General features: G+C 39.3%; 2 protein-coding genes and 2 long non-coding RNA genes across 4 annotated transcripts; 3 read left to right on the top strand and 1 right to left on the bottom strand.

Annotated features, from left to right (window-relative positions):
• Positions 1-16,064: 16,064 nt before the first annotated feature.
• Bbs12 (Bardet-Biedl syndrome 12) lies at positions 16,065-22,673 on the bottom strand. Its single transcript, XM_003477069.4, has 2 exons — positions 22,476-22,673; positions 16,065-18,267 (listed from the first exon to the last, which is right to left on the bottom strand). Exon 2 carries the CDS (start codon positions 18,249-18,251, stop codon positions 16,137-16,139), a length of 2,115 nt encoding a protein of 704 aa, XP_003477117.2. The 5' UTR covers positions 18,252-18,267; positions 22,476-22,673; the 3' UTR covers positions 16,065-16,136.
• A 119-nt stretch (positions 22,674-22,792) lies between these two features.
• Positions 22,793-25,969, top strand: LOC100720908 (centrin-4-like). The gene is made up of 5 exons (XM_003476775.5): positions 22,793-22,907; positions 24,251-24,397; positions 24,804-24,932; positions 25,476-25,613; positions 25,802-25,969. Exons 1-5 carry the CDS (start codon positions 22,905-22,907, stop codon positions 25,889-25,891), a joined length of 507 nt encoding a protein of 168 aa, XP_003476823.2. The 5' UTR covers positions 22,793-22,904; the 3' UTR covers positions 25,892-25,969.
• A 7,234-nt stretch (positions 25,970-33,203) lies between these two features.
• LOC134470386 (uncharacterized) lies at positions 33,204-42,493 on the top strand. Its single transcript, XR_010039237.1, has 4 exons — positions 33,204-33,400; positions 38,997-39,116; positions 39,994-40,177; positions 41,074-42,493. It is a non-coding gene; the product is annotated as an uncharacterized LOC134470386 (long non-coding RNA).
• Positions 42,494-55,813: 13,320 nt separating this feature from the next.
• Positions 55,814-68,618, top strand: LOC134470385 (uncharacterized). The gene is made up of 4 exons (XR_010039236.1): positions 55,814-55,918; positions 56,516-56,575; positions 56,833-57,015; positions 67,425-68,618. It is a non-coding gene; the product is annotated as an uncharacterized LOC134470385 (long non-coding RNA).
• Positions 68,619-72,089: the final 3,471 nt, after the last annotated feature.

The raw sequence follows: 72,089 nt of genomic DNA, 5'->3' as shown, positions 1-72,089 counted from the left end.
TTAAATATGACACTGAAACAAAATCCAAATTATATCTGTTCAACAGCTCGATGTATTTTATTAATACTTTTATAAAATATTCATCAAATTATAAAACTACTGTATAACATAAAGTATGAAAAATATCAAGTTAAAAAACAACTATTATATTCATTACCTAGAATTATTGATGGTTAAAGTGGTAATACCCTTCATATAATACCCTTTATTCCTGTTCACATAGCATTATCTTAGGGACAGTCTTTTAAAAATGGTTCAGCACCTATTAATTCTACAGTTTATCGGGTTTCACGTAATGTTTTCATACGCACATGCATTTTGACCATGCTCTTCCCTATCATCCCCTTTATACCTCCTCCCTCTTACTGCCTTCCCTTGTCTAACCACAGTCTACCATCTAGTTTCACGCCATCTATTTTTCAATCCACATATTAGGAAAAACATGAGATCCTTTCTGAGTCTGGCTTATTTTCTTTAACATGATGATTTCCAGTTTCATTCATTGTCCTGTGAGAATATTCCTATAAGTTACATTTTAAAAATTTCAAATGGTTTAACTTACAGAAGATAGAGCAAATAAAAATTAATTTGACTTTCATCTTTAATTGGAATCTGCTCTCCTAATTTCATAGTTTACAGAGTTCATATTCTGCTACAGGCAGAATTTATGTATTTATGTTTGTTATTTGCATACAGATTAACTCGTAGCGAGAGGGTATTCAAACTTTTGATTATGTGCCCAAATAGAGGCATATTTATATAAATTAAACATGTACAGGACTTGGCTAACTAATATGGTATGATAATTATATAATAAAGAAAAAAATTCAACTACAGAGTAAGTTAAAAAAAAAATGAGAAACAGAAATTCTTTTTTTTTTTTTTTTTTTTTTTTTAAATTTTTTATTTAAAGAAAAGGAAACAAAAGAATACATGGAGATTTTAAAAAAGGGTAGAAATGATACAAACTTACAGAAAAACAAACGGTAAGAAATTGCTGGTTGATAAGTTACACATTGTCATCTTAGAAGTAGCTGTTCATGTTATGGAATTAAAGCATTTAGAATGACATTCATAAAGTGACACTACAAACCCTTCTGCTCTATGATCGAACAAGAGCTCAGTAACATGGTTATCAGTCCTACACATTTGTTTTACTTCTCAAAGAGGGTAAGATTAAACATATCAAAACAGAATATAGCAGTTAAAAAACCAATTTAAAGAAATGTAGATTTCATAGGAAGCCCACTGGAGATCTTGATTGTCTAACTGTCTCTAGTTTTTTACAAATAGTTGTCTCCATCTTCATCCACCTTATATACTTAGTGTATATTATAGAACTAATCAAATCATTGAAGACTTTTTAGGTCCTCAAGTACCAAATTAGGGAAGACAATAGTAACTACCAACTCATCTCTCTTACTCTTTGTGATAGCTGTCCCCATCTCTACATATGCTGAAATTGAACTCAAAAAACCAGTCCAATGTCATTCTAATCAGCAAACATTAGTATTGCTAGAATTTCTATCATAATGCTACTAAATTAGCCTTGGGTTTCTTAGTGTCTCTTCCTCAGAGTATCTGTTCATTACATCTTACATTATATAATCTGTTCCCATAAATAATTAAAAAGAAAAAAAAAACCCATGTGTGAATTTCTACATATATATCTATCCTCTCTGTGTTATAGGGAATACCAAGTCATAGCAAGACAGCAAAACAATTTCCTAGAAAAACATGCAAAGGATAAAACATTTAAGACCACAATATAGATGATCTTCCATAGTTACTATGTTTCCTCTTGTTATTTTCAATAGATTTGACCACCACACTGGCTTATTATAGTTAAATATAGTATCACCTATTTTTATAAAAACTTAACTTTGGCAGCATAATAGGGTTTGGAAGCTGTTACTAATTAATACCAGTATGGATATTCTTTACAACTTGTCATCCTCAGAGTAGTTGCCTCTACTTTTAGGGTTGATACTGACAAGCATACCAATTTCAAATAAAATCAGCCATGGCCAACCCATAGTCTTACGATTCAGATTCAATTAAGATCAGTCATAGTAAGACAATGTAAGTTTTATAGGATTTCAGTTTAAGTTAATAGGAAAGTAAGGATAGTTACCATGGTATAGCCTGCTATTTTTGGGTCAAGATGTCTGTGTCCTCAAATCTGACATGAGCGGACAGACCAGAACAAATTAAATTCAATCTAAATATGGCACTAGGGCTACTGTGTCTTTTAAATCATTATACACCATTAGCAATGACCTCTGCTTTTTTTTTTTAAATATAGTTTCAGAGCTGTCTATACTAAAGACTAGCTTACCGTCCCTGCCTCATGTCTGCTACTCCACTTTTCTGCTATAATTTGTCCACCTTATTCCCTCATTCCATTGTCTGCCCGGTTCACTGAGGCCTCTCTGCCACTGTTGCTGGAATCCTGGTATCTCTTCCTCTCTTTCTCTATAATGTCCTTCAGCGCTCTCTGTAGGGTTGGATTGGTGGCCACGAACTCCCACAGTTCCTCCTTGTCTTGAAAGTATCTTATTTCTTCATTAATTTTTAGAGAGAGTTTTGATGGATATATGAACTTTGGTTGCATATTTTTTTCTTTCAGGACTTGGAATATTTCTCCCCACTCCCTTCTTGACTTAAGAGTTTGTGTTGATAAGTCTGCTGTTATTTTGATAGATTTCCCGTTATAGGTAACCTGCATCTTTTCTCTGGCTGCTTTTAATATTCTGTTTTTTTGGTGGATTTCTGGGATCTCGATTATTATATGTCTAGGCGTAGATCTGTTTTGGTTGTAGGTAGCTGGTGTTCTGTATGCTTCTTTTATCTGGATATCATTTCTTTTTGCTATATATGGGAAATTTTGCTTTAATATCTCTGTGAATATTTTTTGTATTTCATTTTTGGATGTTCCTGCTTCCTCACTCACATTCTTTATTCTTAGGTTATGTATCTTTTTGTCATCTTCCAGTTTTAGAATTGCTTCTTTCTGGTTCCTTGTTATTTTTAAGAGGCTTTTTCTTTCACGTTCATATGTCCTAAATCTCTCTTCAAGTTTCAGAAGGCTGTCTTTAGTTTCTGTCAAGGCATTTTGCCAATGCTCAATGGAGTTTTTAGTTTCCTGATATTCTTTTTGGATCTGTTTCATGTATTCTAGGTTACGCTTAAATTCTTCTTCAGATGCTTCTCTTTCTTTTCTGATTTCCTCAGTTCTTCCATCTGTGTTCTCTTGGGCGGGGCTTGTCATTTCTTTAATTAATCTCTTTATATCGTGCCTCACTTGGATCAGGAGTACAGCTTTAAATTCCTCTATGAGATCATGTAGGTACTTTTTAATTTCGGCTGATGCTGTGTCGAGTAGTGGATGGTTACTGTGCTTGTTCTCTTCAGTGTTTAGTTCTCCTGGGCTTATTTTCTCCTGTTGGGCAGCTGGAGATTTTTTTTTATTTTTATCTCTTGTCATGTTTCTGGTTTCTTTCAGACTGTCCTGGAGTTCTCTGGCCCTCTCCGAATTGCTTAGGGCCTTTCAGAAGCGTGCTGGCTTGAGTTTTTGCTGTCCTCCCCAATTTACTGTTATCTGGGGTAGACTGGGATGCAGGGGTGGTACAGGCTAGTCTCTAGCCTCTGTGCCAGTTAGTTCCTAAATTAGGCTGTACTTTCTGGTTGTCACTGAGTTGTGACTATTTTGTTATCCGCTCATTGGGCCCCAAGCAGAGGCTTGGGTTAGCCCCAGTATCTCCTGCCAGTTCTCTTTGTACCAGAAGCAGCTGACTAATGTCACTATGGCACAGGGTCCTGCCCAAATCTCAGCTGTTCTCTTCCAGACCTCTCTGTGTCAGGAGCACCAGCACAGCAGAACTGCCCAGACTCAAGATGTCTCCCACCAGTTCTCTGGATGAGGCTGAAGCCAACACGTACTCAGGCTCTGCCCAATTCCAAGATGCCTTCCACTAGCCCTCCCTACAGGGGGCTCAGTGACGCCACTGAGCTGTAGGTTCTGCCCAACTGTAAAATGGCTGCCACCAGACTCTTCTAACACGCGGTATTTCTGCTGCACACGAGTGGCCCTTCTTCCAGGAGGGCCTCTTGAGCCTCCTGCCAGATTATATTGCTAAATAAATGGGGCAAGACATAACCTGTGCACGCGTGTGTCTGTAAATTAAAGATAATAAAAATGCTCACCTCAGAGAACGACCACGAAGACAGTGCGCAGGCATCTAGGAAGTGTTTCCACTCACACCCTGTGTGAGGAGATGCTGCAAATTGCGATCAGTGCTTCTGAGTTAAAGTTAATTACCCCTGATAGTTTAGCTTCATATAATACATGAAGATCTATTATATTACCTTATTCTTCCTCTGTGCCTACTTCCTATATCACTGCTCCCAGATTGCAGCTAGCTGTGTAATTTTTCAGATTTTTGCTAAGTTACAATTGTGTATTTACCTCTGAACATATAGATTCAGTTTCCCAGGGAAGGGTAGCAGTTACTTTGTATTTAAAGATCATTTGCTTTTATTGTACTTGTTTCTACAGTGATTATCAGTTGAGCTTCACATTTAAATCATGTGGGGAACTTCAAAAAGTACAGATACCCAGGCCCTAGAGCTTCTGATTTGTCTAAAAGTTTCCTAGGTGATGCTGAAGTGCAGCCAGAGATTGAAAAGAAAGGAAAAGAACAAGAGAAAATTCCTCCCTGGATGTCAGCTGCTCTCAACTCTGGGAGGACATTACAAGCATCAGGGAGCTCTAAATGACATCAATGCCAGGTACCCCGAGCTGAGGCTGATTAAACTAACATCTACCATTGCTGTATGGCATAAGTACTTCCTAAAAGCTTTGCAGATATTCTCTTAGGACATTGGGATTGAGAAGTACTATTCTATGTAAATATGGTACCAAATTAAAGCTGGCAACAGTTACAGTCAGAACCTGGCAGCAGCATTTGTACCTATGACATAGCACACTTCAGGGCGGGCTCACTGCTCACTTAACTGCATCTGATTCCTCAGCCTCTCTAATTTGGGGTAGGCTGGGAAACCGCAGGGTAGAAAGTAGCCTGCTGCTCTGTGGAAGTAGCTTGCAGGAGCCTAGCAGCTCTTTTAAAGGGTAGAGTCCTCTGCCAAGCTGAAACAGTATTGGTCATTATTTTCCTCTACTGACTGGCTTCTTATCTCCTCCAGTTACCGCAAGAAATTAGATAAATCATGTCTACTACTTTCTTTTCTGATGCTCTTATCTCCCAAGTAGGCACATAGCCCTTTTTGTTTATGGGATATTATTTCTAATGACTGTAAAACAGAAAGGAGTGGGTGACAAGGAGGATGGAAAGAAGAATCACTAAAATAATAAAGCTACAGAATGGAACTTTCACTAAATGTTTTATAATAATGTCCTGAATGCTTGACTCGTTTTGATGTAAGCATCCAATTAATGTTTACTGAGTTAGGTTTATCTTGTGTCATTGAAATCTCCAAACTACTTTCAGAACAGTAAATAAAAGGAAACAGGCTAATACCAGAGTTTAAGTGACTCATGCAAGGTCACATGGGGGCAGAGAAGGCAGAATCTGAACAAAATTCTCCTAAATCTAAGTCCAGAATCTTGCAGTTGATAGCTTCCTGCTGTCATTTATCTCTCACAGAATGGGGCAGCTTTAGATGCCTGCAGAAGACTGCAATTCATTGCTCCCAGAACCTGAATGCTGTACTCAAGGTTTGTGTGAAGAACAATTAGAATCAGGACATGAGTTTTTAATATTATTTTATGATGATCACCCAGAGCTAACACAATAAGTGCAAGAAATCTATCCACTACACTAAAGACATAGGATACTCAGCCAAGGGCCTGAATCCCACAGCAATGTTCTATATGAGTTCAGATGAAAACCTAGAGCTCATGGCAATGCCTCCCCTGAGTCCAACTGGAGATCTAAAGCCCACAAGGAAGACTCACACCAGTCTGTTTTACAGATTTGTGTTGGGAAGGCCCAAAGGTCAGCAGTAGAAGTTAGAAAGTTTATGCCAGCAGGGTGCAGCAGTTGTGGTGGTTGGTTGAGGGTTCTACACTGGAGCCACAAAGTCACACTCGTAATAAAGACCATGGCTGTCCTGAAAAGCACTACAGCCATCCTCAGAGACATGGAGGTCCTGAGCTCCTCTGATAATATGCACAACCGAGTATATGCTAGGAAGCCAGTGTGATAAGTCTGTTCCGGAGATTAAGCGGCACACGTCTTCCCCTCCTGAGCCGGGAAGTGATGCCTAATGTAAGGACCAGAGCTCCTCCAGGAGAAGCAGTGGGTCAAACAGCAGCACTTACTGAAAACCACATGTCTCAGTGCCTTCCTTCTTCTTCTCTGCATCTGTATTTATGCTGGCAACTTTCCTCAGGTGGACCATCACCACTCAGCACCATGGTGACTTAATTCTGCTGGCATTAAGTTGACCACCAGTTTTTAATCTATAACAGTGGAGATAGCATTATTCTCTGAGACTTAACGAATATAAAGTGAATGAGTGTAGTTATTATGTCACTCTGGAGAAGATATCTCCCAAGTAAGAGCTGTAGGTCATTCAAGGGACTATGGAGTGTAGCCTTCAAAGGGCAGGGCTGTGTGCAACACAGCTGACCAGAGTTCTTATGGCTAATGGAGCGCCTAAAGAAAGTGACCAGTGGTTGTATCAGAGGAGTCCCACAGATTTGATTCTAGTCTTAATAAAAGCAATATTGCAAGCCAGTAGAAGGAGGGTATAGGAAGAGGGTGGAACAGTAAGCAGCAGAAGAAACAGCCTCTCTGAGAGAAACAGCCCATATGCTGGAATATAGCATTCTGGAGAAGATAAGAAGGAAAGAAGTGGGTCCCTTCAACCCAGGAAGAAACCAAAGAAGAAATTGAAGACCACAGAGAGAATTAAAAAAAAAAAACTTAAACAGAAGAAGGTGGTAGCCAGCGACGCTTTCATCGGAGCCAGTCCCACTGTGCAAGAAGTGCTGTTGAAACCCAGAGACACACGGTCACAGTCAAGCTGATGGCTGGAAAGCCCAAAGTCGTTGGTGGGGAGATGCAGTGGTGAAGGGGAGCGGTGGATCAGAGAACTGCACTGGCTGGCAGTGAGTGTGGGGACTCAGTGCTCCTGTGGGAGTGAGTGATTGGCCAGGAGCCATTTTGGAGTTGGGAGAATAAGCCCAGAGACAGAACTGCAGCCAGCTTCATTCAGTCACTGCTAGCTCAGAGCGGACTGCTGGAAATTGCTTGGACTGAGTCCCACTCCTGTGTGTGGTCCAATGGCCACAGCTGAGGTTCCCCTAAAGCTATCCCTAACCAACCCCATCAGCCTGGCACATACGAACTTGTTGAAGACTCCCTGTGGTTAAACAGCTCAAAAGGGAGGGGCAAGGCTGCCCAGCTCCTGCTTACACTCCAGTAACCACCAGCAGACTGGGAAAAGCAGCAAACAGCAGAAAGCCCTAGCCAACACACTTCAGAGTAATTATAACTAATACAGGAAGTGCCAGGGACCCCGTTACCCACTTGTCCAGAAGAAACCAGGAACATGACAAGAGGAAGAAGCAAAAGGAAATCTCTGGCCTCCAACCCAAGCAGTATTGGTCCCGGACATGTAAACATGGAAGAGATCAGGAGCCGCACACCTGCAGTTTCTGAAGCAACAGCAACTGAAATAAAGAAACAACTTCATGAAGCTATAAAGGAACTTAGAACAGAAATAATATTACAGGTAAAAGAAGATATAAGTAACATAGTATAAGAATTGCTAAGCATCTCTAAAGAAAAGAGAGATGGAAGAAGAGAGGAGCATAGAAAAAGGAGGGAAACTTTCAATAAGAATATAAAAAATTTAAAATACATGAAACAGATTCAAAGAGATTACCAGGAAATTAAAAACTCCATTGAAATCTGGAAAAACTGCTTGAAAAGAATTAAAGATAGACTATCAAACCTTGAAGACAGGTTTGCAACTTACAATCACAAAAGGAGAGATTTCTTAAAAATAACAAGGAACCAGGAAGCAACAATACAAAGGCTAGAAGATGACAAGAGGATCTATAACTTAAGAATAAAAAATGTGAGGGAAGAATCAGGGGTAAACACAAAGGAAATACAAAGAAATAATTCTATTCACAGAAATAATTAAGGAAAACTTCCTAAGCATAGGAAAAGGAAATGATATTCAGATAAATGAGGCATACAGAACTCTAGCCAGCTATAACCAAAATAGATCTACACCCAGGCATACAATAATAAAGATCTCAGAAATTCATCACAAGAACAGAATATTAAAAGCTGTCAGAAAAAAGAAACAGATCACCTATAAAGGAAAACCCATCAGAATCAAGACAGACTTCTCGATACAAACCATCAAATGAAGAAGAGCTTGGAGAGAAGTATTCCAAGCCCTGAAAGAAAATAACCTCCATCCCAGATTGATATACCCTGAAAATCTATCTCTCAAAATTAATGGAGATGCAAGATGCTTCCATGACAAAGAGTAACTGGGGAAGTTCATGAACACCAATCCAACCCTACAAAAAATACTGAAGGACATTCTAGAGAAAGAGAGAAAAAAGACCATGATTTTAGAAACAGTGGCAGAGGAGGCTCACTGAGCAAGGCAGACAGTGGAATGAAGGGGAAAAGTAGACAACCAACAGCAGAAAAATAGCATAGCGGAGATGAGGCAGAATTTGGCCATAATCACTAATATGGACGGCCTTGATTCACCAATAAAAGAAACATAAGTAGAGTGGATCAGGAGAGAGTGTCCATCATATGCTCTACATAAGAAATGTAATTAACCCAAAACAGGGTTTATGGACTGAAAGTCAAAGATGAGAAAACAATGCTCTATGTGACAGGGAACAATAAAAAAGTGGGGATAGCTTCCCATCAGCTGCAGATTGGTTAGAAAGCTGAGACACTTTTATACAATGGAAAACTGCTAGGCTATAAAGAAAGAAAACCTTGAGGCTCTTGTACATAAATGGATATAACTTGAGATCATGCTCAGAGGTGAAAAGGGTGAATAAAGAGTTGCCTCCCTAATCTAAAATCTAAAGGAGTTAGTGGGATACAAAATGTACAATGCACCTTGTGAAAGTGAAAGGGGAGGAATTGTCTAAAAAGGGAAGGCAGAGGCCATTGTTAATCTAGTATCATGATTTGAAACCCATATTGTTTTCATAATTCTGTTTAGTTTGGTTTTATTCTGTTCCAGTTTGTATACTTGTACTAGACTTGTGGCATGGACAGCTTATTCCAAAGATAGCAGGATATATTATGGTTACCATTTTTGATTTCCTATTAGATTGATATGAAGCCCTGTATTTCTTTCACTGTCTTGTTTTGATTGATTTTATTTAATTCTGTTTTGTTTGATAGTATCGTCTGATGGTATAGAGAACTACTTTGAAGACAATAAGATTCACTATGATAGCCATTCTAGTTTGACTATTATCTTCCTTTGAAGTCCTATAATGTCTCCAATATTTTGATTTTATTGACTTTGTTCTATACTGTTTTGTTCAATTTTATTATGCCTGATGATATGGGCAATTCTTTTGAAGATAACAAGAGGCATTATGGTAAAAAAAAAAAAACAGAAAAAACAGAAAAACACAATATTGCTAGCTTCCTAAAGAAATTACTACACAGAAGAAAATTCTGGGCTCAGTTTATATTTGAATCTCCTGGTCTTGTTAGTTATGTTACAAATATGTGAGATTAGCTACTGGTGTACACTAATTTCTAAGTTTGTAACCAATATGCATTATTTCTCCTAATAATTACTTCCTCCTACCTGGACAAGAATCTGTGGGTCTGCAGAGCTATGATCACCGAAGCCCTGCCATGTGATACTGACCCCAAGGCACTGCCATCCTGGGAGACACTGGACTGCACTGCTCCAACGTTGCCTTCCCTCAATTCAAGTGAGTCTTTTAGAGCAGAACAATAGTATGAACCAGTGAACCAGGAAATGTCCCTAAACTGAAAGGCTTTCAAATTTCCTGGGATATTTTTGTTAGATTGGCCTCGTGCTTTCCACAGTCATTCTTTGTATAGTCTCACCATTAAAATAATCCTTTTAAAGGAAAAATGGTGTAATAAAGACCTCTGTTGACATTTTGCAAGAGTTTGTGAAAGAGGAAATTCCTTTACTGTGTTCTTGGGAATGAAATTTATTTCTCTGATTGTATTTGCCATGGAGTCTATTTATTCTTTTTTACTTGTAATTTAGTCCAAATGTTGCTTGTCAACATCTCCCTACTTCTTTTTTAAATTATGACTTCTCACTTCATAGCCCATTCTTTGCCTTTTAATTTAATATCATTTAATTTAATATCATTTTAAACTTGCATTGTCCTTCCAAAAACTTCAATCTAAATGATTTAACTCATTTTAAATTTAATTTTTGCCTGCTGTGTAACTGCCCCCCTAACCCTGTGAATTTTCATTATCATTGGAATATTTTGGGCTGTAGTTTGAATATTTTTTTATTTTAAAGAGGGTAAAATTAAACATAACAAAACAGATCATAAGAAAACAATTTAAGAAACACAAATTTCAAAGCAAGACCACTGGAGATCTTCATTGTCTATCATATTAACTCTTGTTTTCTTCCAAATAGTGGTCCATATCTTCACACACAGTGAATTCATACTAAACAAAATAGTACTCAACTGATCAGAACAGGACTATGAAGGCATTTTAGGTCTTCAAAACCAGACAATAGGGAAGTCAACAATGGCTGCCATAATGTCTCTCGTTCTCTTCAAAATAGCTGTCCATATCTTATGTATGTTGAAGTTAAACAAAAGAAAACAGACTAATATCACTCTGGACAGAGAATAATAGTATTGCTAGGTTTTATATCATGACACTACAGAATTAGCACTGGATATCTTAGTGTCTCTTTTTCTTCAGAGTGTTTGTTCATTACATTGTGCATTATATAATCTATTATCGTAAACTATTTAGAAGTCCTACACAGGTGTGAATCTCTACATGTATACCTATTCTTTCTGTATTAGAGGCAAAACAAATCAAAACAAGACAACAAAACAAATTCCTAGAAAAACATGAAACAAAAAAGACATATAAAACCACAATACTAGGTGATCTACAGTAGTTACTATGATGTCTCCTGTTATTTTCAGTAGGATTGTCTATATCATCAGGAATAATATAATTGAACATAGCACTACATAGCAATTTTAATAAAAACAAAACATTGGAGACATTAAAGGACTTCAAAAGCAGTTAATAATCAAACCAGAATAGGTATCCTATTGCATCTTGTCCTCTTCAAACTAGTTGCCTCTGCTCTTAGACTTGATAATATCAAGCATACCAAATTTGAATAAAATCAGTCAAGACAAACAGCGATCTAACAAACCAGATTCAAATAAGATCAGTCAAAGTAAAACAGTGTAAGTAATACAGGCCTCAAGTTAAGTTAATAGGAAATTACGGAGAGTTACTGTAGTATATTCTGCTATTTTGGGGATAGCTGTCTGTACCTTCAAATCTAGTAAGAGTAGACAGACTGGAACGGAATAAAATCAAACTAAACAGAGCAATAAGATTACTGTGGCTTTTAAATCCTGATATACTATTAACAGTGTCCTCTGCCTTTCTTTTTTAGACAGTTCTTCCCTTTTCCCTTTCTCAGGGTGCTTTGTATATTTTGGGTCCCACTAAATCCCTTAGTTTTTAGATTAGAGGGGTAACCTGCTATCTGCCTAAGTGGTTCTGAGCCTTTTTACCCCTGAACTTGATCTTGAGCTGTGTTCCTTTACCTATTAAAGCCTCAAGGTTTTCCTTCCTTCTAGCTGAGTAGTTCTCCCCTACACAAAAGTGTCATCACTTTCTAATTTATCTGTAGCTTCTGGACGAGCTGTCCCTATTTCTCTCTGGTTCCCTGTCACATAGAGCATTGTTTTCTCATCTTTGACTTTTAGTTCATTAACTCTCTTTCAGATACATTATATTGCCTATTCAGAGCATCTTGATGGGCTCTATCTTCTGACCTACTCTGCCTGTTTCTTTTTGCTAGTGTATCAAGGCCATCTGTGTTAGATATTATAGCTAGTCTTTTCTGTCTCATCTCTGCTATGCTCTTTTTCTGTTGTTGGTTGTCTACTTTTCTCCTTCATTCCCCATTGTCTACTTTTCTCCCCATTCCCCATGTCTGCCCCATTCAATGAAGCCTCTCTGCCACTGTTGCTGGAATCCTGGTGATTTTTTTCTCTCTCTCTAGAATGTCCTTCAGTATTTTTTGTAAGGTTGGATTGGTGGTCACGAACTTCCGCAGTTCCTCTTTGTCATGGAAGCATCTTGCTTCTCCATTAATTTTTTTTTTTCCTTTTTTCCAGTACCAGGGATTGAACTCATGACTGCCTGCTTGCAAGGCAGGTGCTTATGCTGCTGAGCTAAATCCTCAGCCCCTCTCCATTAATTTTGAGAGACAGTTTTGCAGGGTGTATCAATCTGAGCCCGTCAACCAGCTAGTGTCTTTACCACATTAGTCTGTGCTGTGCAGACATCACAGGGTAGGGACAGTTTCATCCCTGGCTATTGGGTCCTGACCAGGAGAGTGACCCAGCCCAAGCAGAGCCCACCAGTCCTCTTTAGGCCAGGAGTGGCTGACTGATGCCACTGTGGTTCTGGGTTCAGGCCTGTCCTGCCTAACTCCAATATGTTGTCCAGCTGGTTACCCGCTCTGTAGGACCAAATTTCTAGCAAACCAAGGGTTAGTACAGCTCTCCACATTGATTCCACTCTCCGTTGCACCACCTCCCGCCAAGGGTCCTGGGCTCCCCAACTCCCAATTTCGGCAGCAGTGACTTCAGCATGATCGTGAATCCTCTGACTCCAAGGCGCATCCAGCACAACGCGGGACTGGCCCCAGTGAGAGTATCTGGTTCCAGCCTTTTGTCCACGTTTCTCCTTTCTTTTTATTTTTTTCTTTTTCCTCAGTTTCTTCCTGAGTCGTAAGAATCCCTCTCCTTTCTTCTGGTCTTCTCCATGTTGTTAAATTCTAGCATCTGAGTTGTTTTCCTCAGAGAGGCTCTGTACCCTGCTACCTATCAATCCGCATCTTTCCAGGATCTCCAGTTTGAATATTTTTATTTTACTATTTTTCTCCCAGAAAAGGATATATTTTTATTCGAGTAACTGCAAAATAGGAAACCAGAAGGGGAGCCTTAGGCTGGGATGAATAATGGCCCCCTCCAGGACAAAACTACATCCTTCCCGGTCCACGCACTCTGCTGTGTCCTCAGAGCAGTGCCCACCTTCGCTGGGACTGGGGTGTTCCTCACGCAGCCTGGGCATCCCAGGCCCTGTCCCTTGCGAGAGGGAACAGGGCAGAAAGAGGAGGCAGTGAGGATGAATGTCTGGTGCTGGTGGCAGCAGCAGTGTCAAATGTCTAAGAATGAAACATTGAACAAAACCCAACACAGCTGTCCAGAGGTAGTTTGTGAACAGCCAAGGATGGAACCAGAACCTTGGGGGTAGGGAGGAGCCAGAGAGCAGGGCAGTGGAGCAGGCTCGGGTTTCAGCGCCCTTGGGAGTCGGCAGCCTCAGTGTGAGCAGGAGGTGGGTGAGCGCCCGGCCTTAGGCGGCTACCACGGGGCACCTGTGTCTCACCTGGGCAGCAGGTGACCGCCAAGCTCTCTTCTTGCGGAAGGGCATGGTGGGCGAGGGCTCCAGCTTCTGCTCTGCCCTCTACTCCGAGGGGCTGACCAAGCTGGCGGAGGACCAGCGAGGGTGCCAAGGAACAGAAGCGGTGTGAGCCCTGCCGGGGTTAGACTGGCGGGGGCCCTCGGGGAGCCAAGCGACCCCCAGCCCCGGCTGCAGCCAGCACAGTGGGGTGGGGCACGGCAGAGTGAGATGGGGCCAGCGCCCCTTAAGGCCAGGGGCGTCCTCTCAGGTCCCTCAAGGTCACAGTAGAGGTGCAGAAGGAGCCCTAAACCAAGAGCCGCTAGAGCTGTGGCCCACAGGCGGGCAGATGCGGGGACCTCAGCCTGGGGGTGCGGATGGGGTGTGCGCGCCAGCACCCTTGATTTTGCTCCTCTTTGGTGGGCCCCCCTCTCTCAGGTGTTGGCTCACCAGGTTCTTCGTGGCCGGCCGGGCCTGGCTTCTCAGTGCTGCCTTCCTGCCTGGAGGCAGGGGCTGGCTGGACTTGGAGCTCCGCTGTCACCGACTTCTCTGCGGGCAGGTGGGGCGCCGCTGGGGTGTGCTTTGGAGACCCTCAGCGCCAGAATTGCCTCAGCGCGTAGTCCCAGTAGAGGACAGTTTGAATGTTTTTAACCCCTCCAAACAGTCATGTGCTGGCGACTTAATCCTCAGTGTAACAGAATCGGGAGGTGGCGCCTTTGGGGAGGTGCTTAGGAATGATTACTGTCACTAGAAAAGGGGCTTGGCACAGTGGGCTGGCGCTCTTGGCTTTCTACCTCCACATGGAGACATAGGAAGAAGGCACAGACCAACCACACGGGGGCGCTCTGACCTCGGGCTTCTAGGCCTTCAGAACCGAGACAATGAATTGTTTTTATTAAATTACCCAGTGATATTTTCAGCGAAGAGCGCTAAGGCAGTCTGCATCATCTTTGCTTATACTCTTTGATATGAAGGGGCCTCTCTTTTTCTCCCATGTTCACTCTATGCACTGGGCCTTCTGTGGATCTCATCAAAGGAACCGACAGAAACCTGTGAAGATGAGGAGGAACCTGGGCCAGTTTTTCAGTTTCATTACTCAGGAGCGCTCTGCTGTCAATGAAGGGCTGAAAATAGAGCCTGGGCAACCTTCTCTGGTTATCAGAGGAAAGTCTGCTAGGAAAGACTTTCTACCTGCAGCTGTTTCCCACAGATCAAGGAACCTTACTACATTAAGGTTCCTTAAGACTACATTTATTTTCAGTTCCTTCATCCCAACTCCATCCTAGTACAAATGAGCTGGAAGAGGATATTCACCTCAGGGTCTGAGCATCCTTGCATACTAATTAGATATTGCAGACCACAAATTATAAATTGAGTCTAGAGAGTGCCAAGGCCATCATTGTCCTGCCTTTGAGCCAGACTGGAAGGAGGAAGCTCCCTGCCTCCTTCTGGCCACAGGTGAAGCTAGTGACACTGTGGTACTCACAGGGCAAGATAAGAACTGCCGAGGATGACAAAGATCTTCAGAGCAATGTGGCAGCAGTAGTGAAAAGTTTTATGTGAGGAGGCTACACTTTCCTTACTGCCCTTTATCTCATCCTTGCCAGAATGCTTGGCTCCCTTTTTACAAGCCTTCCCTGCCGAGGCACTTATCCAGCACATCCAGCCATAATCCCCTCACCACCTTCCTGATTGTGAACATCCAGCCATAATCCCCTCACCACTTTCCTCATTGTGAATGTGAGCAGTAAATACCCAGGTTCTGGCTGACGTGACCTTGTGTTCCTTGTGAATAACGGCACTCCAGATCTCCACTGCATCACCATTTTGTCTCTTGCTTTCTTTTCATTATGCACCATAACACTTTGCAGGAAGTTGGGGACTCACTGCAGGGGTCCCTGATAATTGGGTATGCCAAGAATGTAAGAAGAACTTGATAAACCTTTATCTATGTCCCCAATGCTTGTGTTTATACTAAGTCACCTTGAAGCATGTGATGACAGCTCCTGTTGGATAAAGAAGCAGGATTGTTTGGGCTTATTAAAAAGCAGTGACTAGCCCAAGCTCAGGGTTCCTCTCCAACAACATAATCCACTTGTGTAGGTTCTCACTGACACTCAGTGTTGTGCCTGTAGAGCACAGACAAACAGGGAAACTGACATAGCTTTTGACACAGCTTTTGCTCTTTAGTAGTAAAAGGCATCTGCTTCTCTCTTAGGTGTCCTTCATAGAATCCCACAAAATAGCAACAGACTGATTTGTTAGTTCACAAGTAAGGTAAATTCTCAGACCCTGCACAGCTATTGACAGAAATTAATTATTTTCTTCTTGCTAAGTAGCTAGCATTCTGGGCACTGTAACTTTACTATCAATAAATTTATTATAGTATGATCTATTACAAAAGATTGTTTTCCAAAGACTTAGTCAATAACATTACAAAAACAAGCAACCCTCTAATTTCTGTGAATTTATCTGTGTATGTCCAAGCCCAGTAATAATTTCAGTGTCTGTTTGCAGCACTAAGAGTACTAAATCCAGTGCTCGGCGCCATGCCTCGATCTTTGGTGTGACAACATCATAAACTCTTGGAATTTGCTCTGGTTTATTTGAAATGCCCAAGTTAAAAATTCCACTATTTAGTTTATTGTATTCTTTCAAGATATAAGCTGATGGGCAGCCAGAGTCTACCGCATTTTGTACATGATGCTGAACGAATGTGCTGGCTTCCAATTCTGATGAGTAAGTGGCGGTGTTACATAGAAGAGCTGAGAGGTATCTGTGCCATCCATCTGCCAGGCACTTAAGCACAGTTGGTCTGTAACTTGCCAGAGATGAGGCAAGCCAAGAGGAAGTGTCATGAAGCCGCCCCAAACAGGCGTGATCTCCTTTTTGTAGAGGCTGCTCAGCAAGAATGTGGAGATGGCTAAGACACAAAAATTCAACTGCGCTGCCTCCAAGGAAGACCTTCTCCTCTTTTAGAGCATGATGTACACGATATGCACAGGTCCAGAACCTGTCTTCTTTGGTTTGCATCTGCGCCCTGACTGGGCTAGTGAGCACTGCTGTAATCATACTAATTCCTTCTGTTTTTAATAAGATTGCCATTCTGTTGCTTCTATCTAAATCATCCAAGGGGTTTCTCCAGAAGGTCACAGATACCCCACTGCCCACACAGTCTTCATTCACTTGTGTGATATAGGCCACCTGCACTGCTCCTGTAGCCTCTGCAAAAGTCTGCATCACACGGCCATTCACTGACCCAATGATCAGCTGGTTTCTGTGCCTGCACTTTTCAATTAAGTGTTCAGATACATTTCCTTCTACCAAGATGAGATTCACACTGAACTTGATTAATAGCTGTAGGACATGATTTGCCCACAGTTCTTCTGAGCTGTCTTCTTGAAGCTTGACGCCATCTAGCACCGTTTTAATATGTGTAGACTTATTAAATCCCAGGTGGCGATAACTCTCTGTGAGGTCACCCTCAATGAGAACTACCCGGATAGGCCGATTTTGCAATTCCTGGATCATAGCAGCACTAGATATTGATACTAGAGTGATATATCCCGGACAAACACAAGAAAAGGTTTCAGGTAAGCCTGGTAGACAGAAAGTGAAGAGTCTTGAAATGTCAAACATAAATGGCGCTGCACGGCTGCCTGGTTGCATACACGCATTCTGATACTGCAGCCGTACTGCTGCTTCTACGAGTTGCATGCTGCTCCCGTCTCCGTGACTCAAGCCCACTGCCAACTCAACCAAATCACGACATCCGTAAGTTTGGAAAGTAGCAGCACCACACTGTTCCAGAAATCTATTTGGTGTGCATATCCCTTGATTATTATCTGTCCTTTTAAAATGCCTACTGTGGATGAGTACTGATTTTCTGAAGCAGGTATCTGTATGCAGATTTTTCAGAGTTTGTGATGTGTTTTTACCTGCTTCAACTGTAGCCTGAGGTTTGAAGAATTTAGGTGATTTACCAGGTTTCTCAGAAAGACTGTAAGTGGCTAACTGAGGTACATCATCTTTGAGATCCTGTTTTTCCGGTACTGAAATAGCCTCTGAAAGGTCTTGTAGCAAAGAACTGCCACTAACTGTTTCGAGTCCAGAAACTGCCTCTGTGCTGTCCATATGGTCAAATATATTGTGGACCGGTACCTGAAGGGAAACTACCTCCTCACTACAAGAGTTCAAGCCTTCCGACATGACTGACACTATGATAGGAATGGGGACACCCAGATGGAGACATTCTTCAACAGCTCTGCTCCACGCACCAGCAAGAAATAAAAGAGTGGTGGCTCCAGTTCTGTATGTGTCATTCTGTGCTTGAACTGCTTCATTGAGAAGCTGGCCCACAGCACTGGTCGTATCTAAACTTTCAAGAAGCCTTACTGTTGAACTGACCAATACACTTTTGTGACATCCTTCATCAGTAATAAATTTTGATGATTTTACTGGACCTAAGAATGCTCTGCCTGTTTCTGCAAATGAAGAAAGCTGTTGAAGTCCCACATGCCTTCTTTTGTTTATGATCCTGCAGGCCATCACGGTGAGACATCACCTGAAAAGAAAATAAAAACATGGAACTTTATTCCAGTGTGATTCATGTTGTACATGCTATATACAAGGAAAAAAAAGATACAGTCCCTGTCTTTGAAGTGGGGTCAGTTGCAAGGATGTAGTATATTGTTGATGGTACGGGAGCAGAGCATGGAGGATGACCACTTCATCCAAAAGGGGAAACGAAGCATACTGGCAACAGGGGATGTTTCCAAAAGAAGGCAGTCCCTGGAGTGAGTCTTGAAGGATAACTTGAAAGCATTAGCAAGTTGAAGGAGATGGTAGTAAAAAATACAGTATCTTGGGGGTAATACATTTTGAGGGCTCACTGTATATGAGGCACTTTACATGAGTTATATAATGCAGCCTTCAAAACAATGATAAGGTAGGTACTATAAGTAGCCTATTTTAGTGATACAGAATGGTGCACAACAGATAACATATTACAGAGTTTCACAGCTAGTAAGTAAAAGGGGATTGACTCCAACTAAGGTTTGTCAGAGTCTAAAGTCTGTGCTATTATTAAGTACCACACCGTAGTTACCTCCTGGTTGCCCTTCTATACAGTATGACAGTATTTTCTTCTTTCATCTTTAGAACCTTCTTCATGTCCCTCTTTCAAAACCTCTGCTTTCTTCTAAGCCTTGTTTATATTCTGCTTATGGGCAACTGTCTATGCTATGCATAATACAAGATATAATTATGTGAGTGGGAAAGAATTTAGAACAAAAGGAAAAGTATCATGAGCTATTTCAGATGTAAACTGTATTGAATTTACATGGAAAAAGATTTCCCAGACAAAGAAGGCATGAAGTTAAACAAAACTAATGTAAAAAGACTCATAAGTTGATATCCAAATAAATATTCAAAAGAGATCTGTTTCAGCATTTGAAGCAGCTACTCCAAGTTTGAGTAATAATTAAAAAATAAAGCCTTAGCATTCCAAACTTTGGAAGTGCTCCTAATTTTGAAGAGGTTGCAGTGAGCTACAATGAACACAAAATAAAAACTGAAAACAATTTTTCATCTTCTAAGAGGCTGAGTATAAAAGACCAAAACAGTGAAGGTGATGGTGAAATGGATAATTTCAAAGATGGTAAGTGCTTCTGGCAACTGTGCCTGACAATGCACTGACGCACTCTCATCCCTGTCCTGCTATGCATCAACACCAACGTCTCCACAAATGGTTATGTTTTCACTGCTTGATGTTTCACTAGCTTAATGTTGCTTTAACATTCTAAGTGTGTAACAGAAGAGCAGACTCAAACTATTTAATTAGGAATTTGACATGAGAAGAAGTGTTCTTTTCATAATTCCATGTCTAGCCTTGTCTAGGTACTGAGTTTAGAATGTCAATACATGCTTTTTAGGAGCTGCATAAAAAAATCAGTATTTTCTGATGAGCACGATTAGCCCTTTCATCATCACACTCAACAAGCTTGCTCATCTTCAGTTTATTCCAAACACAGTAGCGTAAGCCACCCCACTGTTTAAAACAACTCTGAAGTCTCCTTTCTCTGACACAGAAGTCCCTTTAAAAAATTAACTCAGATCCCTTCATTGCAATGCTCAAAATCTTGCAGAACCTTGCCAATTCACTCCGAGTGAAAAGCCATAGTTTCTACCATGCTCCCCAACACACCTCCCCTGCTCCCACACTTCACTTTCCCCTCCTTTCCATTCCTGGGACACACGAGGGATGTCCCCTACACTAGTGTTCCCAGTTTAGTGGTTCTCTCTCCCTGGAATGCTCTTCTCCAAGAAACATACTGCCTTACCTCCTTCCAACATTTTCTCAAATCTCCTTTTTAATGAAGGCTACCCTGCCTATCCTACTAATATTACAAACGCTTCTTTTTTTCTGTAAAGCTTATTACCTTATAAAATAGTGTATAGTTCATGTATTATTTTTGGATTATCACTGTGTTGGCATGCTATTTTCACTTGAGTAATCTTGGTCATTTTGGTACCCAAGTACCTAGAAGAATAGTGCCTGACACATTTTTTTTTTTTGGTACTGGGTATCAAACTCAGGACTTCATGCTTGCCAGGCAGTGCTATGCTATTGAGCTATATACCTGACCCCTGACACAGTTTTGGAAGCACTCAATAAATATTTGGTAAGTGAATATATGTGCTTTTCACCATACTCGCTATTCTAAACTTGATTTAAAAAATAGGAAGAAGAGAAGACAGATGCCACTAATAGTATTCCTTCAGCATAAATCTAAGTCTCTGCTCCCCGTGGAATTGACATGATTCTTATTAGGCACTTGCCTTAGTTGAAGCTCTATAACTGCTTCTAAAGAGGGTTGCTCCTCCATGTGGTTGTCAGAATTATCTCTGAAAGAGCAAAATAAATGTAAGAAGACACTGCTAAAAATATTTATTTCAGACAACGAAGTCTTTACTTCTTATTTTAATCTAGGTGTTTTATAACTTAACCTCAACCTTATTTATCAGACTCCTCTTGCACTTTTTCTTTAAAAGTCTATAAACTTTTCCACAGAATGTATCATTTATTTTCACTCTGAACACGTTATCTCTGATTTGAACATCTTAGTTTCTCTTCACCTCCTTGAAAGCTACATCTATCACAACCTAAGGCAAATACTACAAGATTGACATAGCTTTCTCCAAGGCCTCAGGGACTAGTCTTTCCTTTCTACGCTGCCAAAGCAGTAGCCACCTGTATTTAAAACACTATGTTTGGGCTGAGGATTTAGCTCAGTGGTATAAGCACCTGCCTTGCAAGCAGGCAGTCGTGAGTTCGATCCCTGGTACCAATAAAAAGGAAAAAGACAATAAAATAAAAACACTATGTTTGTGTATGTTTCCCCCACTAATCTGTGGATTCCTGTGTTTTACTAATCTTTTATATTCTAAGTCTACCCCAACTCCCTCAGACTCATCTAGTTGTTAGCATAGACATGTAGAAAGCATCTAATGGATTTGGTACATTTGAGAATAACTATGGGTTTAATATTTTTCTAGATTTTTGTTAAAATTCTAATATACAATCAGATCAGTATATGCTACTTTTCGAGACTGAGTACATCTTTAAAAAATTGGAATCTGAGCCTATCATTAAAAATATTACTGGAATATCCTAAATATGAGAGTTTAAATATAGACGTAAAGACAGGCTAACACAACTTGCCTATTACTTGCCTCTAGATCAAACTAGCTCTAAGAAACTTTAGACACTGGAATTAACTTGGGTGTGTACTTGGTCAAGATGCATTTCTAGGTCTTAGAAATGCTTTCGAATTAACATTAAAGATGAAGGACATGAACTAGAAACTGAACAACAGCAAGTTTCTAGGTGAGATAAAACCATTAGACTTAAGTGACTTTTAACGCTTTTAATTTTACTTAATTCACAAATATCTTGAATTTATATAATTTTACTTTTCACTGAGAAATTACTTTTAATGTCAAGAAAATGCTATACATTTCCCAAAGCTTAATGGTTGCAGTGTTTGGGTATCTGTCTGAGATGTAACTGAACAAGAAAGATTAATAGCTTTGGAAAATGAGTCATGATTGATTTACTAATGTATAAAGAATGATTTGGGAGACTGCTTCAGGAATGTGCGTGGCACATTTTTTCTGCTCTATCTTCAAGGAGATTGAGACAAAGGAAAGAAAGACTAGGCAAAGTCAATATTCTTCCTGAACCCACTGTTGGAGAATCCGGTATAATCTTTAGAAAATAAAGTATTTACTCTAGAAAAGGATTACAGGAAGCATAAAAGGGGTCCGAATATACAAGCAATCAAAGGTTGGGAGTTTTAAGATCCTATCACCTCTTCATTCCTACCCCCTACGAAAATCACGTGTAAAGAGTCTCTCCCTAGAGAGAAGCAAAACTGCCCACTTCCTTTCCCCCATTCCCACTCTTGGGATGCCCGATGCCTCGCCTACACTGAAATTTTGATGCCTACGATGACAGAATCCCTGCCAGTCCACGTAGGAGAGGGGCGGATAAAGGCCCAGGCACCGTGGGATCCGTGGAATGTCTAACCACGCGGAGAGGACAGTCCTTTCCCTCTGCAGTGCTCCCCTCCGGATGCTGAACCAATTCATCGCAGGCCACCAGACTCTAGATTCTCATCCTTTCCAGAACGGAAGGGGTCAGAAAAGCAAGCCAGGTCTCCCTGCGTCTTCGCCAGGGTTAGCAGTCTGGGGAAGAAACTCGCCACTAACCTCACGGCTTTTCCCCCTGCCAGCGTGGGGCTAGAGTCTCTGGGTTCCCACCGCAGGGGGCGGATCTGGCTGGAAGCCGGACGCGACACTCAGGGAAACCGCGTCCTCTTCAGCGTCAGCCGCTGGACCCGCTAGAGGAGAGCAGTTCTGTGGTTTGAGAAATCTAGCCCCAGAGGAAATTTCCGCTTGGCGGTGGGCGGAGAAAGGGGAAGCACAAAGCTATTGGTAGAGAGTAGAAGAGGGCGTGCCTCAAGCGCCGTATTGTTTGACTATTGGATAGAATGACCGTCAATTAATAGCGCTCGGAGGGCGGGAATTGTGACGCTGGGAGCGCTGCCTTAGCAACTGTTTCCTAGCTACAACGGCAGTTGGTCTGTGCAGCCGACGGGTGAAGCCGGAGTCCTCGGCTTGAGGGCGCTAGTTGGGGATATGGTGAGTGTGATGCTGTGATCTCCTGAGAGTGGGGCTGGTAAAGGAAGGGATTTATTTATTTATTTATTTATTTTTAGTTTAAATGTATCATTTCACGATCCTCGAGTGCCGTGAGTAAGCCAAATAGGAGCGTACTGTCCGTGACTCTAGGAATAGATGAGCGGGTATCCAATTAATTCCCCCCTCCACTTCAACCTTAACAACTGCAGATGCCAACAGTCTACAGTTAGCAGCGTATTAGAAACAAAACAGATCCTTAGGTAGGAAGGAATTGAGTGCAGAGAATAAATGTTCAAAGCTGTCGGAGGGCTCAGGGAGCGGACTGGCGGCCCCTACCTGGCAGGGGAACTACTGAATTCTAGGTTGGCTAGTTGAGGATTCAGAAGCTGCCTTTGAAAAACTATGAAGACCACAGAGGTGTTACTGATGGTCCGGAAATCCCGAATCCACGGCTACCGTGGCCAGCGCTTAACACACTTGATGCTGGCGGCTCGGATCCCCAGCATCGTGGAGTCCAGGTGCTGCTTGCGCTGCCACTGGTCATTCACCCAGAGCTGCAGACTCAGTACCAAAACAAGGCTGCAGAGGACCCAAGGAGTAACTGTGACCTGGCTCACTGGCAGGAACCAGCAGAGAGACGACTCCACCTTCTACGTATTAGGTGGCCCAACATTCTTGTATAAATCTTTGAAGTCGTTTTTTACTAGAAAACGTGGCTTTTAACTTTCCCCACCTCTGTCATACAGTATAGTGTGGCAGAATAAAATGGGAAAGGATACTGTGTTCCAATCAAGCATCATCCCAAATAAATTTTATTGTGAAACATATACGTATTTATAAAAATATATATATATTCCTCAAATGAATACTTTTCAGATATACCATGTAAGGCTAACTGTATTTTTACATGACACTAAACACATTGTCCTTTCTTTCAAGAGGCACTATTTTTGTTTGTTTGCTGTTCTTGTTTTTTGAGGCAAAGTCTCACTGTGTAGTTCAGGCTGGTCTTGAACTTACTATGTAACCTCAGGCTCACGGTGAGCATCCTGCCTTAGCCTCTTGCTTGCTGAGATTATAGGCATGAGCCACCAGCCCTGGATTCCAAAAAGCTCTAATTTTAAGGAAAGATCTAAGTGGGGGGAAGCATACACACACACAAAGCCATACCAATAATTAAAATCACAAATGTTAGCAAGGAGAAAAAGAGGAAACCATTTGGGTCATTGTATAGTAGGAAATAAGACAGGCTTATATATGTCCATTTATGAGATTTAATTGATTCATCATCAATTATTCTGTTTATATAGTTCACCTTTCACTCACATATATATTTCTTACAGGCATCCAACTACGATACAAGTTTAGAGCAATGGAAGAAAAAAGCAGAAAAAATTGAATTGAATGAAACTCAAAAGCAAGAAATTAAAGAGGCTTTTGACTTGTTTGATGTAAATGGATCTGGAACCATACAAGTGAAAGAATTGAAGGTTCTGAAATTATTTCTAATTCTTACACTAAAAGCCTTATCATTTATTTATAGAAATCTTTAAACCTTCATTTAGTAGTAGTTTTTGGAAAACCTGATATAAAATCTCTTCAGAACATGCATCTGCCCTGCATTAGCAAATCTTGTTAAACATTTTGTGTTCTATAGATCAGTGGAACAGAACCCAGGGGGTGGCAACGTAGGGTCAGAACCTGAGCCTGCTGATCTAATTTCCTACGTTTATGCTCAGTTCATGTTAACAAAAGAGAGTTAAAAAGGAGAGAAAAAGAGAGATAGACACTCAGAGACAGAGAGACAGAGAGGAAGGGAGAGGGAGACCATTAGTAACCATCGTAAAGCTCAGAATAAAATTATAGCAAATAAAGATTATTTCTTTCATATTTCAGATCGCAATGGAGGCCTTAGGATTTGAGCCAAAGAAAGAAGAAGTTGAACAGATGATAGCTGAAATCGACCAAGAAGGAGTTGGCATGATTAGTTTTGAAAACTTTTTTGCCATTATGAGTGTAAAAATGGTAATCATGATTTTCATTTTCAAAGAGATGTAAGCAATAGCTTTCTAGATTTTGGGGCTGGAGTGATCAGAGGTTTCAGAGAACTGGAGCTAGGATTTTAAAGATGGGTAGGATTTAGATAAGAATAGCAAGATTAAGGAGGTTTCTTGAGACGGTAATAAAAGACTGCGTGATGTGGCGAAGAGGTTCTTTTCAGGAAATAATGATACTGTAGCATGTGGCAGGAAAAACAAAATCTAATCTCGATTTTAAAGCCTCAAATTTGTAAACACATAGTGAACAACTATTTTTTTGACAGTCCTTGAGAGAGGCAGTTTCTTGCAGTTTATAGTTTTGGGTAAGCATCTGCATTGCTAGGTGTACTTTATTTTGTGAGGTTTCCAGCTTCAACACATACACTGAAGTACCTTGATGGTAGATGTGAGCACCTTGGAAAAGCTGTCAAAAGTCCTGGTACTTTGCAGATCAAGAAGTGAAAGATCTACTAAGTCCAACTGGATGAGTAAATAGAAAACTAATTATAGCTGTATCTTTTCCTAAAAGAGTGAACAAGATGAAAAAGAAGAAATATTGAAGGCTTTCAAATTATTTGATGATGATAATACTGGGAGCATTACACTAAATAATATAAAGAGGGTTGCCAAAGAACTAGGGGAAAATTTAACAGACAATGAACTCCAGGTAAATCTTGACTATTTTTTATCATAATTTATGCATAATTGTATATGGCAATTTGTATATTAAACTGTATTCTAGAGCTGTGATTTTTTTTACTGAAAATAAAATTTGAATAATATTTGAGATGGTAGGATTACTTACTTACTCACTTTTAATAGTTCCCATGTATAATTTTACATTTTGTTTTACAGGAAATGCTCAGTGAAGCTGATTTTGATGGAGATGGAGCAATAAATGAGGAAGAGTTTTTGAGAATAATGAAAAAGACCACTCTTTACTAATAGTTTTCTGAGCCTTCTGGAATGCTGCCCATGCATTTATATTCATTATACAGCCCAATAATACAGTGTCTGAGCATATTTATTTTCAATTGTTTTTATTTGTGTCCACAAATTGGTCTCTTGATGTCTAATCCACTAAAGTTGCATTTATCTATTAGATTGTTGAATCTGCAGCACTGACAAAGAAAGCAATGATTTCTTTAACCCATGAATCCATGAATAGTATTAAAAGCCCCTGTGTTCCAAACAATTAAGATCTTTTTTAAGTTTAATGAAGTTGGTACCACATTCAAGTTGAATTTGGGAAATGATTCATTGCTGTCTCTAATATTTTTGTGCAACTCTAAAAAAAGTTGACCAACATTTGCTTTATAGCCAAAATTTCAAATATGTAAAGTATTAATTGAAACTAGAAACATTATTTGCAAACCTTACTGCAATGATTTGAATAAACGCCTGCTAAACGTCAGGTGTTGCCAACGCCACGTTAGTAAGAAGTGAGGCCTTAGAGAGGTGGTGAGGCTGTGCACGTCTCCTTCCTCAGCAGGATTAGAGCCCTTTTAAAGGAAGCTTCACGAAACCCGTCTGTATTCCGCCATGGGAGAGCACAGGAGCGATGCCCTCACCAGACCAGGGGTTGGTGCTTTGATCTTGGACTTTTCAGCTTCAGAACTATGAGGAATACCTGTTCTTTACAAATTACCCACTTGTCACATTTTATTATTGCCTCAAAAATGGATGAAAATAGGCACAGATTCTAGGAAACCAAGGTCACTGATAGCCATTTTGGAAACTGATTGCCCTATTAACTAAATCCGTGACTATTGCTTTTACTACCAGCCAACTTAGAGATAAGAGCCATATCTTACTCATCAGTATATTATTGTTCACAGCACTGGCACATAGTGGACAATCCCCCAAATTTTGATATCAATTTAAATGATTTGCCTTTAGTATCATTGATTAGTGAACTATTTTAACCAGCTACCTTTATGAAAGGTTCTTAAGTTGCACATATACTGTTGGATCTGATCTTTTGCTGATCTGAAGGGAAATATAGATAACTGTGTACGAATTAATTTGCGATGACCATCAGTGAATTCTGAGATCTTTTGCCAACATGCTCCAAGCCTTATGTGACATATTAGATAAAGTTTCATTATTTTACCTGCCTTTGTGAAACTATAGTGATTACTTTCCTTTTTTATTGCTGCCTTTATATTTAAAAATTATCTTTGTAGTACTGGGGATTGAACCTACTACCTTGCAAATACTAGGCAAGTATTTTACTACTGAGCCAAATCCTCACCCAAACTTTGCTTGTTTTTTTTAAAAAAAAAAGTTACAAATCTCAAAAATATTTTGTGTAGAAAAGCATTTTGAGATGTAAGTACTCTATCGAATCTTTCTTTGTCCACTGTGGTGGAGTTATTTTCTGCTAAAGCAGGCATAGAAACCTGAATAGGTGCCAGAATGTTTAGTCTCTGTCTCTGGATTTTCCTGAACTACCAGTATTCACAGGGTCATTTTTAGAACATCAGGCATTTTAGTAGGGTACATGACAGCTAATCCTTCAAACATAGAGCAATTTTAAACAGATGTAATACTTACAAAGCTCTTATTTCAGTGTGGAATTAAATCTAAATCATAACTAAAAAGTGAAGATTTTATTTTAAATGGAAAATTCTGTGGCATGACAAAAAATCCTTTTTTTGCCTTCAGAAATAAGCTATAGTAGAAATAAAATAGTCATTGTGAGAATAAATACTGCTAAAAGATGGAATATTGATATTTTACCATTATAAGGTCTGAACATCTGTAGGAATCATGAAGTAAACTTTTATAAATTGAAGGATGAAATAAAGGCAAAAAACAAATAACATGGAAATGTATGCAACATTTATGGCAAAACAAAGTTAATTTAGTTCATGTATAAATAGTTCCTGCAGACAAATTACATTTAAAAATTCAGTTGAAAAATAGGAGAAGGACATGGATAGACAGTACACAGGAAGAAAAAGAAAAACAGATTTTAAGCGTAAAACCAATGCCTTGGGTAGGGGTGGGAATTGTCAAAAAACATTATGTGCCTACACAAATATGCCAGATAAAGCCACTACTATTCATATCAACTATATGAACTAATCTAAAAAAATGACAATGCCACCCATAAAAGAAGTGAACTTTAAAATTACAATTAGACATGACTTGCAATTTAGCAGATTGATAGAAATCAAAGAATTTGATAAATAGCTTATCAAAGAATAGGCATTTTGAACATTATTTTGGGGATGCAGTTTAGCAAGTATCTTTTCTGAAGCAATTCTATCAAATTTTAAAATACATGTTTTTCTGACACAATTTGTAAAATACATACCCACAAAGACATACACAGTAGAACCTTGGTTTCTGAGCATAATTCATTACAGAAACATGGTTGTAAACCAAAGCACTTGCATATCATAGTGAATTTCCCCATAAGAAATAGTAGAGTCTCAGATAATTCATTCCACAACCCAAAAATATTCATATAAAACTGATCACAGTACTGTAATATAAAATAAAAAACACAGATTATGAAAAAAAAGTAACCTGCAATTAGGTTTGAAAACTTTTGTGGCTGGTGTGAGGGAGACACCAGAGAGGAGGGTTATTGTGTAAGGTGGCTTTTACTGTCACTATTGGAATCACTGCTATCTATTGGCTCAATGGCATTTATTTGATGCAGTTTAACAAGGAATCCATCCAATGACACGTGCTGTTGCCCCCTTGTGCTGACTTCATGGAAATGTGATATTGCATTGCTAAACAGATTCGTGGCTCACACTGCTACAGCCTTACTTGGGTGCTGCTTTTCTATAAAATTTTGCAGCTTCTCACATTTTACACATCTCTCTCTCTAATCTGATTTGAAGTAAAGGAGTCCTCTTTCTTTCTCTCCTCCTCCTCTGCTGATAAGATCTCTATAACCTCTTGCTGTTGGGAGACAGATCCCCACAACCCAAAGTGGGAAGGAGAGGGAAGCAGGGAGGGGGTGGGGGGAGAGAGAGAGAGAGAGAGAGAGAGAGAGAAAGAGAGACAGAGAGGAGAGAGGAGAGAAAGGAGAGAGAAGGAGAGAACATTGGCTGAATTATGATTATGTGATATTCTGCATGTACTACTTGTATTGCAAGACATTGCTCCTGTATCAAGTTAAAATTGATTAGAAATGCTTGCTTATCTTGTGGAGCTTGCAGAACAAGTTACAACCCAAGGTTTTGAGATATATATATATATATATATATATATATATATATTTAATTTTAAACCAAATACTAGAAACAAACTATATGTTCACCAACAGAGGGCGGTCAAATATATGATTTACATATGGATTGTCTATTTTTCTATTAGATTTTTAATTATTATTGGTCTCTAGGAACTCTTTATACATAAATCATTTTCATCCTTTCGGGAGACGGTTTTGGTCAAAATTGAGGCTTTCCTGCTTCAGCTTTGCCCTTCCTCCTAGGATATAACACTTTTGCCGCTCAGCTAAAAGCCCAGGCTATTCACTGGCATCTCTTTTGCTCCTCCTGCTTCCTCTTACTGGACTAGGACTCAAACTTGCATCTTTGCAGCGTCACACAGCTGGTAAATTCAACTTTTGCTCTGTTCTTTGTTTCCTTTGATTCTGTTTTTTTGTTTGGGCTTTTGGGTCTCTTCCTGGGGATGTGGACCAGGAGTCAGCCAGTGACCTGGAAAGGGAGAAGGCTGGATGACTTGTTCCTTTCACTTCACCTTGAGTGCTCACTCTCTGTAATTTCTCCTCTCAAATCCTAGCCACTGGGGCAGCCGCAAAATTCAACATTTCTCAGCCCATGAAGTAGGAAACCCTCTGCTTGGGTCTATTTCCTGTTTTGTGAAGTTGATAATGCCCTAGAGAAGAAGTGGCAGTGACAGCAGAGCTCCCCTCTCTGCTGCTCCTCCCAAGGATCCTGGCCTGGCCTTTCCAATCGTGCCCACCATGTGCTTTCCAGGTTCTCCACAGAGTCACATTATGTATTAGGTTTCACTGATGTTTTTATCAGAAAGACTAGGTCATCACATCTGGAATCAGGAAGAATGTAAGCATTATTTTTAGGAAAATAAATCAGTCTGGTGAAATTCATTAAATTGGGAGAGAGTGCTAGCCAAACGGCCAGGTAGAAGCCTACTATAATAATTTCAACAAGGTATGGTAATGGCCTGCCTGGCTAACGAACAGCTGGATTTGGTATTTACTGGGAGGCTCCATGACATCTTTCATTCATGTATTCTTACTCTAATTCACTTGGATGAAGTAGTAACATCAAGTAACTGTTGTTTAGTGCTCACTATGTGTATGCACTGTTCTACCTCTTTTTACAAGGACTTTCTTATTTACGCCCATGCCTGTTGGGCACTGCTATTATTCTATTTCGCAGATGAGAAAACAGGTTAGAGGATTTAAATAACTACTTCACCATTATATGGTCAGTAAACGGCTCTTCTGAGCTGTGCAGCCAGTCCTAGGGCCTCCTGTTTCCTGACCTCTACATTCCATTGTCTTTCACCAGGCCTTTGAACAGGTTCTCTTTTAAAGAAGAAGCTGATGGTCCACAGCTATCAGCTGTGGGAAGAAAAACAATTTTTTTTTAACTTGGAGAAGTGAAAGAAGTAATGTTTGAAAGTGATAAATTGAACAAATGAAACTACAGAAAAATATGTATGTTAAAATATATATGTTTTAAAAAAAACTCAGACTACATGGGAAAATACATCAAAGAATCAACAAATGGGATCTCACTTTATTCAAAAGCTTTTGCATGTCAAAAGAAATCATCAACAGAGTGAAAGGACAACCCACAGAATGGGAAAAATGATAGCCAGTTGCCCTACCAACAAAGAACTTACAAATAGAACATAATAAAGAAATGAAAAAATCAGACCCCCCTCAAATTAAAAATCCCAATCCAAAAGTGGGAATCTGAGATGAATACACAGTTCTCAGATGAAGAAATACAAACGGCAAACAAATACATGAAAAAATGTTCAAAATCATTAGTCCTTTGAGAGATGCAAATTAAGACAACACTGAGATTCCATCTCACCCCAGAAAGAATGGCTACCATCAAAAAAATCATCAAATAGCAAATACTGGTGGGGCTGTGGGTGTAAAGAAACTCTTCTCTACTGTTGGTGGGAGTCTGGACTGGTGCAGCCACAGTAGAAATCAGTGTGGAGAATTCTCAAAAAACCTAGGATTAGAGGTCCCATTTGACCCACCTATTCCCGTTCTGGGTATCTTCTTAGAAGAATTAAAAACACACACACACACACACACACACACACACACACACACACCCCACGGCAATGTACGTGCATCCATGTTTAGAGCAGCACAGTCTGTAACAGCTTAACCTTGGAAACAATGCAAATGCCCATTAACTGAAGAAAGGATAAAAAAGATGTATTTGTACACAAGGGAGTACTTCTCAGTGATAAGGAAGGATAAACTCGAGGCTTTTATAGGTAAATGGATGCAACTCAAGAACATACTCATAAGTGAAATAAATCAAACTCACATGTGTAAACATCATATTGTCTCCTTAGTGTGAGAAACCCAGAGTAAATAAGATCCAAAATGTACAGTACATATTGTGAAATGGGAAGAAACTATTCAAAAGAAAAGAGAAACTTGGGTGGGGGAAAGGAGAAAAGAAGGAAGGAAAAGGAGAAAATACATACACAAGATGGTTAAGATAGTATACTTCTAATTTCTCTTATTTCATTGAAAGTAAAGGTTTGTGCTAACTTTTCATTCCTGTAACTACTTTAAAGATAACAATACACAATATAACTATTATTACTACCCTATTATTTTGTTTTGAAATTTTGTTATTTTACCTTTAAAATAAAAAAATATATGTCAAAATAAAATATGTTATATATTTATGTTATATATTTAAATTTAGTAGCAGAGTTGTGATTTCCCACTCAAATCATTTTTTTCCTGCTTTTTGGTGAAGGTTCATTTTAACTTATTTTCTTTTTAAAGAAAGTTTAATGTTTGTTAAATGAATGAAAGAGTACAATTCCACCAGTGAGGAGCTTCAATCCTGACTTCATTTTGTCACTGGAATTAGGCGGTGGGTCCACACCAGGCGCACAGCGACTGCTCCACTAGAGGGCGTCGAGGTTTTGTGTCAATTTGACAGTGAGGGTGTGGATTGATTTTTGCATCTCTTCGTAGTTCATATTATTAGCAATGGTTTTAAAGAAAGCTATGATTTATCTGGCACATTTTGGAGGAAAATATAAAGAGGGTGCATTCTTCTTCAGTTTCTTGATAACTAATTATTTACATTAATGAAAAGTCAAGAGTCTTATACAACAATATTCAAACTGTAGGCATTGAGTTGTCAGGAAAAATATATTACTGGAAAGGGTTTTTTTTCTAATATAATTTTGGAGGTATTTGGTGTTTCCCCCCGCTGTATGAAGTGGGGGCTGAGTTACTTCCTATAAAAGTGATTTAAAGAGAAACTCATCAAACAGTTGACAGTGGTTATGTTTGAGTGAGAAAATGATGATCTGAGATAGTGCAAAGACGTTTGCTTATTTACTATACCTCTGTGTTATTTGAGTTTTTACAATTTTTTTTAAATTTAAGTAAAAAACTCCCTCAATTTCATATAATGAATTTAAGGAGATAAAGATAAAATGATTTTGCAATATGTCCTAGTGTATACTATCTACCTAAATATGAAAAATATTGTGTCTGTGAGGCATTATTCAATATTCTACATGCATCATAATGGAAATTACACTGTATTCTTTAGCATCTCCTGGGGTTTATAGTGCATAGTGACATGCAGGTTCTGAAAAAGTCTTCAGAAATTAAACTTATTGGATCTGATCTAACTCAAAATATACCAATTTACTTGATAATGGAACACTTTTTTATATTTCACATTTAGCAAAACACATTAATACAACTCATTTTAAGGAAATCTGAGATACACAAAAAAATAGTGAAAATAAATTGTGTTCTAAATGAGGCTTTTCATATTAACTTTAAGATGATGAAAAAATATATAGGTATGTTCTACAATATTATTTTCAAAATTAAAAATGTGTAAGTACATTTCATTTCTCTTAGAAATATCTAAAAAATACAAATCAAAACATGAAACCACATTAAGAAAATGAAGGAAAAACTTGTAAATGCAACAAGTGACCCTACGATATCACTTACAAAACACCCCTAAGCAGTACTTAATGGTAAACACAGTAGTCAGATGGCCTTGGTTTCACTGCTAAACTTAGTTGAGAAGGCACTCTTCCTGCCCAAAGGACCAGCGAGAGTTCAGCCATCCCTCCATGAGCCCAGCAAGGGAATATCAGAGAGGCATCTGGCTGGAGACTACAGAGCATGTTGAAGAAACAGGACATCATTAGGAACACTACTTTTCAAGATGGAATTTAAATTTCAGGTGGAATCAGAAGGTAAGCAGGAGGCTGTGCTTTCCTTCCCTTGCAAATAGAGATAAGGAAGGGGAACAATTGTTGGTGGAAGCAGTGCTTGAGAACAGTTTGGGGCATATTAAAAATCAGGAAGGCCCGATAAGAATAAAAGATAGCAATTTAAATTGAGCAAGAGTATGAACTATATTCTTGCCCACACTTGCTATTATATAGGGACTATGTGTGTGAATATATAATGCAATCCTTCCAACTGTGTATTCTTAGTGAATTGGTAGTATGAAACTATGTATGTATTATATATTTAGATGTCATCAATCAAAATAATTTGCCATTTTTCTTTAAGTCTTTATTCACTTTTTTCATGAAATGTAGGTTAAAGAATCCCATCAGATATCTGATGTGGGTGATCCTGTCTAATTAACACAGCAAAATTTTGTTGTCTGAATTAGGTCAGACATGATAGAGATGAATTATCATGATAAGAATGTATTTTAAAAGGCTTTTTTGGCTGTATTAACATATATTAAAATTATAAACTGTTTTATGTGTTTCAAAGTTTACATGCTAGCATTTATAAGCATCCCTTTACCACTTGATTTTTTGCTGCCATATTTCTGAGATGCATTTATAATAATACAAGTTGTTAGAGTTCATTCATCTCCACAACTGCACGGGATTGTTATGTGAAGAAACTGCTTATTTAGTGACTTCTGATCCTCTCATTCACTCCGCTGCCTACCTACCCCCTGCTTAGCATTTTGGTTTTCCATTTCCTTAGAATTCAAGAACCTTACTTTCCTTTTGCTGATATGATTCCTCTTTATGTCGACATGAAATTTTATTGGGCCCTGAGGTACTTGTGAGTGAGCTGAGAAGTGTCCATCGGAGGAGATGGTTTCTTACGTTTCAATCGTGTAGACAGTCTATGAATCAAAAGGGATTTTTCAGAGTGAGTTTAACAATCTATTTTCATTGCTGTATGTGTCACCATTTTCCTGGAAACTCTTACTTATCAGGTAGAACTTTACCTAGGCAGGTCCTCTGACAGCTCAATCACACTCAGTGCTGGATTCCACAGTGAAGCCAGAAAGCTGCTAGTGTTGCTCTTGTTTCCATGGTAACTGTCTGAGGGGCCACCACTGGGATCATTGATTCACTGTAGGACCAAACAGAGAAGAAGGAACTGACTGGTGAGGAAAACCCCTTTTAGTCAGAAATTTTTCATTAGGAGGTCAAGACCTTTGAAAAATTAATGGAAAAGTACCAAACAATTCCTTTACGTATTTTTTTGTTTTAAATAGGTACTGCATTGGTCTTAACGAGGGAATTTTGCTTTCGTGTCATACTGAATCCCTTTCCCCTTCACTTCCCCTGCTCCTTTCCCTTTCCAGTCTGTTAGTTCTGTCCCCACCTTTTCCTTTCCATTGTCACAGGGTGCCTGTTACACCCAGGAGGACCTGGAATGGTGTGTTACCACGTGCAGCCAGCTCTAGATAGTCCCTTATGTAAATGTTGTTCTCTGAGAGAGAATCCAGTACACACTGTCCAAGCAGTGCTGTGCAGATCTCCTGCATTTTCCAGGGAAAAAGAAAGTCTCCTAAATAGCAATCAGGCGGGGAAGTTGAGAAGCTCTCCAGTTCCTCCTGTCTTAGATCATTATTATTCAATCTCAGGTTCTGAATGTTGAGAGTGTTTGTTTCACAATAAGATATAAAATGTAAAAGCATTAAAAATTAGTTTTTATTTTGCTAACTCATTATCATCTTTGGCAGGGAAAATTAACAAGTCACTGTAACAGCTAGGAAAGGATAGGCCACAGCATTAGGCAATATACCTAACATCAATAAAAAGTCTTAGGATGAAGGTTGTTGCAGTCCTTCAGGGAAAAGGCAGAAACACTTGAACATTTCTATGTAGCAAACTGGTTGATTGTTGGTGGCTGCTCCTTAATTTCTACTCTCCAGGTACTGTGCTACCACAAAAGGGTCTTGGAGCTTTGAAAAAATTGTATTTACGTAGATAGCCAATAGACATCATTTTTATAGCTAGTAATTATAATGAGATGCTATTATTGCGATGATCATTACCATGATGCTTCTTTTGAAGTCACTGAGCAACCTATTAGGATTTGTGTTATAAACTCCTTTTATCAAGGTTAGAGATGGAGAATTAAGGTAGTTCTTTTGCAAGAGTGAAACTACTTATTTTTATTATTACAAAGTAGTTGTTTTTTGATCCATGTTTCGTGCCCACTTACCCAATGTCTTTGCAAGTTATAACAATGTTTTAGAAATGCTAAGTGAGTTCTGCTCTTTTAAATCCTGAAGGGAATTTCCCACATAAATGTACCAAAAGCACCAAACCTTTTAAGTAACTGAGCAAATTTCTTACCCAGAGTGATCTTCAATCAAGCTTTTGATAAGAAGATTCACTTTTCTTAATCTTTTAAAACTAAACAGAAACTGTAGATACCATTTCTGTGTTACATTTTTGCTGCTGAGTGTACATATTAACATATGCATGTATATGCATACCATGCACACACACGTTCATGAAACCAACTGTATCTTCAATTTCTAGGGGTTGTTTTTGCTTTTTTTGGACACATGCTTTTTCATTCTTGGAATCCCAAAAAACAAAGTGTTTTATTATTGTTTGTTAATGTTGTTGATTGTAAGGAAGTCTTAGTTTAAAACTGAAATATTTATTATTGACAGTTTCTTTACACTTATATCACCTCCCAATTTCTCTGAGACTATAAGAGATTTTTACTATGACTTGCGAATTACTTTTACTGCTACTAGTTTTGCTATGATTTGAAAAGCAAGAAGCAATATGTACATATCAGATGAAAGTCGAATGGTGCTTGAGCCAGGCTGTTATCTCTTCCTGTCCGGAAGCCGAAGAGGTCGGTGTCTCTGTGTCTCTGAAGAGCCAGGGATTTGGGGGAAGCTCTGGCAGATCCTGAGACCAGGCCTCCTTCCTAGCTTCCTGGCAGCTGCTGGCTCTCAGATTGGAGAGCTCGTGGAATGGCCAAAAGTGGTCCTTATATTCAAGTACACCTTCATGTCTGTAATCCAAAGAAAGGAGTGTTTTGATCTGTTCTGGGGAGAATCGACTCACTCGTGTCAGTGAGAAGGGCAGGGATACATCTGGCTTTGGGTAAAGGGAGACAGGATTCAATTTGGTCAGCACTTCCTCTTTCCTTCCTAGGCCCTGCCTTTGTGGGGGCGCTTCCTCCCCACAGGAGAGGCTGCCTCCACCTCAAAGCCTCCACTCCCTCCCTTTTGCAGAGGAGAGCTAGGCCTGTGCCATGGCCGGGTGAGGGTGGGGGCTACCTTTGTTCTCTTTGTGTGGCTGAGTGTCAGTCCCGACAACAGTGTGTAGAATATGGCACTTCTGGTTTTACTTTTCTTTATGGTGCTGTGAATTGAAACCAGGGCCTTGTACACATGTTAGACAGTTTACCTCAGAACTACATATCCAACTCTTCAGAGCGTTTTTAACATGCTTTTAGGATCATAAGTTCAAAGTCAGCTGGGGTACCTCAGTGGCTCAGGGAGATTCTGTCTGAGAAATCAAAAGGGCAGGAGATGCAGCCCTGTGGAAAGGCCCAGGGTTCAGTCTCCAGGACTGTTAAAAAAAAAAAGTGCCATCTAAAGGTTCCCAGGCTCAGACTTGATTGAATAGGTGGTCTCAGTCTGTAGGCTCCAAACACTAATCACCTACTATAATGTTTTGTAGTTAAAATATATACAAGTATCAACTATGTACTTTTGTGGCATAAAATTAATGGGGAAATTAAATGATAATTTATATAATCTTTTTTAGGCTGTGAAACAGACTATACAAAATATGAATTTAAGAGTATTCTGGTTATAAATCCATAGGCCACATGTCTATCCTATTCTAATTTTTTAAAAAATGTATCTTAAAGAGGGTAAAATTAAACGGAACAAAAAGGTCATAAGAAAACAATGTAAGAGACACAGATTTCAAAGCACGAAAACTGGAGATCTTCACTGTCTATCATATTGTCTCTTGTTTTTTTCCAAATAGTTGTCCATATCTTCCCATACAATGAATTCATACAAAGCAACATAGTATAAAGCTGATTCAAATAGGATGATGAAGACATTTTAGGTCTTCCAGACCAGACAATAAGGAAGTCAACAATGGCTGTCAGAGTGTCTCTCGTTCTCTTTAAAATAACTGTCCATATCTTCACGTATGTTGAAATTAAACAAAACACTAAAATCACTCTGAACAAAGAATAATAGTATGGCTGGTTTTCACATCATGATGCTACAGAATCAGCACTGGGTACCTTAGTGTCTCTTTTTCTTCAAAGTAGCTGTTCATTTCATCATGCATTATATAATCGACTCTCATAAATTGTTTAGAAGTTCTACGCATGCATGAGTCTCTACATGTATACCTATTCATTCTGTATTAGAGGAAAAAACAAAACAAGACAATCAAAACAAATTCCTAGAAAAACATGAAACAAAAAAGACATATAAACCACAATAGCAAAGAGCCCAGAACACTGACAATATAGACCTTCAAAACAAGGTGCTATGAGTGTAACTAGGGTTGTTATTTTACATAATCTTCAAGAGTTCCTCAGATCACCATACAATAATATGCACAATTGTTCTAATCCTATGAATGTTAACTATTTTGTTCCAAGAACTTATAGAATTTGTAGAACAATCATCTTAGCTATCCTAAGTGTGCTTATATAAATGTAGGTATTTTTCTTTTCCTTTCCTTTTTCTTTTTCCTCATTTTCCCTGAGATATTATTTTTTACCCTTTAAGCAGATTCTTGTCTTTTCACTGTGCTTTTTGAGTTTTCTGTATCTTATATACTCTTACCATTTCTTATACTATATGGGAGACTATATGGTATTTACACATGTGAGTTTTTATTTCACTTATGAGTATGGTCTCAAGTTGCATCCATTTACTTATAAATATCTCAATGTGATCATTCTTTGCAGAAGACCTACTCTGATTTTTTAAAAATATGAGACAAGTTAAGTAAAACCTAAAAGAATAGAGGACTCACGTTTATTAAAATAGTGATGCCATTGAAGAACATCAAAATTCTCTCACGAAGATGATATTAAGTTCTTATGTTGTATAAGAATATGTTTGTACATATGAAAGCTAAAGATATGGAAAACTTTAACCTTTGAGCTCTGCACTGAGAAACTGAGAAGAATAAATTAATGCATTCTTATGCAATTTTTAAAGAAATGGAGTATACATATTGTTTCTGTCCCTTAGTTTCTTCAAAATCAACTTTCCTTCTAAGAAAACATGGCCATTATTTCTCTATAAAAAAACTAAACTTCTTCTGAAAGATGAGTTGTTATAAAATGGGGTTTCACCTTTAAGACTCAGAGGAGACAGCATTCAATACATGTCCAGGTTTTTCAGTCAGAGACATTCTGAAAGGGGCTGATGAACTGAAAGGGAGTAGGTTTTAGGAACTCTAAAGGCCATTTACAGTTGATCCCAATTTTTCCTCCAATCAAGGATCACCAGCCAAATGAGAGAAATTAAACAATGACTAATTAACCTGTATGTGCAATCATTTTTTTTTTGAGATTCCTTGAATCGAAGTGGCCAGTATCCTGCGGTGGGGAACCAAGTCATCTTACATCTGATACCATTTTAAGATTTTCCACTGCCTTTGCAAATATGAAACATGGGAGCTTCTGGATCAGGTAAGTCTGGGAAGGGGGGCAGAGGGGGTGGGGGTGGGGGGAGAGGGCAGAGCAGCGACTCCAAGGGCTCGAAGCCAAACAGTTGTGTGGGAGGACACAGGCCTGACACAGATGCAGGTCCTTACCACCTTCAGACACAGCAGTCCTGCCCACTTAGGAAAGGAAATCAGATTAATACTAGACAGTAACCTATCAGCCACTGTTCCTCTTCCTTTGGAAAGAGCAAGAAAGGGAGAAAGGCACGATGTGAGAAGAAATGGTAAACATCAGGGGACAGTGTGTTCTTACATGTATGCTATTAGGGAATTATTGATATTATTCAGTTACTTTATGGGGTTAAATGGAGTTTAACACAACATTATAATATTTTTTCTATGGGGGAGGTGCTCTGAGCTTTAATAGATGACTCATAAGTGGAGTCTTGGACTGTAACTTATCAGACAGATTTAGCTGCTTTTTCAAATTAACTGTGCGTGCATCAGTACAAGGGATGGGACACATATATGGGACTGTGATGTGTCGGCAGTGACCAGATGGCCCTTCCAGAGTTCTTCAGAGTAAGAGAGTAGATACACTGTCCTCTTAGGCTATGCTAGGAAGTACAGACATTTCTGCAAACATAACAAATTGAGGTTCAGCTAGGAAATGATTCTAGAAATAGTCACCTTTTTCCTGGTTTAATTCTAACACAATTATTCACTGTACTGGAGAAACAATTGTACAGTTAGCTTTTAGTGTATTATACACCCCTTCCCCAAATTCAGTTGTTGAAAGCAAAAATTACTTAAGTGGCTGTAATGTAGGTTGGTGAAGCTGGGCTCTTCCTGGAAGCTCTGTTTCAAGTTATGTGTGACCACACAATCTGGGCTTAAATCAGCCTCCCACAGGTCCCTTCCAGGGCGGCAGTGCAGCAGAGAGCTCTTTTCATAGTGACAGCAGATGTGCAAGAGGACAAAGCAAATTCAAGGGATCTTAAGGCCTAGACTCATCGTGGTGCATTGTGACTGTCACTTCATTTTGTTGTCCACAGCAAGTCAGATGGCTGAACCCAAAGTCAAGGTGTGAGTAAACATATTCTGCTCAGTTAGTGGGGATGGGGGGAGAACTTCAAGGTCCAGGACAAATGGTATATATATGGGAAGGTACTGACTTGATGGAAAAAATCCCAGAATGCTCTGGAAATGGAGCTAATAATGCATCTAGCACAATAATCACTGACCTGGTGAGTTTAAGTTAGATCTACCCCTTGTGAGTAAGCAGGGGTTAGGATTACATGCCCTGCAAGGGCACAGTGCCTAACCCTGCCATTTGAAGATGAAAGATCTACCTTCTCTCTGAGAAGACCTAAAAAGTTGATCCACTGAAGTTGCTGAGGCCCGTAATGTCCGTCTCAGAGTTGTGACAAGTGCAATCCATGAGGAACTTTTCCATCAATCACATTGACAGGAAGTAGTTGCCCAGCAAAGCCTAGCAAAGTAACTATGGGAGACAGCAGTGTCTTCTGACCAGCTGTGGGGAGTCCCAGTGAGCTGAGAGTCTTAAGAAGGCCCATAAGCATTGGTGATAAGAAGGCCCCTGGCTCACTACCTTATTAGAGTTACGGAGAAGGGAGCATCAGATAGTAGCTGGTTTAGGAACTGAGCTCAACTCTGTTGAGGGGGAGATGAATATAAACATTTAATACTTTTTGGGGGGTAACATTTCTGACAATTGTATTAAATCAGCCCACCAATCTTCTTCAATATTGCCTTTCTTAGCAATGCCTTGATGGCTTTTTTTTTTCTTTTATCTTTTTACAAAGATTCGGCCTATCCGAATTATTAGAAGAGTCAAATTCTGGCATTTCAGATTCGGTTCCATTCTCAAAATCGCTTCCAAGTTTGTTTCTTCCTCCTTTGGAGGCAGGAGCTTTCTGAAAGGATGATGGTTTCTCTGACTCCTCTTCTGCTCGTTTCAGGAGACTTGCGACTTCTTGGTTGACCATGACTTCCACCAGCATCTACCCAGGCTGCTGAGAAGGTGCCAACAGCCTTTGCCAGTGAAAGGCTTTTGCAGGTGCAGCTGTCTTAGGCACCGACCATCCGTCCTTTGCCAGGTTTGGCCATCTGTGCTGGGTGACCTCTAGCCCGTGGCCTGTAGCCTGTGCTGCCAGTGCCTCTTCATCAGCATCCTCTTCCCCAACACACGCATTCACATACCCTGCAGCCAGTGCTCAAGATCACAGTCTCAATTCTCTTCCTCCCCCAGATTGCTGAGGGCTCAGGGATCCATGGGCCCCTGTATACTCTCTCTGTCCCTATTTATGTCTGATGGGGCCTAAGAAATATGTACAGTATTTTTTAGGACCTCCTCAGTTGCCCTGTTGGACTTGAACTTGCACTTTTCTTACCCCAGGCTCCCTCAGTGCTAGGATTACAGGCCTGCACCACCTCACCCAGCTACGCCTCCACTCTTGAAGCAAATCCCTATCACAGGAATAAAAAATTTTGGTTTCTTCTAGGCATCTGATCTTTATAAGATACTCTAATCATTTTCTTTATTTCCATTAGCTGTGGGGAGGGAAAAGTTATTCCTCCATCCCTCTTCATCTTTTCAGTGGCAGAAGGAGGTAGGATAAAGGTTAATGATAACAGATATCTGAGACTTTAAACTCTGATGGAATGTTGACGGTAAGTCCTGGAAGATCTCTTATTTGAAAATGTGGATATAATTACTGCTTTAGTTTTAGTTTGATCTACTAACCTCCTTCAAGGACAACATGACAAGTCTTATGATCTGTTGTCTTACAGCTCAGGCTTAATTTGGTTCAAAACTGGGCTCTGCTGCTTAATAATCAAGTCCCATTAAAAAAAAAATCTGTAAAATGGTGTTATTTTTTCACAGTTATTTCCAGTGTAAGATGAATAGATAAATGTCATTTGGTTTCTTTATTAGAGGTGTTAAACACTGCTAGTTATCTTCCCTCACTAATCCATCTCTTGAACCTTATGTGTTTCCATGTCTGTGCATATGTATATCTGTGTCTAGATACAAATGTGTATATGTGCATGTATAAAATCTAGGCCTTTGGTATTTCCTCCCCTGAATCCATCAGCTATGTTATTGGTACGAGGAACATATATTTGGGACACAGTTTTCAACATTCAGTAACAACAGCCCTAAATTCTTATATGACTCATCAAGTCATAAGTTACCGAGGGCACCAGGTATGGACTCTCTATTTCCTGCAGCACGTTGTGTAGGTGTATTGTTACCAGAAATTCTCCAAAATGCTACCCAGTCATTTCAGTCTTTGTTTCTATAGAAATGACTAGGATGAAAGAAAAGAAAGATTAAAACAAAGAAATGTGATTGTTTTTATATTCTACCATCAAGAATAACTTGGTACTTAAAATGAAGTGATTCAAATGAGAATAAACAAATTTAAATAAAAAAGTTTTGATGCTGATTTCTAAACTGAACTGGGTTTTAGCTGATAAAATCTACAAAGCAGAATATTTACCCTCAAAAATTATCAGTCATACATTACCATTACTCACGCTTTCATATCTTCATATATGGTAGATTTTCTAAAACCTTAAGAGACTAGGAGCTTTTTAGATTAAGCTACGTTGATTAAGTTAAGTTAAGATTAAGTTAAGATTGAGCTCTACGTTTAGAGCAAAAAAGGAGTTCGATATTTAATAAACTTGTATTAAGTTTAATTCATAGCTAAAGAGCTTTTGACCTTCTTTTGCATTGTTTGAAAGTTAGAGGTTCAAATCTACTAGAGGAAAAAGGAACAGAAGTTCTTCCTCTTCTCTTCCACATAACCCTGGACCCACAAGGACCAACACCCATTTTTGACACCCTCACTGTGAAGCAGGTTCGGTGTGCACTGGTCACTAACTTATTGGAGCCCAGTGAACAGCTTCCTGCCTCTACCATCATAAGCTGTGTAGGTTTTTATTTACACACAGGAAGCAAGGGACAGAAACGTAGATTCACTGTGAGCTTAATCCCCAAAGTCCTGCAGGCTGCCTGGGTGGAGAGTCTTGGTTGCACGTATGCCACTTGCACTGCAGCATGGAAGTGCAAAAGCAGCCTGCCCCAGATTATATACCTCAGGCACCGTGATTCACCGGGATGCGGTGTGGAGGATGTCCTATCCTGGACAGGACTGGAATTGAGCTTGTGTCCTTATCTCAAGATGTTGCATTCCCAGGATATTCCACAGTCATTCTTGAGAACAACAAGCAAAAAAAGTGGGTAAGTCTGGGTCAGTCCAAGATCATCCAAAGACTATCCTGCACCAACATGACTCTAACCTCCTCCATTATCACAAAACAACCTTAGAAAAATATGCTGTTAATTGACTTCCAGGGAAAAGTCCGTAAGAACAAGAAAAATCTTGATAGATTGCTCCATCTGTTTCATGATCTGCAAAATCCACACAACGTTTTTCTGGCCTATTATATTAACTAAGTAATCAGTGTCTTCTGTAGGTAACATTTGATAAACAAATAAGCATAGAATATTCCTCAAGGTTCTGCTTCCATTTGTACATGCATGCCTACAATACACACATGCACACACTCACCTTAACCCTAACAACTACTATTGGGAAGGTTAAACTTTTATTTTTAGATTAAGAGAACATGAGAGTGTACTCAGGTCTATGGCTTGTTTAAATTAATACAAATGAGTACAACAGTTCTGTATACCAGCCCAAAATTCCACAGTTTCATGCACACGTGTAGACAATGGCCATGAAATTTGAATAATAGAATGTTGAAATAAAAGGAATCTCAGAAATTACTAGTTCAAAGCTCTCCTTTTACTAATAAGGAAGTTTAGTTCTTCTATAAGGAAAAATTGTGAAGGACATATAAATGGGGAGATAAGCATCACTAAGTGTCCTATCTAGCACATCCTCTCAGGTTTTCTGATTTTATTAGGGTCCAACATTTCAGTCTTTTAGTTATTTTATGATTAATAAGTTGCATTAAATGATAATAGTACAAAGAATTCTCCATAGCAAAGTGAGTGTTTTCATGTGAAATAGACTGGTTATGGCCCTTTGAATACTCACCAGTTTGCAAATTTAGCCTATGCATGTGTATGTGTATGCTTTTGTGAATGTTACATCATTTTACTGGTTCCTTCATTAATTAACACATTAAATAAAGCCTTTGATGCATGCTCATTTTACATTTATATGAGTCATGATTTTATCTTTCAAAAATGTCCTTTAAGCAACTACCTGAAGCATCTGACTGATACTAAATGAAGGATATTGATTATAGTTAGCAATGGAGTACAACCAGCTATGGAGCATTTATTATTATAAATACTTTACATATTTATTTGATATTCAGTTTACCAAAACTGTATTCCTCCAGAGTCTGATGTCGGGGGCCCGGAGGAAGGGTGAGAGGAGAGAAAGTAAGAGAGGGTCAAAGGGAGAGTGGCCATGATTGATGTGTGATACATGCTTTTATAGAAATGTCACAGTGAAAACACTAATTTGTATAAATACTATGTTAATAAAGTCTGTTGTATTTTTAGCAAAACATATATAAGATGGTGTTGTGGTTTATGCCTAGATGTCACCCCAATGCCTCATGTGCTCATAGGTGAGGCTTTTGAGATTGGATTGGATCATGGGGCCATGATATTCACCAGTGGATTTCTACACTAATGAGTTTGTAGTTAAATATGATGTTGTGAGATGAAACATGGTCAGAGGAGGTGGGTAACTGGGGGCGTGGCTGGGAGGCTCTATCTCTTCCTTCCTCCTCCCTATTTTTTCTCTCTGTCTTCTCTGCTATGCTTCCCTCCTTTGGAACTAGCAGACTATGGGATGAAGCTTCTACAAATTGTGAACCAAAACAAACCTTTCCTTCTTTAAATTGTGGGTATTAGGTATCACATCCCAGCAGTGAGAACCTAAGACAGGCATTAAGGCAAAGTAGAATAAGTCACCCAAAAACATACTTGTTTGACATAAAAGAGGCAATTTTGGGTTAATAGCACCTAAGAGGCAGCAAGTAGAAAAAATATTCTGTATATTCTTTTTTACTGGAAACAGTTCTTAGCCAGAGACAGCACCACAGAAACATGCAAAAACAAAAACAAAAACAAAAACAAAAACAAAAACAAAACAAAACAAAAAACCCTTACTGGCATTTTCTTCTCACCTATTTACCTTCCCACAGTTTCCTGCCTTTGGATGGCGAGAGCCACCTTACTTGGTCCTGGAGCTTCTCTCCAGATTTGTTGTTCTTAGTTGAACCACAGAATAATTAGTCGCCACCTTGTGCTACCTTTCATGGAAGTTCCTCCCACATGATGCATCAATAAACCTGCTTGCTTTTCTCTTATTAATCTGCCTTTTGTTACAAGGGTCTTTTTCAACTATGTATTTGTAAAGGTTGAGAAGAAATTCTACTTCCTCCCTAGCAACACTGACTTCTTAGTAGTGTTAATAAAACAAACAAATGAACAAAAAACAGTGGAGGAATAGAGGTTTAGATAAAATCAAACAAATTATTTGCTTTAAGAATTTTAAGAGTCTATATATCAATATTTCCTAATTGTACAGAAGGGGAGATACACGGAATTTCTTAATTATACTTGATTATCTAATCGGTAACATTATGTTTGACTATAAGGACAGAAAAAAATGTAAGATGTCTGTCTTAATGTCTTAAACTAGGTACTTTCTTTCTTAATAAAAAATTCCAAGATAGATGGTCCTGAACTATTTCGGCTCTTAGGGATGATGGACCCAGGCTTCCATTGTTAAGCACTCTCCTGATCGCAGGGTCCCAGCCTGAACATCCACATTCTAATCCGGATGAAAGGAGGGAAATGGAAAGAGAATCCTGTCTCTCTTCAGGGATACTTCCAAAAAGTTCAAAATGCCTGTTGCTGACCTCTTAATGACTAGAGCTTAGTGACCACACTTAAGTGAAAAGGGGACTAAAACCACATCCATTCTTGCTTAAGAATTCTATTTCTGTGGAGGAAGAGGACAGGACCATGAATGATCTCTGCCACAGCCATAAAACTCTAATTTTGTGGACTTTTTTATAAAGGAGGTGGGGAAATGTCGATGTCATTTAATTCGTTTCCATTTCCTGAGCTACTAAGAATCCATATGGAAAGCAAACCTATAGGAAAGACCTGAGAATGAGGACTAGTAAACCGACTCATCAAGGCATTCTTAGAGGAATCAGAAGCATGAGAGGGAGAATTAACGTTTGAATTCAACCATTGCATTAATTCACATGAAAACTTACAATTCCAGAATGTGAACCTAAAATTAAACATAGTGTTTGTCATAAGGGTAATATGAATAAAAAATAAGAATTTTTCCTGTTGTAAGAAAGGGAAAGAGACTGCCCTTAATCATCATTTTTCCTAAAGCATTTATTTAAAAAAAACCCTGCTAATTGTGAATTCTTCCTCTGCCCCTTTTGAGATATATGGAGATCTTTTAAAAATATGAATAAACGGAACTTCTGGGAGAACATGGTGGATAGATAGCAGCAGCTGCAGAGGCTCTCTGAGATACCCCACTTAGAGTCCAGGAGTGGTGCGGTGTAAGGAGTCCTAAGCGGGGGAGATGTACCCTGCTGACCCAGGAACAAACTAAGCTGAGAGAAACCAACTGGAAATGCAGTCCCAGTGCTATAACAGGAACAGATAAAATCTCAGTGCGGAAGCTGGAACCCGTGCCTCTGGAAGCTGCAATTTGAATTTCCTGCTGCCAATGCTGTGTCCAAATCGACACAGCAGGGAGAGAGATGCGTGAAAGCTCTGAGAGTGGAAATCGGCAAACGGAGTTGAGAGCGGGACTGGCAGGAGCCCTGCATCGACCTGCGATGAGTGAGCAGAATGGGGACCCTTCCATAGAGTAGGAGGTTCCAGCAAAGGACATTCTGGGATTGGGCAGACTAGCCGGAACAGGACTCTGCAGTGACTTTCATCACATAGTCCCCTCTCAAGTGGGACTGGTGCGGAGTGCTTGGCCTGGGTGACGCACTAAGACCCAGTAGGCTAGCCCAAGCTGGGACCAGGTCCCAGCACCTGCCCAAGACCCTAGCAGTGAAGCCTTTGGTGGGTTGACCTGGAGGGGCGGGCCCAGCAGAGGCTGCCCAGGTCTGTGTCTCCTTAGTGCACTGCACTGGGTGGGAACAGCTAACCGGTGGATTCAAACAAACTGTGGCTGACAAAGAGAAAAACTGGGCCTCCTATGTGCACTTGTGTGGAAGGAGCAAAAAGTATGGGAAGAGGGAGCAACAAGAAAGGCTCCTCAGTCCCCAATCTTGAGAACACTGATCCAGGAAAGGTAAATGCAAAGGAGGACAGAAAACATGCAATATCAGACACGGCACCAATAGACATAAAGCGATATCTCCGGAGCCTCATAGACGAGTTCAAAAGTGAAGTATTTAATGAAATAAAGCAAGATATAAGTAGAATAGTTAGAGAAATGCTAAGCACCGCCCAAGAAAAAACAGATAGTGGAATGGAAGAACAGAAAAAAAGGGGAGAATTGTTTGATGGAGAAAATAGAGAAAACATAGAATACATGAAGTAGGTTCAAAGAGATTACCAGGAAACTAAAAAGTCTATCGAAAGCTGGCATAACAGCTTGAAAGAAACTAAGGATAGATTATCTGAACTGGAGGGCAGATTTGTAATGTGGGAGCATGAAATGAAAAACTTCTTAAAAATAACAAGAAAACAAACAGCAATAATACAAAGGCTAGAAGATGATAAGAGAATCTATAACTTAAGAATTAAGAACATAAAAGAAGAAGTAGGGACACAAACAAATGGACTACAAAAGCTATTTACAGAAATAATCCAAGAGAATTTTCCTAATTTAGCAAAAGGTAAAGATACTCAGATGTATGAGGCATACAGGACCTCAGCCACCTACAACCCAAACAGAGCTACACCCAGGCGTATAATAATCAAAATTCCAGAAATCCATTATAAAAACAGAATATTAAAAGCCGTCAGAGACAAGAAACAGATCACTTACAAGGGAACACCCATCAGAATTACAGCAGACTTCTCGGCACAAACCATCAAATCGCAAAGAGTGTGGGGGGAAATAATTCAAGCTTTAAAAGATGATAACCTCCAGCCAAGATTGCACAACTGTCCCTAGAAATTGATGGAAAAACAAGGTGCTTCCAGGATAAAGAGGAACTAGGGGAATTTGCAACCACCAATTCAACTCTACAGAGAATACTGCAGGATATTCTAAAAAAGGAAAATACCAAGATTCCAGAAACAGTGGCAGAGAGGCCACAATGAATGGAACAGAAAGCGAAATGAAGAAGACAAACTGACAGCTAACGACAGAAAAAGAGCTCAACAGAAATGAGGCAGAGAAAGTTGGATGGTAGGAACAGCTATTTTGGAGAAAACAAGACATCATAATAGCTAGTGCTGATTATCATCTTGTTTTGAAGTCCTATCAAGCTTTTATTCTTCTGTCTCCATCGGTCTTAACAGGTTGTATCTTATTGGATTTTATTATATGTGATAATATAAACAATAACTTTTGTAGACAAGGAGATTACACAGAAACCATTGTTCATTTTCTGATAGTTGGTTCTAAATACGCTGTAATACTGTCATTCTCTTGAATGGTTTTACATTGTCTTGGTATGTTTGATGCTACGGTATATGAAGTTATACTCAAGATTTCAAGGAAAGAGACATTTTGGTAACTACTTTTATGTCAGGATATCTTGTGGTGAAACACTATTTTGATTAAATGGTTATGTTTTGACCTACGCTGTTCTGTTATTATGCCCCTTTTATCTCAATCTCCTTTTTTAATTATTTACTTTTTTATTTTTATCTTTTTAATTAAGGGAAAAATGGATAAAAATAGCAGGATATATTATAGTAACCTACTTTGATTTCCTATTAACTTGATTTGAAACCCTGTATTGCCCTCACCATCTATATTTTCCCCTATTCTGCTTTACTTGATAGTACCAAGTTCGAAAGTATAGGTAACAACTGTGAAGACAATAAGATTCATTATGATGCCCATTCTGGTTGACCATTATCTTCTTTTAAAGTCCTGTAATGTCTCCAATGTTTTGGTTTTATTCTTTACTGTTTTGTTCAATTTTATTATAACTGATGATATAGGCAATTCTTTTTAAGAATAGCAAGAGGCAGTATGGTAACCATTGTTGATCACCTTGTATTTTGTTTTTACAGTATGTATTATGTCCATCCTTTTGATTTGACTGACTCTGTTCTGTTATGTCACATTTGGTTTTACTCTCTTCAAAAAAAGTAATAAGAACTGTGGGAGTAATAAAACCCAAAATGTGTAATTGTCATTGTACAAAAGAATGGAAAAGAAAGTGCTCTAAAGGATATAACTGCATGTATATTTAAGTGTATAAGATAGATAACCATATTACTGAGCTTTGTTGGATCATTGAACAGAACTGTTTCCAGTCTCACTGTTTGAAAGTCCATTTTATATGCTTTAATTTTGTAACTTGAACAACTATTTCTAAAATAACACTATGTAATCTATTAACTAGTGATTTTCTACTGTTTATTTTTTCTGACATTCTGTATAACTTGAACCCTTTTTCTGTTTTTTTTTCTTTTTCTCCTTAAATAAAATTTAAAAAATATGAATAAACCCCTTATCATGTTTGTAATCTAGGAATATTTCCTTAAGTACCTAGAAGTCATTTGTTTGGAATGTGATCACCCAAACAATACAAATGATCATCTTTGGCTGGTATTCCTTATTGTCATAGAGATGGCTGGGCTCTGCCTGTGTCATGTCCAAACTTAATGATGTCAAACAGATAAAGACAAGTTGTCTCTTTGTAATCAGGAAGTCCCATGTTTCAGAATTTCCCTAGCATTCCCTTCTTGTTTAACAGGGTCATATGCTCCTTTCCAAACCAACAAATGACAAAGGAAATGAAATTACCATAGTAAGTTTACAACAATCAGGGTCTAACCAAGTCATGGTGGGGAGTAGCAAACAGCCTTGAACTCCCACCCAAACCAAAGTTCTGTCTGCAGAACTGTAAGCAGCAATCAACAAAGTCCGCTATGTGTTTGCACCATAATTTTATACTAATGGAGTTGGTTACTGAATCTGAATGAAAGACATCAAGTGATTTGTAAAAATAAAGACACTGATGCAGCACCCTTGCCCAGATTTTTCTTGAGATTTTTGCTGGGAAAGGGTCTCCACAAAGTGTGACCTAGAGCGAACTTAATAGCAGCTGATGGTTACTGTTGCTACCACCAATTATCATACAATCTTTTCTCACAGAGGGACATTATGTGTAGAATACTTTTAAGTTGAAATTCTGTTCTTCCTGGAATTTTCAATGTATCATGTACATCATGGCTTCTTGACTTTTAGTTATAGCAGTGTCAGTTATTGAAACCAATGAAAGATGAACCAATAAAAAGGTTATAAGAATTAACATGTCAATACCTTATTTTGACATCTAAGTGAATAAAGTGGAACTGAGAAATGCTATCTTCCATAATAAGCATTTTATTTACTGCATTAACACTGTTTAAACTTCCCTATTCTTTCCTCTGTTCTTTTCCTACCAGTGCAATAAGCTAGCATGCACCCTATCGTACACATGCTAGAAACAAGGAATGGTGTATGATTATTTCTGGTTTTTGATGTTGTTGTTATCATTGTCTTTTTGAGTCATGGTCTCACTATGTAGTTCAGGTTGGCCTTGAGCTCACTTTGTTGTCCAAGCTAGTCTCGAACTTGTAAAGATCCTCCTGCCTCAGCCTCCTGAGTGCTGGGATTACAGGTGTGCACCACCATTTCTGTTCTTTTCTTCTCAATTGTAAGTACTATGGGACTACTTCCCTGTATTTGGAAAAGGAATTTTGAGGAACTGGACTTACTGTGAGGGAGCTACTTCCCCAGAAGAACAGCTATTTGTAGACTTTCTTGATTGCTTTAGAGTGTTGTAGTGACCAGTAACCCCCATTTTCCCCTTCTGCTGCTTGATCTTTCTGTAGGGATGGGCCTGTCATAAATTGACAATTTTCATTGAGGTGTCAACACTGATAGACATAAACATTGCATAAACACTAGATGAACCCATGTTTCAAACAAATTCTGTAGAAGATAGACTTGAGTTACTTAAAAGCTCCAGTGTGAGATTTATTTTATCCTGAAAGATATTTTTATGGTTCCATCCACATCAGTCACTGTCTCTTTTCCTTTTTGTTCCTGTGTTGGTCCATGTTCTTCCTTCCCCTGGAGCAGTTTGCCTCCCATCTTTGCATACTTCCTATTCTTTTGAGCTCAGCTCAATTGCCATTTCCTTATGAAAGCCCTCCTAGACTTAAGTCATGTCAAAGTTCTCTATCATATGCATATATCACTATTTACTTTTACCTTATGCATTTATTATACAGGCAGTTACATATTTATTTGTATAAAATCAGTTATTCAATGAATATGTTTGCATTTTGAAGAGTACCTGGAATACATTTTAAAAAGAAACAAACATGTTTATGTTGTTGTCATGGAAGGTAATGGCAGTGTTGGGTTAATCATATGCAAAATTTTCACGAATTATGTCCTTCAATATGAAGGAGTGAAGGTACTGAACTCAGGGCCTTGGATGTGCTACGCAAGTGCTCTACCACTTAGCGACATCCCCGTCCTAGATCATGCCTTTTATGAATATGAGTCAAAAACTACTCCCATTTGTGCTGTCTATAGGGAAAAAAGCCACTCTCTTGTGTGAAAACAACCATCGGTGATATGGATAAAGTTTCAGGGACCAGTGAGGTGCACATCTCAGGCAGTCTGAGGGTTAGAGGCTGTTGTTCATATTGCATGCATTAAAAGCCAAGTCTGTGATTGCAAAAAGCACTCGCATTGCCCAATACAGGCTGCAAACCACGAACAAAAGAAGCTGCCTGCGTCCAACTCAATGGTTGGGTCTTCCCAAAATTTAACTGTAGAAGTCCTACCCCCTCACTGTGATGGTGTTAAAAGGGAGGCCTTTGGGAAGTACTTAGGTTTAGAGGTGGTCATGAGAGGAGAGCCCCACAATAGGATTGGTGTCCTTACATATGAAAGGTAAGAAATGTCTCCCCCACTTTCATATAAGGACGTATTGAGAAGGCAGGCATCTGAAAGCCAGGAAGAAGGCCTTTTCCCAGCAGCAAATCTGCAGGCACCTTGATCTTGGACTTCCTAACTTTCAAAGCTGTGAGAAATAAATGTCTTTTGTTTAAGCTTCCCAGTCTGATATTATGGAGGTCCAAGCCAAGACCTCTCCACAGCCTTTATTTAGCGCTGTAATTTCCTAGAGTGATCTTAACATTGTATTACGTACTGAGTGGCTTGAAGAAGAATGTTACTGTCTCAGAGTTTGTAGGCTACAAGTCTGAAATGAAGGTGTTAGCAGGATTGGGCTCCTTCTAAACCCTGTAAGGGAATCCTTCTATGCCTCTTTCTAAATTCTGCTGGTTTGCTGGCAACATTTAGCATTCCTTAGCTTGCAACTATGATCCAGTCTCTGCTTTCACTGTACCACGGTGTCCTCTCCTTATCTCTGTCTTCATTCATAGGCATCTTCTTAAAAGAACATCAGTGATGTTGGGGTAGGCTTCTCTCTATTCTTATGACTTTACCTTAACAGCCCAACTTCCAAATAGTGTGACATTCTGAACTTGTAGGGGTTAGAATGTCAGTGTACTGTTTTGGAGAGAGGAGACAATTTACAACCCATACACTTAGCAAGATCCACCAAAGTTTAAAATTACCCAGGTACCTTAATTTCCAGATGCTCTCAATGTGTGATTCCTTGTTTATTTTTTTCCAGTAATAGAGAGGAAAAGAAATCTTCTTGCCAAGTTCTGAAATAGTAAAAACCTGATATAAAGAGTTGGTTGACATATGGAGATAAAATTTAACATTTCTTTTGTTTAAGCAGATAAAGGCTGGGTTGGAGGACAAAGTTTCTGCCTATATGAACGTGACCTTCTAATACTGAAACACAGAATTTATATTCATCCACTGAGTGACAGGGCAGCCAGATCATACTGCATCACATTTTGTGTTTTGCCAATGAGATTAACTGACCAATGCCTACTTTCAGGTTATTTTTCATATCCTGAAACTTGTGGGTGATTAGAGGTCATGCAACATCCTGGGGTACTGTCACAGCCAATCAGCGTGATAGCAAGAATGACACAAACAAGAACTGTGAACAAGAGATGCCATTTGGATGTATTAATCTGAGTAACTATTTGGACATTCACTTTCAAATTATGAGTAAGCAGTCTACATTGATTTTGTGTTAAATCTTAGCAAAATCTGCTAAGATGCCAGTGTCAGAATTGGCACAGTTCCTAGAACTTCCAATTTTTAGAATCCTAACATTAAGAAAGGAGTGAATTTAAAAAGCTGTTAACAACATTCACAGTAAAACAAGGTAAGATACCCCCCAAACCTCCAAAGTGTAAACCATAAAATGGCACGAGATATGTGATTCACCAGCATCTGTGCAGGAGAAAGCAGAGGTAACCATGGAGACCACTGGCGGCCTGACAACAGGAAACCCCTAAAGGTCCACAGGGCCTCACAAAGAGTAAGGGTGAGAGCAGCACAGACAGCATGGCAGCTTGCCGTCCGTCCGTCTGTCCAGGGCACCCCGGGCCTGCAGCAGGCCAGCAGCACCAACACTCCCTCCCTTCTCTCCTGACAGACCCTCACACTCAGGAGCAACAGTGGAAGAGAATCAAAACTGACCAGGAAGTAAGATACAGAGGATAAAAATGTGGTGCATAAATACAGCAAATGCCTAGTAATCAGGAAAATGAAAAGGCTAAAGCCCATAGGAAAGTGCTATGTTCTCAAGAAAAATTCCAATTTGGGAATTTCGTACTTCTTATAAAGATTATTTTGCCATCTTGAAATTTCATGAGGAGGAAAAATTCAAACTCTTGATAACATACTTTGAATTCTGACATAGAAAATGGAAAACACTGTTAAGAGTAAATGAAGTACCTAAAACGTAATTTCCCTAATTACATCTCAAACATATTACTCTACAATTAAAATTATTATAACACTTTTAAAAGTTTTATTATTTTTCAGATTGACTCTTGGATCCTAGGGTGTTTTTCTTTCATTTTTGGGTTTGGTTTTGGCTTCATACAAATATCAACTTTAATTTCTAGCCCTTTAAGCATTTGGGGAAAAATTACCTTTCAGTGCATGAGTAGAAACATACCATAGGATTAGGGCCTGCAGTAGGAAAAGAGAGCTCGCATTTTTACTGCCCTGCTTCCTACTGCAAGAGGCATGAGATCAGGAGTTGGGTTGTGCGTGCTGTGTCTCCTTCTAATCTTATAAGTCAGTAATTCTGTATAATTTCCTATTGCTCTTTCAAAACTACTTGAAAGCTAGTTCAATTTTAAAAGAAAGTACAATTTTAAAAGAAAGTACAATTTCATCCATTCAGCTAGTGAGCAGTTTGCACTGGGCCCAGCTGGAAGTCTCTGTCCTGATCTTGACTGGTCATGCAATTGGCTACTGCCTTCTGCAGCTCAGTCTGGGGCAGGATGGTGCAGGCCAGCTCTCTTGCATGTCCTGCGGTGAGCTTTGGTTGATGGCTGGGCCCTTTGTTCTTGTGGTTTCATCATCAAGAAGCCAAGATTGAGCTTTTGCACACAGCAGCAGGGAAATAGCAGAGTCTGCAAGACTTCTCAAGGCTGAGAGGTTCAGAAATCATGGCTCATCATTCGCACTTATATCAGGAAAGCAAGTGGCAGATCTACCCAAATGGAAGGGATGGAGAAATCAATTCCAACTCTGAGAGGTGTGGCAAAGGGACATTATAAAGGCCCTGGGGAGGGAGGAATTATTGCAGCCACCTTTATAATCTCCCACAAAGTCTATCTTCCTTTAGGGGAACAGATGCGAAAAGAGTATCTTTAGTTGCACTGCGGGGCTGCCTCAGTGTTCGGAATTGATCTAAGGTGTTTGCCTTTCATGGTCATTTTGACTTTAAGGAAGCACCCGAAGCCACAAAGTGTCAGCTTCCAGGGATGAGATGGGTGAAGACCTGGCAATGTTTCTATAAGTCTGTTTTTTGCTGGTGCCACTTGACTGTAGGATTAATTGTATTTTTAATCACATTTCATAAAGATGCTTGTGAAAGAGGACTTCCAGAGCTTAAGAAACTGTAAGAATAATGCAAAACACTGTGAAGCAAAGGAGAGTATTCTGAGGGGGTTAATGGATATGTGACTATTTTACAAAATTTTAACACACATTTTTATATCAAAAAATGTGTGTTAAATTGTATTTTTTTCTTATACCTTAGCATAATTCAAGAAAGTTCAAAGATATTTGCTATAATTTGGATCTTAAATGTTCTCCCCCAACCCAGGCCCATGTGTTAAAGGGGTAATTCTTAACTTGTGGCAGTTTCGGGAGGAGGTAGAATCTTTAAGAGGTAAGACCTAGTTGAAGACAGCTGGGGAATTAAGAGCATGCCTTGAAGGAGATGTTAAAATCTCAGCCCCATTCTCTCTCTCTCTCTCTCTCTCTCTCTCTCTCTCTCTCTCTCTCTCTCTCTCTCTCTTTTTTCTGGTCACTGTGATGTGAACAGGCTTCCTCTCCGCAGCCCATCACTTGCCCTGCTACATCCTGCTGTGATGCCAGCACAGCCCAAAGCAATGAGACCAAGCAAGCATCGACAGGAACGTTCAAGACAATGAGTCAAAATAAACCTCTCCTCCTTGTAAGTTGTTTATCTCAAGTATTTTGTCACAATAATAGATGAACAATGCATATATATTACAATTTTCATATTGTTAAATATTGGCATAACTAAGGAAAATTTCAAATTCAGTATTTTTGTTTATAATTTTACAACCAGATTCCTCTCTATTTTCACATGGTTTGAATGATAACATTGCCCCGTGAGAGGGAGAGGAGATGGGTACTTCTAATCATGATTCACTTTGCTTCTGCAGCTACTTGGTCAAATGGCTTCTTAAAAAGAAAGGCTGCTAATCCACCACAACCCAGTGGATTTTGCTTCTGATGGGTAAAAAGGAAAATGACACCTGTGTCATGCATACTGGCTAATGAGACAGAGGGGTGACTGTTCACAACGAACGATACATTAATATGAATGGATTAAGAAATCTGGAGCCGGTTAGTTAAAGCACAGGTCTGGGTATGTCTGTGAATGCCTGACATGTAGCCCAGCTAACTGAGGGACCGAAACCCACTCCTGATGTTGGTACAAACCAATAGGTTTATTGTACAGACAAGAAGAAAATGTTCCTGTCTTTGTCATTGCATTTGGATGTAAGTCTCCAGTTTCTTCTAGGGCAGACTTGAACCTCGAACCTCCAGCCTTCTAGGGAAGACTTGAACCAACAACTCTATGGTGAGTTCTCAGGCCTTCTACTTTGAACTGATGCTGCACCCCGATCCCTCACTCCTTTTATTCTATGACTTCTGTCTTCTTGAGTTGAGCAACCGCTGCACCCACCAGGTTTCCAGTGTGTAGGCAGCCATCGTGGACCATTCTGTCTAGTCCCACAGATGGTCATTGTGGATTCTCTGCTTCTGGTTTGGTAGACCTGACTAAAAAATCACCTTGCGTAATTATGCACGTATTTTCTATTGATTCTGTTCCCTTAGAAAGTCCTAATGCAAGAGGCATTTCAACAAGTAAAGGAGGCAGCTTCAGCAAGCACAGCCATGCGTGTGAAGTAGGCAGTCCAAACCCTCTGCAGAAACCAGGATGCTGGCTCATAACTGTTCAACATGTGCTTGGGAAAGCCCAATACTCATTCACCAGATCTGGACCCAGAAGCTGAAATGGTGAGGGAGACTCAGATTCTCACACTCTACGATTTTCTGCAGTCTCTTTGAGGATCAAAGTGAACTGCAGGTTGGACAAACAGCATCCAAGAGAGGAGTAGAAGAGGCAGCTCTTGCCCTCCTTCTGCTAACCCTGCTAGTTACTGAGATTCTGCTCAGTCAGCAGGGAGCAAGAGGGAAAGAGACTCCCAATGAGAACTTCTGCTGTTGGGGGACTGGTTACATCCAGCAACGTCCCACAGACATTATCCCTCCTTACTGTCTCCTGTTTTCCTTTCCTTCTTTTACATTTTCATTAATCTTTGTGAAACTTGGTGAGAATGACCCTGATTGAACGTGACAGACATCTTCACATCTCAGGGACTAATTTGCAAGAACAAGGTACAGGACTCAGAGTTTTATTTACTTTATTAGTGATTTATTAAAAAGGTTATTTTCAGGGACATGAATAGGAGGCGGGAAGGAGAGGAAAGCAAGGGGATGAAAAACGTTAAGATGTGTTATGTACATGCACCAACTCTGAGTGCTTACAAAATCAGGTATCTTGATATATTGCATTTCATATCTTTACTGCAGACATATCTGATATTCCGTCTGCCTTATGAATACCTGCAGCATATTGGAAAGCTTTTGCTTTTACTTATAATATGGTCATCAGTCACTGGGATATTTTAATAACTGCTTTTGATCTGTTAAACAGTTCTTTCCTGGATTGAATTGTGTGTAACATATATGCATCTAAATAACACTAGAGAGAAAATTGGTCTTGATATGAGGAGCTGAGACATCATTTATCCTGAAGGCAGCTTCTATTTGACCAAATCATCCTTTATATGATGCTCAGTGGAGCTAAAAATGGACCAGGTTGGTAAATGATTAAGCAGCAGGTGGCAAAATGGTGTTTTTATAGGTTTTAGAATTTAATTTTCTAACGTTATTTTAGAAAGATACAGTGCCAATCAACCGATATCCATATTTTCTAGTATGAGGTATTCTGTACTCTTGGATTGCAGGCATAGGTATTTTTGTTTTTGTTTTTGAGACAAGGTCTTGCTATGCAGTGGCCTTGAGCTCACTATGTCACTTAGGCTGGTCTCAGACTCACAGTGATCCTCAGCCTCAGCCTCAGCCTCCCAAGTACTGGAGGTACATGCACCCACCAACATGCTGGGAAGGCATGAGTGTTTTTGGTCTCTGCCCCAATCTGATCCTAAACCCTTCTCCATATCAAAATTCCTTTCTGGGTTTATAATACCTCAGCCTACAGCTCCTCTGTGTCACTTTCTCATATTGCTAGGCTATTTTTGCATACTGAATCTGCATGAGAATACACAAAGCATCATTTGAAATTTCAAGGGGACTCAGAAGCCAACAGAAGTACTTTTCTATTGTATTAATAGTCATCTCAACTTTTCTATAGTATTAATAGTCTTAATACATATACCTCGTCCCTCTTGCTTGGCTCTACTCTCACCCTCCTTTAAGGAATGGGAGGCAGAGGGACCGTCTTACTTGCTCAGAGACACAGACTGGTAGCCACACCTCAATCCTGTCCTCCACCGCCATCACCCAACACCATACTTCACTTGTATCTTGATGTCAAATCAAATTTTGGAGGAAATGCTATTTTGAAAGTTAATAGATTTTTTTCCTTTTAAAATTTATTTTAAAGAGGAAAACCAAAAACAATATTACAGAATTTCAAAATGAGTTAACAGGGGATTAAAATGGGTAATATATTGGGTATTGTTATCTTCAAAGTAGTTGCTCAGATTATAAGATATAGGCATGAAAAACTGATCAAACCATTCTTTTCATTGAACTAATAGAAATTAGTAGTGCAATTATCATACATACATATATTGTTTTCTTTTCTCTCCCCTTCTTTTTCCTTTCCCCCATCCCATTGGTTCTTTCTTTTTTGGGCAGTTTCTTCCCCTTTCACAATACCTATTGTGCATTTAGGACCTTTATTTTTCAGTTTCTTGCACTAGGGAGATAATATGATGTTTTCATATGAGAGTCTGATTTATTTCACTTATGAGTATGGTCTCAAGCTGCATCTATTTCTCTATAAAAGCCTCAGGTTTATTCATCTTTGTAGTTGAGTAAACTCTGTTGTATAAAAGTACCACATCTTTTTGTCCATTCCTCAGATAATAGGTGTTTCTGAGATTTAGCTATTATAAATTGTGGTATTATAAATATGGGTGCACACATATTGTTGTGATAAGTTTTTAGTTTTTCTGGGAAGACACCCACAAGGAGAAGAGCTGGGTAGAATAGACATCTATTCATAATCTTTTGAGGACTCTCTACATTGATTTCTACACTCCCACCAACAGTGGAGAAGGGTTCCTTTTCCCCCAAGCCTCCCCGCTATTTGTTGTTGGCTGATTTCTTAATGATAGTCATTCCTTCTCAGGTGAGATTACATTTCAGTGTTGTTTTAATTTGCATTTCTTTATTGACCAATGATGTTGAATATTTTTTCATATATATATTTGTCATTTGAGAAATGTGCATTCATCTCAGATGTCCATTAGGTCTTTGAATTTGGGGACCTGATTTTTTCTATTCTTTATATGCTCTAGATAGAAGTCTTTTGTCTGAGGGAGAGTTGGCTATGTTTTTTTTCCCAATCTATGAGTTTTATTTTCATGCTGTTGGTGATTTTGATGTGCAAAAACTTTTTAATAAGATGAGACCCCATTTACTGATTCTTTGAAGTAATTCCCATGCAGTTTGGGTTCTGTTGATGAACTCTCCACCTATCCCTATGTCTTCAAGATTTCTACTTACTTTCCTTGCCAATAGACTCAGTGTGTCTGTTTCAATATTTAGATCTTTGATTCATTTTGATTTTAGTTTAGTGCATGGTGATAGACATAGGTCTAGTTTTAATCTTTGGCATATGGAAAGCCAGTATTTCCAACACCATTGATTAACAAGGCTATCTCTCTTCCAGAGAACATGTTTGGCCTCTTTGTCAAAGATAAAGTGGGTGAGTATGTTTGTAGTTGTGTCTGCACACTCTAATCTGTTCCAATGATCCTCAGGTCTTTTTTTTTTTTTTGCCAGTATCATGCTGATTTTGTCAGTAATTTGGTAGGATAATTTCAAGTCAGGAATTGTGATGATTCCTGCCTTGTCTTTATTGCTTAGAATTGCTTTTGCTATCTTAGGTTGCTTCTGTTTCCAAATGAATTTTAGATCTGTGGAGTATGTTAATGATATTTTGAACAGGAGGGCATGAAATCTGTATAATAATTTTGATAGTATGGCCATTTTCACTATATTGGTTCCTCCTATGCATGAGCCAGGGATTTTTTTTCCATTTTCTGGTATCCCCTTTGATCTCCTTTTACAAAGTACTGTAATTTTCAATGTATAAATCTTTTACTTCCTTTGTTAGATTGAGTCCTAAGTATTTCATTTTTCTGGGTGCTATTGTGAAGAGTGTGGTTCCATTAGTTTCTCTCTCAGTGAGTTCGTTGTTTGTGCATATGAAAGCTATTGAGTTTTGAGTGTTGATTTTGTATCCAACTACACTACTGAATTTGTTTATTAAATCTAGCAGTCTTTCAGTGGAAATTTTAGGGTCTTCTATGTAGAGTATATCATCTGTGAATAATGATAATTTAACTTCTTCCTTTCTTATCCTTATTTCTTTTATTTCTCTTTCTTGTCTAATTGTTCTGCCTAATGTTTCCAGAACTATATTGAATAGGAATAGTGATAGTGGACTTCCTTGTCTTGTTCCTGATTTTAGAGTGAAAACTTTCAGGTTTTGTCAAGTTAGTATGATATCAGCTGTTGGTTTGTCATAGATGACTTTTATCAGATTGAGGTAAAGACCATTTATTCTGATTTTCTGAAGAGTTTTTATCTTGAATGAGTGTTAGACTTTATCAAAAACTTTTTCTGCATCTATTGAGATTATCATATGATTTTTATCTTTGGCTCTGTTAATATGGTGTATTACATTTATTGATTTGCATGTGTTGGACCATCCCTGGAATTTCTGGGATGAATTCTGCTTGGTCATAGTGTATAATCCTCTTAATGATTTGTTGCATTGTTTGCTAGTATCTTATTGAGAATTTTTGCCTCTATGTTCATTAGGGAGATTGGCTTACAGGTTTTTTTTTTTTTTTTTTTTTTTTGGCTGGGGTCTTTCTCTGGTTTTGGTATCAGAGTAATACTGGCTTCCAGGAGAGAGTTAGTGACTATTGTTTCCCTTTCAATTTCATTAAAGATTTTTAGGAGTTTTGGCATGAAACTTTCTCTAAATTTCTTGTAGAATTCAGTTATGAATTCATTAGGACCTAGGCTTTTCTTTGTTGGTAAGTTTTTTTTTTTGTACTGGGGATCAAACTAGGGACCATGTGTTTGCAAGGTAGGCCTTATGCCACTGAGATAAATCACTGGCCATTTTGATAAGTTTTTAATTTCATTAACTGATATTGGGTTATTCAGAATTTTTATGTCTTCACGATTCAGTTTTGGAAATTCATAAGTTTCTAGGAATTTGTCCATTGCTTCTATGTTTTCCATCCTGAGTAAAGATATTTGAAGCAGGAATTTCTGATCTGAATTTCCACATGATTTGTAGTTATTTCTCCCTTTTCATTCCTGGATTTGAGGTTTTTTTTCCCTTTTTTGATAAGGTTGGATAGGTATTTATCAATTTTATTTAGTCTTTCAAAGAACCAATTCTTCAATTCATTAATTCTTTGTATCATTTTCTTACTCTCCATTGATTTATTTCTTCTCCTTTCTTAATAATTTTCTTCCTTGTATGGGCTTTAGGATTAATTTTTTTTCCCCGAGAAGCTTGAGGTGCAGCATTAGGTGGTTTAATTGGGCTCATTCTATTTTTTTCTGATGTGAAAATTCACAGTTATAAATTTTTCTCTTAGGACTGCTTTCATTATGACCTACGGATTTCTGTATGCTGTATTTGTATTTTTTATTGTAGATATTCCTTAATTTCTTCTTGAGTTTTATCCATGGCCCATTGGTTGATCAGGAGGGTATTACTTAATTTCCATGTGTTTGTGAAGTTTTTGTGTTTTCTTTGGCTATTATTAACAGATTTTAATACAAGTATATTAAAATATTTCATGTTGAGAGGTAAGTTAAAATGCTTATTATGTAGTAACAAATTTCAATGTAATTGTCTTGAATATATCACCTCTCAGCTTCAAAATTTTCAGTGACTTCTCATATTCCTCTAGCTAGTGATTAATTGAATAAGTCAATTTAAATAAGCCATTAGAAAATTCTGTTTACAAACTTTGATATTTATGTTTGACCCAAAATATGGGCAGCTACATATGCTTGGACTGTAGCCCTATCTCTAGCAGAGGTCTTCAGTGGAATTTGGGGGTGCCTCCTTCTAACCACTTTCACCACATCATCTTATGATCTAAAGTTTCAATTTCTTTGAAGTGGAATAAAATCTCAAAGATACCTGTGGAGCAATCTAAACCTAGAATCCTCTGGAATTTTAAGTATTTCCCCAAATTGTTTTTACTACTTTCTCATCCATAACATCATTTATTTCAGATACTCACTTTTACCAATTCTTTTTATATAATTCTATGACTTAGCTATCGTAGAAACCATTTCCTGATTCTTTCTTCTGCATTCATATTTCATCAGCATTTTATTAACTGATGTAATTCCATTTATGAATATAGAAGACATGGACAGGCTTAGGAACAAAGATAAGTGATTCCTGATAAGCTTTAAACTCAGATGGTGGCAGAAGTAATGCCAGAGGCTAAGGAGAGAGACCCCTCAGACTCCCCAGCTCAGGTCAATAAGTTTTACAAGGGGGCGGAAAAGCACAGATTATCAAAGGAGTTGACTGGTCAGACACCAATCAAAAGAAATTCTGTTGCACAGATTTCTCAGTCTAACACTCAGATCTCACTTGCTTTCCCAGTTCACATCTTCTCTTCCTCTGTATATGTCTTGTGGACCATCGCTGAAAGCCTCATTGATTCTTTCCCTTCCAGAGGTATCTGCATTCCCCAGGTCCCTTGTTCATGATACCTGGGGTTCATGAGCCCTTGGCCCGTAGCTCTACTGTGTCCACAATAAAGTTCTAGCAATGCCAAACACAGTGTTTCCCGGTAGAGTCTGTTCTTGGGTGAAGATGAAGATCTCTGGTGTCTCATTCATACTACTAGCCAAATTCTGCATGTGAATTTTCCTAAGAGTACACACAATGACATCTGTAGTTTCACGGCAAGCTGAAATTGTAGTACTGGCCATTTGGGACTTGTGTGATCTTTTCTCCTTTCTGCGTGGTAAGCAACACTGTCTTAATTTCAAGACTATCTCTGTATTCCTATTCCATTGTCAAGTGCACTACTCCTTGGGTTCTGAAACTCTCAGGGATGCATGCATCTCCTGAGCTTTCTGGTATTTTCACTTGCAGTATTCTTTTTAGAATGATGTGTTACTGCTAAGAACTTACACACATCTTCAGATATTTCCAGAAAGAACAACTAACCAAGGAGATAGGAGATAGCACACACAATATAGATCCATGTTTCCTCAAAAGATTCCCTGGGATTTGAAAAAAGTCATCATATGAAAGAGGACAGATGAAAGAAAATACAAGTTAATATATTTAAGTACTGTATTTGGGTTAATCTTGTGTTTTAATAGAGTACTTAAATTTGGTTTTTATTTATTCTTAATTTAAAAGATAAGAAAGATTATACAATTTTTAACTGATAAAAAATATAACATGATTTACTTCTAGAGTATTTCCTGATACAAATTTCAAGCTATACCTAGCTATACCTTATTACCAAAGGTGAATGGCACGGGTGACAATCCCCCAGAGATAGGACTTTGACAGTCTTGTTGAGATAAATTCATGAACTCCTTGCAAAAGATTCCTTGGAAGTTTTTTTTTTAAATTATATCCACAGTCTTACACATAACCTACCATTCTCCTCCAAAAGCTTTCTGATAGCTTATCTCAAGCCAGCAGTGTTAAGCATATGGAAAATAAATTCACATCAGGTAGATATAATCCTCTGCTCCTTTACTTAACAGATGACTGATTTTGTCAAGATATTAATTTCCTCAATTTTCATTTTCTCCTCTATGATTACAGTAATTCAAAAAATAAAATTGAAAAGTGCCTATGAAAAACAAACCCTAAAATAACATCAAAACCTTTCTCCTCCCTGATATCTTTCCCTTTCATTTAAAAATACACATGACGCCTTAGTCTTAGAGAACCCTTTGTTTGACAGTCATAAATCTCCACCCTTCCATTTCCTATCTGCTTTTTAATGCCTTTTCCTTACTATTTGCCATCTCATTAACACCTCAAAATTCAGTTTTCCTGAAGCTTCATCTTCATAATATTAAAACTTCAAGCTCTCCAATGACTTTCTTAGTGTCCCTCTGGGTAGCGTGGGCAGTTCTGAGTCTTGGTGTCCTATGCCCTGGGTCCATCCTGCTTTATTATCCTGTTACCTTTCTGTTTCTTTCCTTCCTACTCTGTCGTACCTATCTCAGCTCTGTCCCAATGGTGGTTACCACCCAAGGAGGTTTACTCGGGTCCCTGTTTCTCATCTTCACTTCCAATAATTAATTTGATCTACAAGTATCTTTCTGGAGATGTCTCCCAAATCCTTCTTTCCAGACCACAGTATTCCAGCTGCAGAGCTGCATGATATCTCAGCCTCAGTGTACTGAAACACCTCCTTTCTCAGCAAAGTCTCTCTACACACGTTTCAAACTTTAAATCAGCTCTGGTTCTCCCTGAGCTCCTCTCATCAAGTCAGACGCGTGCATCTCTCAGCCCCCCGCTTTCTCATCTGATGCAATACACGTCGGTGTTTCCAGATCACTCACCATGACTGCTCCCTCACTCATCATTTCATTCCAGAGTTACTGTAATTTTCTCAACTTCGGTTTTCCCCAAACTCAAAGTCTTTTGAAAATTGCTATCAAATTATTATTCTTAAATAACTGCTGTCATCAAACACATCAAATAACTGTCCAACTCAAAAACATAAATGACTCACTTTTTAAAAAATATTTCTGGAAATTGAACCCAGACCTTACCACCAAGCTGTACCCCCGTTCCTGATTCTTGAGGTTTCATAGGAGAATAGACAACCTACTTCACTTTGATTTTCCAAGAGTAGTTTCTAAAATAGGTTTTAATTTGTTCTTTTAGAATTTTTCTTTTTTTTTTTACAACTAATGGTTAACATTAATGTTCTTAAAAATAAAACAGCCTACTCATAATTCCTTAAAGCCCACGGTGTTTTTAGACTCTACTATGTACTTCCTGCCCTCTCCTACACCTAAAAAGAACACTCACATGACTTCTTGTGACATGTCCCCTGTTCTGTCAGAACAATCGCATGCTAGTCTCATCAGTACCTATTGTCATCCCTGAATAAACTAAACTTGGGAGAGTAGTGTGCTTCAGGGATAACATTTTTGGAAAACTCTTTACTTTCGCATTCCCTTGAACCCACCTTTGCCCCTTTTCCAGAGGCATCTAGTGCCTACCAAGTTTCAACTGGTCCAGTAGGAATGTTAGGTAGCAGAATCGCTATGTTTGTTCACTTCCTACTACCTAATATGAGATGTCGGCAAGAGACTGGTTACTGAACCGAGGCTTTGCTAAAAGGATGGAATTTCCTAAACTTTTACATCTCACAGATGGTAGAATTTCTTCTATAGGCAGAGAGGATACCTCCCACTATGTCATCTAGGTCATGAGGCTTGCTGCCTTAGGAATAGAGAAGGATACATATTCACATGGCAAACAACTTAGTGTATACTAAGGCACTGGGCTCTGGGAACTGTTCTAAGTGCTTGGGATACAGCAAATCAATAAAAGGAGTAAATATTACATTCTTTAGAAACACATATACAGTAGTGCTTAGGTAAGTGTTTATAAATGCATTGTTGGAGGGAGGCTTTGCTGGGTGGTACTTGCTGATTTAGTGCTGCAAATACGCAGTTTCTGGCTGCTTTCAGGTTTCCAATATGGCATCAGTAAATGTGGAGTTGGAAAGGGGAGTGTATGGTTGACTCAAGCTAGTATGAGGTTGCCATGACACAGCAATACCTAGATATGAGATAAAACTGTGGGGGGGGGAGAAGAGAGAGAGAGAGAGAGAGAGAGAGAGAGAGAGAGAGAGAGAGAGAGAGAGCGAGCCAAATTATTTCTAGGGAAGAGAAGAGGAGGAGGAAGGCAGAATGAGGGAGAAGCACAGGGAAGGTGTAAGTTATTTATAATGTTTTAGTTTTTTGGTTCCTGGATCAGGTGTTGATTTTATGGTATTCATTGTATGATTTAACTAATGAACAATCCCCAAAGAAGGATGTATACAAGAGTCAATAGCAGTAATATTTGACACACTAGAAGTTCTTATTAATCCAATTCTGTGCAAGTAAGAGCAGCATCAGGAAAATGAGATATGATAGAGAATGCCAAGAAACTGAACAAATATTTTTCAGAAGGAGGAATGGTGGGAAGAGGAAGGTCCAGAAGCTGTGGACCCAGATGGGTGCAAGGACGATGGGCGAGTCCCTGAATCTCTCTTAGGATCCTAACCTGTGATGTTTTAGAATATTCAAGCAGGTCTGATAAAGCCCAAGAACATCAGGTCTCATGACCTACCTACCCTCCGCTGACTCAGACACAAATCACACCAGTCTCCTGGAGACTGTGATTCATGAAAGGAGGTATGAACGGTAGAGAGCAAAGGATTTCTGTGTGTTCCATACAGTGCTGTGGGTTTTAGGGTTCTGGAAACTTCTAGAAAGCCCAGTGAAAAACTACAGAAGTCTAAATGAACTGGTGAGCTGGCTAAGTCTAAGAATAGGGCAAGAAGGCTTCCCTGGTCAAGACTATGACACGGAAGGAAAGCAACTGGAATCATGGGCTTCACCATGTGGACACCACCAGTGTCTCTCAAAACCCCAAAGAGGATTGTTGTTCAGTAGCCACAACTGCAGGATGCACAGAGTCTGGGTGCTCACTAGAGAGAGCACTGAGGGAGAGGAAGTGTTGTGGGGAACTGCATACACCCTCTCCCCCAATCTCTACCCATATGTCCAAGAGCAGCCAGAGGGAGAGACAGCTGAGATCTTGAGCACTTAAAAGAAACAGAGAGGACACCTAAAGGGGCACTTTGAAGTTATATCCAGGCCAGATTTGTGGAGTGCTCGCTTCCATTCTCTACTGTTGCCATCTTTGAATTCTTGATTTATGAACAAGGGCCCTGCATTTAAATTTTGCACTGAGTCTTGCAAATAATGTAGCTAGTTCTTTTATTATTATTGTTATTAAAATGTACTATGTCTACTTAAAGGCCAAACTAAAACTGAGATTTTTCCCTACTCTTTAGAGATTGGAGACATGAAGAAATTGAATGATTAATGGAGCTGTACAGAAATATTACTTGGCCCAACCTGACCGTGGTGGGAAGAATTTTACCTTGAAACAAGTGCACAAGTGTTCAAACAACTCATTTGACTCGCGGGCTCTTAGCTCTGTCCTTGCTCTTCTCCTTGATCTCCGTTGCCATGGCAGGGCTGCAGCACGTCTGCTATCCCCTCCCAAGACCTCATCCTGACACCTCAGGATTCTCTGTAAGTACAACCTGGTTATGCACATGCCTGTACACGTGGGTCTTGTCCTTCCACTTCGACCTCGAATCATCCAGCTTCCCCATTAGCTCACTTTGAAACACATGCTTGTGAAGTCTGTGGTGAGCTGCTCTTCCTCTACTCTGGGCTGCAAAGATGAAATACTCTCCGTGAAGTTGGAGACCAAGACTTGCGTGTGCCACCAGCTCACTTTTAGTTTGTTTTGTTTTTATACCACTTCCTTTCCATTTCTCAAAGTCAGAGAGCTTCCTGAAAAGAAAAGCCGTAGTTCATTCATCTTTGTATTCCTAACACTGAGCGCTGTGGCAGGCCAGAGGAGAAACCCAAGAAATACTTGTGAATGGAATTGGAAACCTGCTTTCAAGCCTGACCTCTCCCTCCGTCTTTAACATTATCACCTCTAGCTTCAGGGAGGAAATCAGGGCTAGGGCGAGATGCACATATACATCGCTGCTGTCCCTTTCTCATCCTGCAGAAACAGGTGTTTCCCAAAGCTCCCTCCTTCGGCCTCTGTTCATTCCTCCTCACACCAGCTCTCCATCCGTCTTGTCTCCATTCTTCATAAAAACCAGTGACAAGGCTGACACCTGGAATGTGGCTTTCTGCTTCTTACCCGGCCACCTCTCTTGGTGCCCACTGCTCGGGCCAGGCTGTGCTTCCGCAGACCCTCAGCACTGCTGCTTGGCCTCCGCCTGCCTTTGCCCTTCTAGCTCAAACCTTTCAGCCCTGTTCTTCCTCACACCATCATGAGGCCAAACTTTCATGGAAGATTTAGGTTCAAAGCAACTATCTCTCCCTAAAGTGTCACTACATTATACCTTCTGGATTCTAATATTTCAAGAATATAAGGACAAGGAAATAAAAACAAGAGGAAAAGATTCTAGTCCCGTCTTTCTTCTATGTCTTTTATATCCTTGTCTCAATTCCTGCTGTTTTCCCCTCTCAAATATATATGAGGAAGTGGGAGGAGAAGAGAGGAGAGGAGGGAGAGGAGAGGATGGGAGGGGGGGGGAGGGGAAGGGACGGGACATGAGGGGAGGGGATGGGAGTGGAGGGGAGGGGAGAGGAGAGGAGAGGGGAGGGGAGGGGAGAGGAGGGGAGAGGAGGGGAGAGGAGGGGAGGGGAGAGGAGGGGAGAGGAGAGGAGAGGGGAGGGGAGAGGAGGGGAGAGGGGAGGGGAGGAGAGGGGAGGAGGGGAGAGGAGAGGAGGGGAAGGGAGGGGAGAGAAGAGGAGGGGAGGGGAGGGGAGGAGAGGGGAAGGGAGGGGAGAGGAGGGGAGTGGAGGGGAGAGGAGAGGAGAGGAGGGAGAGGAGAGGAGAGGAGGGAGAGGAGAGGAGAGGGGGGAGGGGAGGGGAAAGGAGGGGAGAGGAGGGGAGGGGATGGGAGACTAGGGGAGGGGAGAGGAGAGGAGAGGAGAGAGGAGGGGAGAGGAGAGGATGGGAGGGGAGGAGAGAAGGGGAGGGGATGGGAGAGGAGAGGAGGGGATGTGGGGAGGGGAAGGAAGGGGAGAGGAGGGGAGAGAATGGGAGATGAGGGGAGGGGAGAGTAGAGGCAAGGAGAGGGGAGGAGGGAGAGGAGAAGAGAGGAGAGGAGAGGAGGAAAAGGAGAGGAGAGGAGGGGAGGGGAGGGGAAGGGAGGCGAGGGGAGGAGAGGGGAGGGAAGGGGAGAAGAGAAGAGAGGAGGGGAGGGGAGAGGAGAGGAGAGAGGAGGGGAGAGGAGAGGATGGGAGGGGAGGAGAGAAGGGGAGGGGAGGGGAGAGGAGAGGAGAGCAGAGCAGAACAGAGCAGAGCAGAGCAGAGGAGAAGAGAAGAGAAGAAAATTTCATGGGTAGAAGCCCTCGGGTGATGGAACTATTTAGGGCTGGGGGATACCAAGACCCAAAATCTTTCTTTCCACAGTTCTGATTCGATTGCCCTTGTATTATTCTTACATCTATAAGAAAGTTGGGAACAGAGTTAGGGTTGTGTCAGTATCATAAATTAAAAGTAAGCAATTGCAGTGCTGGACTTATTAAAAATGCTAGAAAAGTTGCTATCATAATCTTATAGATTGTTGTTGCTCATATTACTTGTCTGGAAAGAAACTTTCAGTTCTTTAGAGCTTGGAGAAAAAGAATTTGACAGCTTTGCTAGCAAAGAAAGTTGCTGTTGGTTTGCAAAACTGCAATCAGAGTTGAGGCATGAGTTTCCCTTCTAATTTTCCATAAAGGGGGAACCAGATTTTTATTTGTAAAATACCCCTAAATTTTTAGCTAATCCAGGAGAGAAGAGGTGTGTTTCTGACATAGTTTTTGTGGGGCCAGCCTGTTTATTCTGACCAGGGCACACAAGGCAATGGGGTCTCCATAGGGAGTCTCTACCTACATGTGATGGCCAACTTTATGTGTCAGCTTGGCTGGACCATGGTAATCAGATATTTGGTCAAACATCGCGTTTCTGTACTATAAAGAAGTATTTTTTCAGATAAAATTGACACTCAAGTCAGTCATCTTTGAGTAAATCACACTTTTAAAAATGTGAGTGTGCCTCATAGAATTAGGCAAAGACTTTTATAGAGAAAAAAATGTTTTCCAAAGAAGAAGGCCTTCTGCGAGCAGCCTGTCTTCATATTTGGAAGTAGTTTCCCTGGGTCTCCAGCCAGATGACACACTCTGCTGATTTGAACCTGCCAGATTCTGCAATCTGATGTGAACCAGTTCCCTAAAATTCCCCCCTTCACTCTGCCTCTCTGTCTGACCATCTACCTATTCTCAGTAACCTGCCTTCTTTTGGGTCTGATTCTCCATAGAGACCTGATCAATACACATGTTATATAAGTTTGGAAACTTCTCTGGAGAATGAATTCAAACATCTCAACCCTATTCCTACTTCTATCATTAGAGACAAATCATTCTAATCACTTTATCTCCCTTGGTGAAAAACATTAGGCTTTACACTATCTGCTGACAGGGAGGAGCGATAAATTAAACCACACATGAAAATCCATTTTGACAGAAATTAATTTTCTGTGTCTATATAATTTCTTTGTATGAATTAATTTTAATGCTTTCCCAAATGAAATAAAGAATGGGGGGCAGATGAAAAGGAGCAGTAGAAAGAAGAGAAACAGATGAAATTATTAAAATGAGCAACAGGTCTTCAAAAAAAGCCTAAAACACAAAAACAGCGTCTGTCTAGGATGACCAAACCCTTTTCTAGTAAAATGATATTCAGTTGTAAGAAAAGCAACCACAAAGGTTTTTTTTTCACTCTTTGTATAGCTTATGATTAGTATGTAGTTTATTTCAAAGTCTCATTTAGACTTTCTATGGTTAACCATTCTCATGGAATAGTTTCATAGCAATAGTAATGAATCACTCTGAAAATGTTTTAAGTACTTTATATACCTTAACAATCATTATTAAATAAATTTGCTAACTGTTGCTATTTGTGAATACTGCTAAAAATCATTTGAAGACATTTTCCATAGATGAGTATTTACATGAGATAACAAAGGATACTGTCTGATTTCTGACATTCCTGCAAATACATTAAAAGTTGAGCTCATGATGCAAGAAAGCATAGTATAAAAGCCCATAGAATTTGAAAAATTTTTAGTAGACTTTGAAGTCAAAAGATCTAGGTGTTAATCTAGAAATTACCTGAATCGTCTTAGGCAAAGCTCTTTGTTATCTCTGAAGCTCATTCACACTGTATCTATCATATCCAAATACTATGAGTACTATGATGCCCATTCTGGTTTGACTATTATCTTCTTTGGAAGTCCTGTAATATTTACAAGGTTTAGGTTTTATTGGTCTTGTTCTCTACTGTTTTGTTCAACTTTATAATACCTAATGAGATAGACAATTATTCTTAAGGAAGCAAGAGGCATTATGGTAACCATTGTTGATAACCTTGTACTCTGTTCTACATCATGTGCTATGTCTATCCTTGGTTTTGACTGACAGCTTTGTTTTGCCATATTTGACTTTATTCTCTTCCAAAAAAAAAGTAATAAGAATCAAGGAGTAATAAAACTCTAAATGTGTAAATTGTGTTATAAAAAAGAGAGGGGAAAAAAGTGCTCTAAAGGATACAACTGCAAGTGTGTTTAGGGGTGTTAAATAGATGACCATATTAATGTTTTTGGTTGGATCATTGAACACAACTGTTTACAGTCTCACTGTTTGAATGTCCACTTTGTATGTTTTGATACTGTGACTTGAGCAACTATCTCTAACATGATAATGTGTAATCTATTAACTGATGATTTTACTGTTTTTTTTTGTAGTTCTGTATTACTTGTACCCTTACACCGCTTTGTTTTGTTTTGTTTTTTCTTTTTCCTTTTAAATAAAATTTAAAAAATACTATGAGTATGAGAGATTATTTTATGTAAGGGTACATATAACAGGGCTGTGTA

This window comes from Cavia porcellus, unplaced genomic scaffold (assembly GCF_034190915.1).
Source record: "Cavia porcellus strain 051 isolate PalLab524CR breed Dunkin Hartley unplaced genomic scaffold, mCavPor4.1 scaffold_14, whole genome shotgun sequence".
Lineage (NCBI taxonomy): Eukaryota > Metazoa > Chordata > Mammalia > Rodentia > Caviidae > Cavia > Cavia porcellus.
This window is presented reverse-complemented; position numbering and strand designations above follow the sequence as displayed.

Coding starts and splice junctions, on each gene's coding strand:
- Bbs12 (XM_003477069.4), bottom strand. CDS start 18,251: ATGGCCTGCAGGATCATAAACAAAAGAAGGCATGTGGGACTTCAACAG.
- LOC100720908 (XM_003476775.5), top strand. Junction 24,398..24,803: donor TACAAGTGAAAGAATTGAAG/GTTCTGAAATTA, acceptor TTCATATTTCAG/ATCGCAATGGAGGCCTTAGG. Junction 25,614..25,801: donor TAACAGACAATGAACTCCAG/GTAAATCTTGAC, acceptor TTTGTTTTACAG/GAAATGCTCAGTGAAGCTGA.